This window comes from Lutzomyia longipalpis, chromosome 1 (assembly GCF_024334085.1).
Source record: "Lutzomyia longipalpis isolate SR_M1_2022 chromosome 1, ASM2433408v1".
In the NCBI taxonomy this organism is placed as follows: domain Eukaryota; kingdom Metazoa; phylum Arthropoda; class Insecta; order Diptera; family Psychodidae; genus Lutzomyia; species Lutzomyia longipalpis.
In genome coordinates, this window is record NC_074707.1 from 44,914,561 (window position 1) to 44,971,949 (window position 57,389).

The window sequence follows — 57,389 nt, forward strand, 5'->3', positions numbered from 1 at the left end:
TTTCTTCCTATCTCTCTCTCTCTCTTTCTCTCTACGTATCCAATTACAAGAGAAACTGAAGAGCCTTTTTTCGACATATGGAGTTTGGGAACTTTAGGGAAGCTTTTTTATGTTGGTTTCCCTGGTCTCTGCTAATCCTTTTTATGGTGTCCAAGTCAATTGGTGACTCTCAAATGCTCAGCATTTCAATGGGAATTTTTTAAGGGTTTTCCCCCTGTACAACCGTAAGCTCTGCGCAGTGTGTTTCTCTTTGCATTCAAGAGGGGTGGTAGCCTGGAATTTTGACTGGAAGCTTGTATGTTGCCCCTTCGTGGCAAAAATCCCATATTGCTCCGCTCTCCGAGAGAAGGAATTCCACGAGCGTGAGAGAGGTGAAAGCTACTCCTCCAGCACCAGAAGGATGTTGTATGAACATTTTATCTGAGCATTTGACTTTTTAGTACCCAATCGACCCTAGATTTGATAACACTATCACAATTCTCCGTGTACAAACGGACCCTCGAAATTGAGGGGCGAGTGATTTCTCCCCAAAATTCGCGACCCACGTCGCGTATCACGGGAATGTGAAGAATCGAATACGGAGGAATTTTAGAACAATTACTCAAAAATAAATTCCTTATTTTTTTGCTAAGTCTCCGCACGACAAACCCGCCAGAGATTTTCATTTTGGTGGTTAATCTTCTGTGTGACAGTGATAATAAATTAACTGAAGTGAAACAATCAGTTGAGTACTGAATGTGGCAAGAACAGAACAGTTGGAGCATTTAAATTTAATTAATTTCCTATTTAGCAATATGCTCCAAGAAACATTCAACCCCATAACAGTGCTCTAGCCCCTCTGAATATCCCCATTTTGGATTACGAACTTTTGCGGGGGGGTTTTGTGTGTGTGCAATAAAATAAAACAGGGAGAATAATTGAAGGTAATTTTCAGTTTATATCCCATCCAGAACAAATATATAGCATGATGGTCTTTCTGGGTGGAAATGTATATCCCTGATTATTTCAAATAATATCCCATATTGGAGGCTTTTAAGCATGCTTCTGGTGTCGCGTGTCGCGCAAAAGAGTTGAGGAAAAAAAATGTCTCAATCGTATTATAGTGAAAGCTTTCGGTGAAAGCTCACAAGGGGTTAATTGGAAGTCTGCGCGACTCAATAACCCAATTGTGGAAATTACAGTGGAATCACGAAAAGGCTGCTCCCGCGACACACCATAATATAATAATCGTCAAAAATACAATTTCCTGTGCTTTTTTTTGTTCAACTCATACTCCCATGAGAACCTACCAACCAGGCGTCCCCATTCACGGAGGAGTTACAGGAAAAAAATTGTTCGGGTGGGTAGAATTACAATTGTGCGAAATCATGTTAAAAAAATAACATCGGAAGCCCTCCGTGGGTTGTAGCAAAAATGTGGGAATTCTGCTAAAAACACATTCGCAAATGGATGCTAAAATGGGCAGCAATGGCTGTGTGTTAGTTCATGAAAATAAATTTCAGCACATTCGTCCCCATTCTTTTTTTTCTGGTTTTACCATATAATATCCCCGGGACTGAGAACCAAACCCACGCAATGGTTTAACACACACCAAAAATCCCTCATATGCATATTAATGCTCAAAAATGATGACATTAAAACGTTTATATGAATTGTGAATGCGATAAAAGTGCTTTATGGCTCTGGCTACGATATACAGTCGTCGGAGAATAGTTCTGGTTACATGAATTCAATCGTTTCCCATTCCTCCGGCACGGTGATGTTTATCGTCCATGGGCTTTTTTGTGTGTCAAGCACCCCACTCACGTATCCTCTTGAGTGAAATTGCCAGCGAGAAAGGACGGAGAATCGTAAAAAAAAAAAGAGCTCCCAGTGCCATAAATCGCCTCCAGCGCATCCTTCTCGTGCGGCTTGAGCAAAAGCGTCTCACTGCTGCAGAGAATGTGACTAGGTTACAGGCATTTGGTCCACACTACATATATATGAAGCTCCACCCAATGATTAATGTGTTGATCACAGCAAATTGGACGATGATTGACTGCATTTCCGATGCAACTGTCGCTGAAAATGCCAGCATCATCGGGACAGTTAAAGCTCTCCCCATGACACTCTTTAGCTTATCCGACACATGAATGACTCATTATGGGTGCCCCTACAGACAATGCACAAGAGCAACCCTCACGAGAATTATCAAGCTAATTGGACACCATGGACATAATTTATATCTACAGGATTAATATCACCATTTTACACACTGCTGCTGCATGAAAACCATGCGTCCCAAAGAATACTTACAGCTATATAAGTATAATGCTCCTATTCTCCTCATTAGTTTCAAAATTTCACAATTTTCCGCCGTTTGTTTATGCATGAATCTTCCCTCGAAGGCTTCTTCTTTTATGTCTGTAAAAGAATAAATATATAAAGAAAGATATAAATATATAAAGACTAAAAATATATAAATAAATGTGAGCTTTTGTGCATTTTATTTACAAATAAATAAACAATTCGTTAAAAATGCAAATTCATTGAATTTATTCAGTTAGCTAATTAATCAGAAAAGTTAAGCTTTTTTAAACTTTATTGTTTCAAATTAAGGTCTAAGAAATATTCTAAGTGAAAAGTAGAGATTAATAAAATTATATATCACAAAAACAAAGCTTTTATTTAAAGTATTAAATTGATCTAAATTAATAAGAAAAATTAATCCATTGACGTTTTGATTTAAAAAAAAATTATAACGTAAGACAAATAAATTGATTAATAAAACCAGAAAGTTCCTCAATGAAAATTCTCTCTACCATTTTTATTCGAACGTTATATAAACCTTTCTTTTAGATAAATTTAAGGAATTACAAATCCTTATTTTTATTTAGCAGCCTTTTCTCCTCATATAATTCATTTTTAGCAAAAGAAACTCCAGAGGCTTCCTATTTTCAACAATTTTATCCACGATTGAGAGTTAAAAAGTATTTAGTATGACTTCGTAAAATGATATTTTTACCCTTTTCCCTGGGATTACGGAGCACCCAACAATGCAGGAGAAACCTTTCATAAAGTATTTTCGTGAAAATAGAAAATTTCACCGAGATACAAACCTTAATTTCACGGAGAAATGACTGTGAGAGAGAGAAACCTCAAAATGAAAGAGTTTTTATCATTTTTGGTGTGGAGCTTTTTTTGCGCTCCGGCAACCTCGTCTGTTCCATGTTCATTCACTCCCACTGAATCTTCATCAGCTTTATCTTTTGTTCTCTATAGTAGGTAACACCTCGACTTTTTTTGTGTCGCTCTAGACCGCCCTTCAGACACCGAGCATGAAAGCCACATAGAAGCATTTGCAGGGGACTTTTGTTTTGGTCTCACAGAGAGTCGCATATTCGCAATTATTTGTCCCCATTTTGTGTGCATGGCCGTTTTTTTTTTGCATGGCAAAGGCCACTTCCAAATTGTATGAAATATTTTTGGCACAGTCCTCAATAAATCACCATTTAATGGGCAATTGTGGGATTCTTAATTATGGAACCATAATGAATCTATTCCTGCGGGGGCGGGAAACAACCACCCCTCGCCCTCATCAATTAGGAATGTATATTTCAATGTGGGGGTAGGCATCTTTTGCGCGGGGGGATATTTGTTGTGGGAATTTCCTCCCTCGCCCATGTTCTCTTGTATAAGTTTTCTTCAGCATCGATTGTGTGTGTGGCTAAGGAGGAGTGTGAGGGGAACGTGTTGGAAAAGGGATTCGAATTTATTCACATAATTCGATAGAGAATGAGAAAAATTTCACGAAATAGGAAAAGGCGAAATGTGATGAAAAATTGCTGACATTACAGAGAAATATCGGAATTCGCATAGAGAAAAATTGTTCTTTGTTTTCTCTTCACACAAACTCCACCATTTCGAGACATCAATGGCTGTGAGAACCCCAGAGGGACCACAAATTACACCCCACATGCGGTACTTACGACGGGGTGGAAGGGATTTGGTGCTATGGAGACAGAACGCCGTAAAGAACATTGGGGCGGTGTGTCGCGCAGAAAATGCGGGAAAACATCTTTCCAAGCGGATTCCTGTTAATTTTGGAGCGTTGCACCTCTGTTCGCATTGTTACTGACTCCATACACACCATGCTCTACACTATTTCTAAAACCTTGTACCACAATGAGCTTTCTCCCATTGAAATGTACATTTTCACCGGGAGGGGTATTCAATGCAAAGTTTCAGTGGCTTTTGAAATTAAATTTGAGAATTTTCAAGAGGGTTAAAGCATAATTTTAGATAAATAATCTTGAATTCTGTTGATTTTTTAAAAGTCAGATTTTTTTTAGCCAAATATTGTTTTTTTTTTTAATCTCAAACTTCTTTACAAAAACTCTATTTTATCACAAACTAATCTCCGTAACGATTAAGTGGTATCTAATAAAAAATGGGTTCTTCAATGATCCAATGATGATACGTATAGTTAGGAAAATTCAAGCTCTATGAATGGAAAGTTCCAAAACATTAAGTCTTTGTAATCACTTTGCATACCCCCTTTACCCGCTGTTCAACCCTTGTGGCATTTTCAGTGACAGTGAGACAATTTCCAATACAATTTATTGAGAGACACCACACTCGGAAGAGCAACATATATGGAGAGAAAATGTGTCCCCTTTGTATGCATTCGGTGCAATATAGATTCAAAAACTACAAGAATTGGGATGTAGGAAGTGAAAAGCAACCCCTCTCTCATGCATTTGTGTGCACGAAATGAGGTTAACACAGCATACATAGCACCCACCCACCGCATTGTGAATGCGGCAAAAGAAGAGGGAATCTCCAATTTGTCTGGCTAAATCCGTGTCTTCATCCCAAATTCAGCAACACCACTGTATTTACCCTGAATTCCGTATTTTTACACGTTCACTTTGAATATTGTACACGGATCATCCCCTTAGGAGTATGTCTATATGTATGGGGGTTGGGGGTAGGTTGAGGAGGGTGTAACTGAACCATTCCATATACTAATTCAAGGGATATACATATGCGGGATGCGGAGCGGAGAGGAGGTCTGTGAGAAAAAGACAGAGATCCATGGGTTATATATCCAAACAGATGAAAACAAGCATTCGATAGCATCCATGCCACTTTCATTGTTGTTCCTCGCTCTCCAGAAAGGGAATGGAGTTTATTCAGTAGACACACACACAGGGGGTAGTGTGGGTGAGTTGAGGCATTGACAAAACGACAAGTTGTGTGCTCAAATTCCGAGATTCACCCCCACATCTCCGTGGCTTGTGAAGGAGGGTGGTGGCGCTCTCGTGTCGCAAAACACAATTCAATCACTTCGCTTCACCGCTGCAATATAATAGCAAGACACGCAGCCACCCATCCACCCACACACATAGCTTACTCCCTTGTGGAGCATTCTACTCTCAAGAATACCACCCCTGAGAATCGCCCTTGTTTACAGATAAATTCCTCCGTGACTTCTTTTGCACCCTCTCACCAGCTTTTGCTGTTTTTATTTCACCCACAAACTTTCTGCGCGCAAAGTGAACCCTTGAAAAGCCACAAATAGGGCATGTAAGTAAGTAAAGTTTTCTGCATAATATATCAATTAACATTGTACTATTATTGTGTTTAACAAGTGACCGAAACTATAATAGAAATTTTCTTGGCCATGTGTTCAAACCGAAGGACTAAACCCGGATGGTGACATCTGGTACAAGACTAACCTCTGGGGCTACTATCCCCCACAAAACTTGTCAGCAATTAGGCAAGAGTTATCTCTATTCCAATAAGATATTTTACAAACAGCATGTTGTGAAGAAGGATGCTCTTCTGGGGTCAGTATCCTAGTCACTATTTAATTGATCCATATAGGACCCATCTCTTTAATTCTCTTTTTTTGTAAACATGTTTCTTAAATTAATTTTCAACCGTACTTAAATTAAATTTCTGTGCTAAATTTTCGTTATATTTTTCAATAAATCATTAAATTAAATATAAACTCCAATATTTATTTCCTTGTCTTTTAAACAGAGTGTGAAATTCACTAATCAGACAGACTTAAGATTCCTTAAGAAAGACATAAGTTTTCGTAAGATTCTTTAAGTTTTCTGAAGAATGCCTTAAGTTTTCATAAAATTTTTTAGGAATATTTAAGAAAAAATTTAAGATTTTCTAAGAAACATTTAAGATTTTTAAGTTTTCTTAAGCAAGATCTACAGTCAGGCTGAATCGGGCTAAATGCACATTTTTCGATGATTTTTTCTGATCTCTTTCGGACATAGAAATTCGTAAAAATCATAAAAAATATTCAATTTATTCCACTTAAGAAATATTACGTTTCCCTTAAGAAAACTTAATAATCTTTAATTTTTCCTGAGAAATTTAAAGCTATTAAAAATGTGTAAATTCTAACAGCTTTCCCAAGAGACCCCCCCCCCTTAAGACATTCTTAAGAAAACTTGAAGAATCTTCAGAAAAATTTAAGAAACTTAAGACTGTCTGACTAGTGAATTCCACCCAGAGTTTGGTCTTGCTTTCAATCCATTTCAAAGTACCATTAAGGAGTAATTTTATGGTTCAAATTATTTTCAATTTCTTTCTCAAACCCACCCCCACTTTTGTAGAGTAACAAAACTTAATATCAATGGGTGGTGAGAAACAGTGGTCAAGGGACTCAGCATGACACTCTAATTAGGGTCACAGCGGGAAAATTTATCGAATTGGATGGGAAATTATGCACAATTGCCAACATTTGAATCAATTTCCAAGTTGGTGCGCAACTCAAGAGGACTGTGGACGGGATGAAATTAATGACTTTCATGGAGTTTTGGCGACACTCTGGAAATTGCCATGGTTGGTGGAGTGAAAGTGCAAGGTGTTGGCTTGTAAATTCCAAATGGGTGAAAGCTTCAAAGCTCCCACCGCCGCCATTCCTTTTTTATCACCCACTCCGTGCGTCAAGTTCGCGAGGAGGCCATTAATTTCCGGCAGGAGGAGAAGAGTGAGACTGAGTCTCGAGTAAACTGGGCACATAGGTATTTTAATTAAAATGGGCACATTTATTACATCCATTCCCATCCCAAATACTCTCTCTTGCTCAGTTTATATCTAATACGGGTATGTTCCCAAAAAGCTCCCTATGGGGGAATTTTGGGGGCATTTTTGCATGGGCCATAATTCAAAATCCCACACGACAGACTTTCAGGGAGCTGCCGGAGCTCTGTTGGATTCTGCTGTCAAATCCCATCAAAAGTGAAAGATGGATTTGAAACATTGTACCAAAAGTCATCTCTCTCGTAACCATCCCCATCAGCCACACCCACGAGTACGATGGAAATCTTGGCGCATAAAATTATTGTCTTGTATGAAAATGGTCGGCAAAGATGGAATATGAAAATGACTTCATTATAACATTTTAATTAATACTGCGAAAGACGGAAACTTTTGCCGTAATTTTAGTTCCTGTGAGCGACTTCTCGGTTTACGCGGGTGAGATGCGTTTTCACAACTTCCAAAAGACATTTTCTCCCTTCCGGGATTCATCTTCACCCGCCCCTCCCTCCTCCGTGTCCACTCCATCCACCCTTGAGAAAAACTTTTCCCATTGTGACATCAATTAAAAATTATCTTTGATGCCACATTCAGTGCAAAATTTACAATTTCGGTGATGTTTTCGTGAGTTTGCAACTTTCAAACTCTGCTGGTGGCACACTCATCTCGCAGATGCACCTAATTATTTTCTGACCATTTCAGGATGTTGTACACACTCAAAGATATGCAGCAGAGTGTGATGAGAAAAGTAAGAGAAGCATGGGAGGGGATGAATTTTCCAGTAAATCTATTAAAAGTTTCTCAGGCGGGGAGAAAAGTGGTGAATGGTGACGAAGGTAAATTTGAAGATGTTTGCAAAAAGGACGTGCTATGTTTAGTTTCCTTCAAAGGGAGTTTTCCGCAAATTTTTATAATTTACACAGAATTTGTATGGGAAACATCATTTTGCGGGAATTACAAAGAGATCAGACTCACAAGAGGAAAAGTTTTTCCTCGCGTATAAGCCATTGAGAAGTACTCGAAAATATGTATTTTTGGTATGAGTAAATTTTCAATCCTTCTAAATTAATTAAAAAACAAAAAATCAGTTAAAACTGATCCACAAAAAATTGAAGAAAAAAAGAAGTTTTAATATGATGCTCAAAAATGTTTGCGACAACATTAATTGCATATGAAAAACATAAATAAAAAAAAAACTATATACCTGGTTTGTGCCAGTTCTTCAGGCGGTTGTGTTACACCCCACTGCACAGTCTTATCCCCCAGAACAAGCATACATACATACTTCAGCAGTTTTATTTTTCACGAAATAATGGAATTTTTCTCCGCTCTCAGGAGCAAGTTGTATGGCAATTAAATATTTATATACGACATGTTTCATTCCACCTTTTTGCACCATTCTCCATCTTCATGCCAACACAGCTAAACACACGGTTGAGGCAAATCAACTCACACAACATGGGCAATCATTACGTGGGGTAATGAAATGTTCATGATTTCTCTCCTTTTTTCCTGCACTTTTTGTTCCCTCATCCACCTTGACTCCTTATCAAATTTGAACAAGCTGCAAAATAAATCTTTGCGCACGAGGCCCTTTATGCGAAAAAAAAGTTGCCTGATTTATTTTTCTTTTTTTTTCAGCACATAACGTAATAAGATAAAAATTGAGAAAAGCACTTAAGCGTAAAAACAAGGGGCTCGTGTAATCAAGAATATTCCACCCACGCTTTCGCCCATCTCATCATCCGGTATAACTCATAATTTGCATGACAGTGAAAATTCTTCCCCCGCGAACTCTCTTTGTCACTTGTTGGTGGAAGTGTTTGTCGTGGAAACACCAACCATTTATGCTAAGTATTCCCCTTCAAGTCCACTTTTCCGCATATCTGAGGTTACAGCGTTTGGAGGGAGGAGAAGCCCTTTGTCTCCATCAGCGAACAAGCTCATTAGTATTGCACCGTGGGATGTGGCTCAATTAAAAGTCTTTGATCTTGCGATAACAAATTATATATTGAGTTTAATGGTAGCTGGAGGGACTTTTCCGATAAACTCTTGAGATATCAAGTCATCATTACGGCAACCCCCGGCGCCACGCCAAAGCATCCACGGACGGTAGAGACATTGATTAAATCCCTAATTATAAATTCAAACACAATGCAGTTTATTTAGCGAGGGGATGGAAAAACGTTTGAAATACCCAACTTTCCCTTAAATCCTTCATTATGCGAAATTTTATCTAAAGGATATGGCCGCGCAATTTGTTGGGTATAGAAAAGAAACTAAGGGTTATAATCGCGTGAAGAAAAGAGCAAAAAAAAGATGAACTCTCAAATATATTTACCTAATTTATTATATCGTATCTTGTTTATTTATGCTGATTACAAATTTTCTCAGTGATTGTTGGCACAAGCTGCTGCTGCCTATACCAATGATCAGCTTCGGGTCCGTAGAGAGGGATGGCTTAGGGGAGAGCTAGTAAAGTTACCGAAAATTCTGTTGCGGAAAGAAGTGATTTGGCTTAAGTGAAAAGTTTTTCCTTTAACTTTCAATGTTGGCAATAATGGGTGGTGTTTTGCTGGCGCGTTTCAGGCATGATTTGATGAATTGAAGGAAAAAGGGTTTAGGCGCGCACATTTTCACCCACTTGGAAGGAAATTACCTCCATAGAGTGGTGCGTTGCCAGAGATCCAACAATGATTAACACACTTCTTGTTTTACTTTTGGGCGGTACACTGCGAAAAAAAAATTACGTTTACCTTTTTCTTTATGAAAGAAATTTAAGAAATCTTTAAAAGAATTTAAAAGGGAATTTAAAACTTGAAATTAAGAAATCCAAAGAAAAAGATTATTTTTGTTAAATGATAGATTGATTAATTTCTCAAGTAGTACCTGTATAATTTATATGAGTGTGTACCTCTTCACAATGTACATAGAGAAGGTATAAATTAAATCAAACAGTCAAGTAAGTGTTAATAATAATTTTGTCACGCACAGGTGCGCGTGTATTCAGAGCAATTCCCACCGTTAAATCCTTTGGCAATCAATGGGGTTATTCTTCGGTTCCTGAACTCATTTCTCTATACATATACCCTTTCACCCAGAGAAGAAACTTCCCAGTACGGTACAGGAAAAAATATATATTAAAATACACAGCAAACCTCAAAGCAGGAGAATTGTAAATAATATTTGATTTTAATTTTGTTCAACGTAAAAGTTGAATTTATGTTTGAGTCTCATGTTTGCGTTTCGCGGTGGCGCCAGGAAACTTTCGGGGCCACCACCTCCAGCTGGTAAGGATAGGGGAAAAATGCAAAAAAAAGCTCACGAAAGCTCCGCGGAAAACCACACTCCACGTGCTACCACACAGCGGATTGGTTTTGTAGGGACGTGGTGGTATTTTTAAAATAGCACACACAGAGTGCAAATGATACAGAATCAATCAATGCCCCAAGTCGATGGTGATGGATGTGGTGTGGAGTCGCCATAACACATGTTATGTTCAATTTACTCTCTTTATTGAGCTCATAAATCATACCAAATGCAATACAAATTCCACACCGAGGGTGCTTGAATGGGTGAACAGGGGCGGAGAATTCAGACAGTCAGTGAGGGTGAAGGAATGTCTAACTAAAGCCACGTCTTGGGGAAATTTTCACACACACCAGAATGACTCATACAAGCGATCAAATGCATGCTGTTCATCCATTGAAATTTCCTGCTAAATCATTTTTACTACCTAACCTATCTTATGTTAAAAATTCCATATCTTTGTGGGAAAGCTCCAAAAGCTCACAGGATATATAATATGTTGGAATTCTTAATTTTTATATTTAATTAAATTTATATTGAAGACATAATATTGTTGATTATGTTATCAAACTGTATTTAATTAAAGCTCATATTATTTTTTCTTGCTTTGAAATCAACATAAACGATGCACTTCCGCATCATAAATATATTGCAAAAAAACTCCCCCGGGGTGAAAAAAGAAAAATTCAAATTGAAACTTCTGTGAACAGGAAGAGAAACGTAAAGCAGATGTTGGTGCGCATAATCTGTGGGAGAAATGAAAAATAGAATGCATTAAGGATCTCATTTATTATTCCAAAAAGGGATGTAGAGATGCATTGCGATGTATAAATATGGAGTAATCCCTTGACTACTTAATCTCAAAATCGACTTTCGGGATTTTGCTTTTCCACTTCACGTGGAAATTCTTCTGCAAACCATTTCGATTTTTGCAGGATTTTCCATTCGGTGTTCCTTCAAATTAAGGTCGGTTCGTTGGAGCTTTTTTTTGCTGTTGAAGTAAATGTTACGAAAGTTGGGGGAAAGAGAAATATTGCCAGGGATCACCTTGTGGGACGGAGAAGTACACACACAACTTTTCCAAGTATGGATTTAAGCCCTGCAGCAGAGTGCGGGAGAGAAGCAAACCCCCCACAAAACGAGGAGCTTTTTTTGTGTGTGCAAAACTGTGAGGGATGAGTGCAAAGTGCAAGGGAGTGGCAAAAGTACGACGAAGAATGTGAATGAAAATTGATACAATTTATTATGGAACATGATTTGAGAGAGTGGAAGAAAGCTCTCCCCTTTATATCCCTTTTTCCTTCGTGTCACATTTTTCAGCCTCAATTTTTTTTTAGATAGCACTCACTGAAGCATGGTGGAGGAGCGCAAGGGCGGTATAGGGTGAACGAGAAGGAGCGAAGTGTCTCTATGTAATTTTGTGGTCTCTTGATCTATGATGATTTCGCCATTGTGTTAAGTAACAATGAGAAGCTTGAGGGATGAAAGTGTGACGTTCTACTGAGAGCATGAAAAGTCATCTCCCGTAGCACCCATTTTTATTCATGCCTCGTGAGGCTCGACACCCCGGATTTACCATAATACATATTCCGTGTGTAATTCCTCCCTCTTGGCCCACTAGAGAATTTTCCACACGAAAGAAAACCATTCACGGCATTATTCTAGACACATAGAACGCCCGTAGAGCTTTCACTTGCTCCACTGTGCATTTTTGATGCCCCCAAGGGGAGAGCCTATACTTGCCATCCCTCTGTGCGGCAACAGGGGGAGGGTGTGTGCCATCCATCCCGTCCTCAGGAGTCACTTTTCGACAAGTGTGTGACACACTTTGGCGCCACAGAGGGCCTTCAAATTTGAATTATATACCCAAGAATGGCACGTTTTTTTGCACCACGCAAAGAGAGTCTTTCAGTCTGCTAAATCTTCTTTTTTATCCAAGCAAAGTTGAATACCAGCTCTTGGATGAGATGGTGGATACATAAAAACATATTTTATGAATAAAATTTATTCTATGATTTCAATAAATATTATCTAACTTAAATTTTCAAAAACATATTTATAAAGCAAAAAAAAACAGAAATATTCTCCTAGAATGATGAGAAATTTTACCCATTTAGGGGTGCAATGGGGCAAAACCAGGAATACCATGAATAAAATGTCGAATCATTGCTTTTCTTCGCAGCAGAACGAGGTGGATGTCTTGGGGGAGGAGAGGGACTTGTTAACAAGCCAAGAAAATTATGACACGATCATCGTGGAGAGCAGGAATAAAAAAGGAATCGACACCATTGCTAGGGGGTTGAGCGGTACCACCTAACGAGCACAAATACATACTACAGCACGAGAAGAAGAGAAAGGAGCTTTTCGCACAGAAACACGTATGTTTAATATAGCATTAACATTGTATTTGATATATTAGATTCCATGGGCGGGAGGGTAGGGAAAAGGGGGTGAGGGGTGCTTTTCATTCTGAATGGAGAGACGTGAAAGGGAATGGAAAATGGTGTGGGTGGGAAATGGGTATAAAAAAGCAAATATTTTCTGTAAAAACACAAGCATATACCCACCGCAAATACAGCAAGTTTTCACTGTTTTTCCTGCTGCTCTTTCACTTCTCTCATTCTCTTTTTCCAGCCACCCCCACCCCACCGGAGCTTTCTTTCACGTCGTGAAAATGAAAATGTGGAAATTGTGGCAATGGAAGCAAATTACAATTGCGTGGACTCTCTTCACAATCCTGCAGATGCTCATCAACCGAGGTATTTATACTTTTATGTAGTTTTACTCGTACCTCCCTTTCCCCCACCCTCCCCCCATCGACTACTTCATCATCTCTCTCAACCTCCATACATAGGGTGCTTTTTGTACCCATCTCCACACTCTATTCTTTGGGTAAATTTGCTGGAGCTTTTTTTTTTGTCTGCACACACTGACTCCCAGATACAAGTCGTCAAGTTCATAAAAAAGTAGGGACACCACCATGAGACAATGGTAAAAATTTGCTCGCATACATTAACACTAAAATACCAAAGAATTTTCTCATTTTGACAGGGAAAACGAGAGAGAGAAAAAAACAGAAACATAAAAAATATTGAACTTTTTTCACCAGCGCAGCTTTGTGTGAATGAAATCACGAGAAAAAATATCCTCCCCCGATGAAATGACCCGAAAAAGCATAGCCACAGATGGGAGAAAAAAACTCTGTCGAAAGCTCAGCCCCCTCAAAAGAGAAAATATGCAATAAATAGTGAGGGAAATAAATGAGTTATCGATTTCGATGGTCTAACAGCGATTAAAAGTTGATGGGGGTGGAAGTTTGCGAGAGGGTAGCAAAAAAAAAGAAAAATACAGCAGAGAGATAAATTAGTGTCAAAAGAGAGGAAAACATTTCACAAATTGTGAAAAAAAGCGAACTTCCCGCTCTGTGGAATTTTTACAATTTCCCCACAATTAATAATACAAATTGCATTTCAATAGTGTTCTATTGCCCGTAGGCGGAACACCATTTTGACCACGGAAAAGTGAGACAATGTGCACAAAAATGTCAAAATCAGACTAAAAAACATTGCAATTTGAAGCTTTTTAGTTCTGCTTTATAGGTGAAAATTTGTACAGGAGGTTGATTTCACAAAATACTTTATTCACGGGAAATTTAAACAAAAAAATCTGTCATTGCTTCTGATCGTTGATGACTTTCATTGAAAATAATTTTAGTTTTATATTTGAAAAAGAACTTTTAAATAATATTGTTCAAACCATTTTTTTAAATTAATTAAAAAATTAATAAGCTTAAAAGAATTACATTTCTCTTTCCCTGTTCAAAATTATAAATTATTTTTTACAATAGTTAATTTTAATAAAAATTATTTTAAAATTTCGCGGAAACAGAATAATATTTTCCATAAAAATAATTTTTTTTGTAGTAAAAGTTTATTACAAAGGACACCGGGAGGAAATTATTCAAGCATGGGTCTGCTCAAAAGAAAGAACTTTTCACATAGAGATGCAATGTTGCAGAGAGTGGTAGAGCATGAAATTTCTTAGAAAACGAATCTTACTTCAATTTTTTTCTCGAACTTCAAGAGAGGGCAGAGAAATTATTTTATTCAAGTTACTTTTTAAATTTTCATCTTTTATTTCAAATTACTCGGAGAAAAATGACGAAATACGGATGACTTTTGAAAAATACTCCATATTATATTTTTCGAGATAAAATACAACGAAGAGACTCGCCTTGGTGGTTTTATAAACCAACGGTTGTGGGACAGAAAGGAAGTTTCTTTGAAATTCATTTTGGTCCCTTTGGGAAGCTCTCATCCAGATGAGGAAATTCTTCTACGTGGCAGTCCCCCATTTTATAAAGTACTGTCTCTCCACCACCCCTAACCCATCTTGTTATGCGCATGGGATGGTGCTTTTGTCCGCATTTGCAGCATCCGACATTGCTAATGCACAAAAGTGGGGAGCTTAATGAAAAAGTGTCCAAAAGTGCCAAAATTGCATCATCGCGTAAAATGCAATTTAGACCCAGCGGGCATTCCACGGTAGACACTATGAAAAAAAAATCCCTCCGGGGTTGAGCTTTCGAAAGCTCCGTAGTTGTGTGCGAGCAAGTGTCTTGCATATCATTTGCATACGAATGTAATTAAAGTAATTTATGGCGAGTGACACTGAATTCCCATGGTTTGTTTATATAATTCTCATGTCCAACACTGTATCCCCGGCCTTTTTTGTGTGCTGCCCCCTCTCCTCAAAACCCCCTTTGACACACCCACCGTGACCACCTCAAGTGTCTGCATGAGAATTATGATGTTCAACACAATGGCAAATTTGATAATTTAGTTTTAGCTTCATGCACACACAGTAAAAAGCTCTCGAGGGTCATTTCTTATGGACACAATGGGCTATATTTTTTTGCTGGGACTTTTCCTCACAGAGATTTCCGGTACAAAAGAGACATGGAATTTTCAGCGAGACGAAGATATATTTCATTCAGATATTGCAATGAGACAAATGAAATAACCTTGTGTAACAAAAAAAAAGCTTAAAATCTATGAGTTTAATTAATCATAAATGTGTAATGTTCTACTTAAAGGTGAGAAACCAATGTTATAGCTTATACATTGCATTGTATGAAATTTAATGCAACTTTCGATAATCACCCACGATATTCCGATGCAATCTCTCCAAATCTCTCCTCCCATGAGCTTCAACTTGGCTGCAGCAGAAGCGCATTTACAATTTATCTAAAAGTATCTCACTCTTGCAACATTATTATACATAGCAGTCGCGTAATCCTCCACAGACCCACCCCCATTATATTTCCTCCAAAAACACACTCCGATAGATCTTTCGCCAATGTAAGTGTGTGTGCAGCACCATGTGAATCATGGAAAAGTATTTTCAACTGTGAGCTGTGTGAGAGAACTATCTAGGAGGAGACTATAAAATCGTTTCATCCAACTTTCTCATCCTTAACCCTTTAAACTACGGCATTTAGAGGGAGATATATCGAAAAACTTTCGCTGAAGTTTTGTTGGGCGTGAAAATGTTTGTTTTTTTTTTTTCTGTGTGCCATCGTCTACGGCAAACCACCCGCTTCTCGGTGGAATTTTATCTCTGTATAAATATTTTTTGTTAGATCCACTCACACTCGGGGAGTCGTTATTAAATGGGTATTTTATATGTATCACCCCCAGCCCCACCTCATGGGGTTTCGTGGAAAGTCTTTAAAAGTCTCCACTGTCTGTATGGGGGGGGGGGAGATGCCTACATTCGTTGCTTTTTGAATTGAGTGGGCGCTATGGCAGAGATTTTTGCGTGGACTGGGAGGATTCTATCGAAAATTCCATAAGATACATTCGGATTCACAAGGGTAGGAGTTTGGCTGGAATATATAGATTCTTCGGAGCCCAAGAGATGTGCGGGAAAAGTTTTGAATCCTCAAGAGTGAATAGAAAAATTCTCTCCATTTTGCCATCAATGTTTGGAAAACTAATAGTGAGTTACTTAAAAATCCATATTGAGAAAATAAAGTTTAGCTTTCTCTCTATCTCTCTCTGCGTATTATCTTGTAATGATATTTTTTTTTCTCTACATAATTATTATTTCGAATATTTTCCACACAACTTTCTTCACTAAAAGTTCTGCGAAAGAATATTCTATAAAGCACATTGTTAGAATATTCCTTTACCATTAAAAAAAAAAGCAGAAAGTGGAAAATGATTCAAAGATCCCTTTAAAACAGCTCTGTTTTCCCTTTAAATTGATTTAAAAAGTATTAAATCAAATTCAAGACATTCTTTTCAGTCCATTGTTTCCATTTTATCTCCAAAGCTTTGCTACTTATAAAATATTAAATTATTTTTGTTTTTTTCCCAGAAAAATCATTTATGTTTTTTCATGCTAATAGTACCACAGGTAATTCTCTCCTCTCTTCCGGTAAATGCATTAATTATACAGACGCTATATAGTACAAATAAATTCATGGTGACTTTTGTGTTTCATATTTTTTGAAAGCTCAATTATTCAAATGAGGAAAAGACTTTCTCAAAATATTGTCTCAGCACGCAGAATAAATTATTTAAAAACGTTTCCGGCTCGAGATGTTTTTCTTTATACTTCCACTCTGGAGAGAGAGACAAACTTGAACTTTAAATGTGGAACAACATGGATGTTTTTCTCGGAAATTGCTCAACACAATTATACCAATAGAGACTACCTATATATTTTTGAAACTTCTCGTCAAAGTTGCATTGACAAAAAAAAATGAAAAGAATATTTGGAAAAAAATTAGGGATGGGAAATGGTTGAGAAGATCAACATTGGAATGCAACATCCAAATAATCTTGCATTTCCCCGAGAGTGAGAAGCCCCCCTGGAGGGAAATAAAAATGCTGATAAACCCATTTTTGTGCCGCCGCAAAATATAGCAATAAAAGAATGTAAAATAGGTGTAAAACCTCCCTAGTGGGTGATTCATGGGGCGAGAGAGCTTCGATAGCAGGCTCACAAGGGGGGGAATGGGAAAGAAAATAATATAAAATTCCTGGGTCTTTCTTCAGAGGTTTTTTTTCTTACTTTTTTCGTGGAAAGTCACACGCGGAGGAGATCTGTCGAGGGTGTATGAGAGCTTTTCTTTCTGTTCCACTGCTTTTGCCGCCGTGCTTTTCTTCTTTTCCAGGCAATTGAAGTTTTGTACCTCGCGCGTGTGTGTTTGAACATTTTGTGTGATTGTTTCCCACCAAAGCTATCGAATGGCTTTTTTTTTCCTCCTCTCATAGGGAGAAAATGAGAAGAAAAAACAAACCAAATACATTTTATAGCTATGAAAACAACGCAAGGGAAAAGCCATAGAAAAATGTCACCAAAATACACTTGACTGAATTTCAATTGAGCTTAAATTCTGTTTGCTTCTATGACGCCAACTGCCGCGCACAATTTCCTCCTCCATATCGACCAAAAGTGAACCAAAAACCGACCTCACACAGGGTGTGGGGGTGAAAAAAGCTTCCGAAGCACTTTAGCAGTCGCTATATTTTTTCTTCATCTTTTTCCCACCAACTCCCCTTTCCCCTCGATGCTATGCTTCAATGTAGTATCTACGGTACTTTATATGTGTGGGGGGAAAAGCTACGTCGCCAAAAATAATAACAAACCGTCTCACCTTTTAGTCTCTACCAGAAAAATGTCTCTCCCATCGGAAGTTCCAACACACCAAAAATAGTTTCTGCCACTTCCACTGATGAGTCAATCTTGTACTACATTTTATAAACTTTTCATGGGTTTTTCCAAAAAAAATCTTAAAAAACTCTCGGGGATTTTAGGGGGGAGAAAACATCAGAGTTGGACGGTGAGGGTAGTTTGGTGAAAAATGCGAGAAAAAACATACCCTCCCACAATACGAGAAATTCCACTACCCCAGCAACTCCCATGAGAGTGAGTTTTATCCACCCTACGTACGCATAGAGAGCTTTGGATCTTCTTCAGGTCCTCCCTTTACGGCCAAAAAGCATTCATCAGCATTCATGGTGAACCCCAAATATTCATATAAAATACTCTCCCCGTCTACGTTGAGTGTATTTACAATAAAAGAAATTATGTACCCTACTGGACCAACTTCAAACTCACCCGAGACCTCCGTCCAAGATGGACTGTGTGCGTGAAAAGCGGCGTGACTTGAATAAATAATTGCCCCTCAACGGTGCTTCTCTTCTTCTTTTTTTTTATTTAATCCATTCACATGTGTTTTTATGCTACAGCACAAACCACCACACTATGATTGCCCCCATATTTGCTTTTACGGGCACACCCGCCCCCAAATTCCACTCGTACACCATCAACATCAAACTATCGCACCGATCGATTTGGGAACTTTGCTCTCACACACACGTCTTTTAACGAAAATGAGCTCCATGAGCTCTGATTGTCTCCCATTCTCCCCTCTTTTTCTCGGGAAAATCACACGAAAATGTATGGCGCACATCCCCATTCTCAAACTCTGATTTTCACAACTTTCTGTGGTGTGTGATTGTTTGCAAGCTCTGGGTTTGTTGGTTGGTTATACTCCTGAAATTGTTGAATGATTCGTTATGAATTTGTTGAAATTATTTATTCGAAAATTGGGATTTCATAGCAGCAAAGATAACCAAAGATTCTGTACAATAATTCAAAATTTACTCCTTCAAATTCAACTATTAAGTAGATCATCATTTTCCCCATACGCGAGCTTTTCGATAATCCCGAAAGCTTTCAAAACTAACCCACAGACCTCACGATCTTCACATTAGGGGCTCTATAAACTTCACTTGCACAATGCCGCTTCTTTCTTCTGAGAAGAAGAAAAAAATTGGCATTCTTCGTGGTGAATATTGAAAATGAAATGCATATTTTCCCGGGACATGAGGAAACGCCCGCTTGTGGAAGGGCGATAGTCCTCATGGGATGCTTAAGGGATACTTTACGACGAGGGCACATTGGGAGAATTTATGCTATATATGTTACGACATTATTACAATGGGGTTGAAAGGAGAATGAGCCAGAGAGAGAGAGAAAAAAAGAAAGTTTATGATTAATTTTCATTCTTAAGCGGAGAAGAATTTCTTTTACCCCCGAGAAATTTTTATTGCATTAAAAATGTTTGTCATATAATCTTCTCTTTTTTCGGAGCTTTTTTTTTACTTTCAACAATCCCACAGAATGATGGAAATGAAAGTTGAAAGTATCAGAGCGCTGACAGGCAAATTTTATCACAATGATTTTGGTCTTTTTTTTCTCATCGTCATTCTTCCGAAAGTTCCCCTTTGCGCTGGTGGTAGAAAAAAGAGTATGTCCAATCTTCATGGTGATTGACTTAAATGGGAATTTATGAGAAAGTTTGTCAAGGAGAATCTATCGAGAAAGTTGGTGTGATTTTGGTCCATTGTTGGTGGCACGATTTTCGTTTTGGAGTCAGCACTGTGCAAGAGCTCAATGGGTGAAATTTTCCTAATTACTGCTCGAGGGAGATAGAGAGAGAGAGATAGAGAGAGAGAGCGTTGGTGTTGGAAAAAAGGAAAGCTTTAAGCTGGAAAATTCAGGACACGGAGTATAGCACCCTGTGTGAGGGGTGCGAGAGATTATTGTTTTGGGGAAAAACATTCTTGAGTTTGGAGTGGAGTAGAAATTTAAACTACTATACCACTCACTTTCTGTTTGGATATTTGAGCAACTTCAACGATGAGGGTTCTCAAAACACTCAAAATAGTTTTAAAGAGGATCTTACTCCCTTGCAAATATTTTGCCAAACTATAAATATAAAGTTTTACTCGCGTGGAAAATCTTAGAAAATGAAGATTTAGAAACTTTTACCCCGCACCAAACTGTAATCAAACTTTCTCGTTCTTCGCCAGGGAAAAATTACAAATTCATTGGAATGAGAATTAGGGGTTGAATTTTCAAAATTCCAATAACATTCAACTGGGGAAAGAGAAGTAAAATTGAATACATTATGTATGTAGGTATATAAACGTTTTATTTTTTAAAGAAAGTTTTGTCTCATTAGGAAGTTTTTTTTAAAGCCAATTTTTGAATAGAATCATATACATTTTAAGACAAAAAGTTAAAAGCTTTCACTTGAAAATAATTGATAAGAAAAATCAAAATTTATCCTCAAAAAACTTCCCTTCGATTCGTCCCATTAATAAAGAATAATGGGTTCCATTAATTTTAACCTCATCCCCGGAGGAGACTCCTTGTGCATCTAAACTCATAAAATTTCAATTAAACCCACCATCAATTCTCCGTGTGATCAATGGCTAAACCACCCCGATTTGGAAGTCTTACCCCAGAAGTGTCCATCTACTAGATTTTTTGCCACTCCTGTGCCTGCAAATGCTTTTTGACTGCACTTTTCGCAGAGAGAAAGCTTTTCACTTTTTTTTCCTTGCCTTTGGATTCGTTCACTTGAGAATAAGCTCTTACACAGAGAGATGGTCTAAGTGGAAAATGGCTGTGGGTGAATTGGGAAAGCAACTCATGGATGGGCAGAGTATAAGAAAATTCCCCCGTAGCAAATACACTAATGCTCAATGGCAATTTTTCTCCCACAGACCGGACAATTGTGGGCAAAAGGAAACCCCGAAATACAAGCAATAAATTTCGAATCTATACTCCATATATACAAAAGCAGAGTGACTTTTTGCTGCGGTTACATCTCGAAAATGTCGCAAAATTGTGTAAGCTTAGCTTGAGGCGATGCGGGGAGTTTTGGGAATAGCTCGGAGGGAGGGGAGGGGGAGAAAATATCTATTCGGGCTGTGTATGTGATGATTTATTAACACAAGATGAATAAATTTCATGTGATTTGCTTCCCACTGACATTCTATCTCGGTTGCAATTTATTGACATCAATTTCAACGTGGTGGCTAAGGGTGTGAGTCCCATGTTGTTGGCCCTTTTGCGCTCGGACAAAAGCTCTCCACCACTCGAAAAATATTAATTTCATGTCAAATATTTACGATTACATCCCCCACCGATGCATGGACCCTTTTTATCTACTGCTTGACAAAATGCGACACACTACTGGGGGAAATTTAGGGCAAATCATCCATCCAATAGAGGTTGCGCCACACTGCCATGCGGGGTGAGAGCTTTCACTCCCCATTCACCCCTCCATCCAACACAGTTTGAGGATAAATGATGTTTGAGAGTGAAGAAAGCACACCATGCGAGCTGTGAGGAAGAATTTTCATTAATTTGCTCCCCCGAAAAGATGGTCTTTTTCTCCCAGAAGAAAAAAAGAAACTTCACCACGTCGTGGAGTTTTCATCAACCACGACTTAATGAGCTTTTTGTTCATTTTACCCACCAAATTAGGAAATTTTCTGCCTTCACCCCCTGTGAAAACTTTCACGTCGCCCACGCCCCTTTGGTGGGAAAAAATCGAATTGATAGTGGCATGACATATTCTGTGACGGATGGGCAGACGCGCGCGCGGGGGCGGTAGAAATGGTTGTCGTGTGGAATGGAGCGTCGTTGTTCAGCTTTTCGGCAAAGTTGGTTCGTGTCAAAGAAGCTATTTGTCAACAGACACACTGACGCGGCGAACGTGAGTCGCATTCAGAGACTTCCCTTCTTTTTGGGGGTGCCCCTGGACATGGTACACTCTGTAGTGTATAATCTCAAATCTCTCCACCCAGGCGACTTCTTTCTTGACAGGCACAACGCCATCAATTGGGATTCTGTCTGTATTAAGAATGTCCAGATGGTCGTGTACGCAAAAAAGGCAGGACAGTTGTTGTTTTCCCAAAATGTCTCGTCCTTTTTTGCTTCCCGCACCAAAGCTCCCCCTGACTCCTTCTGGGTGACCTTATACATATAGCTACTTTATGCAGTAGAAGGACCCCGTTCTTTGAATACCCCATATGACTGGTTGAAGGATATATTAGGGGGAGAAAACCAGGGATGATTTGTATACAAATGGATTTCTCAGCAATTTTCTTAACTCATGTCACTCAAATATTTACACTATTGCCATCAAAGTGTTTTCCAGAAAAACAAAGAAAAGCTTAAAGAAAAAAACAGAAGAGCTTTGAAAGGCAATAAATAAATTGTCAAGGAAATAGATGGAGACGCCTGGTTGTTTTTCTAGTCAACTTTTTTAAAGCTCTCTAGAATAGAATAAATTAATTCAAGTGCTTAGAGAATTAAATAATAATTCCTGAAATCAAAATTTCTTTTTTATGATTTTTAAGGAGTTTCAAGAGATTAAAAAAATTTTTAAAAAAATTATAAATAGCTTTGATGATACATTACAGTTTAAATGAAATTTGACCAAGTTTCAAACTAAATTGAAGCTCTTCCTGGAGCATACCAAAGTCAAGATTCAATACAAAGTTACATTGATGCCTAAACAATGCCCGATGCATACCTTCCGTAAGTCTTCACATAGGTTGGCCTTAGTAACCATATAGTACATTCAATGTTGGAAGTCCCTCCTGTTGAGCATTTCTGACTACACTCCATACGTGACAAGTATCCCATATATACTTTGATAAGAAAGCCCCCGTGAGACCAACCACACCACATCTGATGCAAGGCAGAATATACCCGCATTACAGCTGCCCCCTTGAGACTTCAGGCACATCCGTTGTGGGTGTGTGCAAGGGGATATAGTAATGAAGTATAAGGAGGTACCTTCAAGATAAAGCAGCCTCCTCTTGTGTGACACAATTCACTCATTAGTGATGTATGAGGTGTTTGTATTAGGAAATGAATCGAATAATTTATAACGCAATGGAAATCTTCAACCACAATCGGATTCTTCGGCCACCTCAATATATGAACATTTTAGCTCCCATCTCAGGGGCTCCACTTCTGTCCTAATGAGACAATTTTCCCTAATACCCACCACCATCCTCCGCTTTACAGCTATTTTAACCCATGTATAGGCTGAAGTGTAAATAAATTCATAATTTGATGACGATGATGGAAAGTTTTCGGTTCAAAACTCTCTCTTCATTCCCACAATTTGCACATATATTAAATACCTCCCTTCATACATATGAGAAAGCTCCGCAGCAGTGGGTGACAATGTCAGGGGAAAGAGGGAAGGAAAAACGAGGAGATTTTCATAGCGAAAACACATAGTCAAATTGACCTCAAAATTGCAAATTAATTTTTGGTCTGAAATTGAAATAATTCCCAAGCATAACAGTTTGACCATGTGAAAATTGCAATTCTTCCCAGCATTATTTTGGTTTATCTTCTTGTTGGTACAATTGGACAAAATTGCTATTGGCAACAAAACTATATACTCCAAGACAAATTGGGATGCTTCAAAGTTATTTCCTTGAAAGCATCTCTTGCGGATGAGCTCTGCTCTATACACAAAAGATAGGGGTGTACAAATTGAAGATTTCAAATCTTCATGATATAATGCTAAGAGCTTATTTGATTGCAATTTTTTTTAGGATACAAAAGCTAATAAAATAACGAAGTTGGACAACTATTTTCCTCCAATTGCAAACCCCAATAATAGTATTTTTTTTTGTAAAGAAAATATCAAGTGATTTGTATCTTGCATCTCTCGGGAAAAGCGAGCTACCTTTCTGGCTTTCCTTCCTACTGGCATCGTAAAAGCAAAACTGATCGATCTCATTCCAATTTGGCAAACATCATCATGTCTTTTGAATCAATTTGATTTTTATCGGAAAAGAACCATCAGGGTGAGTGGATTCTTTTCAATCACATTACTTATCAGCCTCCTGTTTTCCATTTCCCATGCTTTGACTATCATCCATATTCTCCATTTCCCAGACTTCTTCTTTAAAAGGTGCCCCACCACGGATGGCATGGACAAAAGGGACGGGGGGAAAAAGGACTGAGTGAGAGATAAAGGGACTCCACTCACTAAATGAAGTTTCACATGGGATGGGCGAGTGAGATTGTGCAGTGAAAATAGAGCGATGTCACCGGAAATGTCTCATAATAAAGTAATTTCCATAGAAAATCCGGACAGCTAGACTCCATCTTGCAAATAGATCTTTCGAATTTTCGTCGACATTTGCGCCCCTCTTCTGTTTTTCCTATCCCCCCCCCCCATGGAAAAGGGGATAGCCCCATGTCTTTTAAGCTGATGACTTTTGAGGGTGGTTTGTGTGTGGAAAATGTGTAATTGTCAGATGATATATGTATTTTTCTCCACACCGGAAAACCACATATCGAGATAAATTACCTTAATTTCATAATTTTCCTCCCCACCCTCAGAGGAGCTAAGGAAATTGCCACATTGATACCACCACGTTCAAACCACGTACAACCACGTTGGGATTCCTCGGTGAACAACCTCAAACTCTTTGGCATGTTGTTTGTCATAAATCACCGTTGGAACATTGGGAGAAACGGATGAGGGGGATGCCTCTTTGGAAAATATAATAATCCGTTTCTTGTTGCGAAATGAGCCTCAGACTTTGTGTGCAGCCACGAGCGTCTGACTCCTTTCAGCACACCACAGAAGGCATCCTTCATGCTATATAGAGAAGATTCGTGCCTTCTAATTTTCTCCCACAACCAAGGGGTTAATGTACAAACCAAAAATTTAAACTATTCATTTCTGAAAGCTTTAAAATTTCAAAGACTTCCATTTTTCATTGAAAGCCCTCTTTAACAAAGCTTTTGCTGGTAAATGAAGCTCAACGCGACGAAAATAATTCAGTTTATCAACCCCCTCAAAATTATTCCCCAAAATTTCCCATGTAAGTCTTCTATTAATTAAAATCAAGAATTAATTAGCGGAGCATATTGGTTGATCAAAGCACCAAAAGCTGTGTATTCGTGTGTTGTCCACCCCTCGGTATTATTTGCCCCCTTTTGGCTTCTGGCCGACAGTTTTCGTGCGCTGTTTTGGAGTATCTTCTCTCACAGTGTGAAAATTTAAGTGGAAAATTGGCAAATTTCAGCACGAGCCGTGTGTTTTTCATCAAGCGCTTCACTGGAGCTTTTTCCAACTCTTGATTTATTGCCCGGCAAGGGGAGCAAATTACCAAGTAATTTTACTCGAGAAAAACACCCTCAAGCGTTAACTTTTTTTTTCTTCTTCCATCCCCCATCAATGGCCTCTTCCGTGGCAGATGAAGAAAAATGCCGGACATTGGTGGTGTCATCCCACCCACACACCAATTAGTTTATCAAAATAGCTGACATGAAGTGACATGGAAATGAAGCTCCATTAGGGAAATGGGGTGCGGAAGCCCCCTCGGCAGAATGCTACCCCACAATGCTTTTGTGGTGCATCCCACCGAAGGGGTTGACTTTAATTAACACTCCTGTGGTCTTTTGACTACAATATACCACCCCTATTTAGCCGCCTAATGAGGGAGTTTTTTTGTAAAAGTTTGAGGACTTTTTTCTTTGAATTTTCCACGGGATTAAACGCTCTGTCTCACCCTGCCCGGCTTTTCCCGCAAGAGGACACACAAAGGGTAATCATAAAAAATTAAGCGTTTACATGTGATGACCCTTGTCCATGTTTCACCGCTCAAACCAACCTCCCCCTTCCCTGACATGAAAAAAATCCGACAGAGTGAGCAAAATTAATTAACACTTTTCACCGGGAGACAGGAACGAGGGTTGGACAAGCAGAAAAAAACGAGAATGCCCCCGTGAGTGATGGTACTCGTAGATGTGGAAAAATGTGATAAAGTTCCATGTGAGGACAACTTAATAAAATATAAATTACTCATAAAAGTTTCACTCTCGAGCAAACATCCGGCAACAGGAGGGGTGGAAAAAAAGGTAACGAAATGCGGACAAAATCACGAGGACAAAAATCCCTGCTAAATACCCATTCTTTTTTTCCCCATTTCCCTCCCCCGAGTTTCACTTGAGAGGTTTTGCTCTCTCTCACACCATCTCTTTCCCCCGGAAAAAGTGACATGGACAAAAAGCTCACACACTGAACCAATTGAGAATCAATTAAGGCAAGAGAATCGATTTGACAAATTATTGTGTCCATTCGCAAAATCGATGATAAATTGTGCTCGATTTTTTTCTCACCACGGGACCTCTGATGTGTTTGCTCCACCCCACATTTGGCCTACAAATTTTAACAGAGTCGCTTTTTCACATCGATTTTCATCTTTTGGTGACGGTAAAATAGAATCAAGGCTAAGAGGCAATGGGGGATGAATAAAACAAATAGAATTTTCTAAGAATAATCCTGTAGTTGTTTTACAAACAAACTAATGACTTCTTAAATGTCGTTTTAGAGCTTTTACACTGTAAAACAGATTAATATTAAATGCTCTTGCTATATGTAGACGATTGCAGAAGGCACAGAGGCCATTAGAATTTAGTTGCAGATATCCATGTGTCGTAATGTATGTTTCCTGGAGAAATATCCAAAGTTATACTATCCCATATCAGGCTATAAACTAGGCATGGGTATCATCTAAATTCCAAGTGTGAAATCATCCGGAGCTTTAAGAGCTTTTTCCAATTTGCACGAAAGGTGTATATTGAAAGTCAATCCTTAAGCTAGTGATTGAACACACGGAGGTATTTGTAAGTATATGTATATAAGTATGTGAATTGGGTGAGCACTTTGGGAATTTGCCCGAAGTGGGATCACCCCTCCGAAAGCTTTCAATGGATGATGATGGTGTTGTGGATTAGGTCCAGAGAGTTGGGACCGTGGAGTGTAAATGAATGTACGCCAAGGAATGTGGGTCAGCTGATGGGTGTTCTATGGTGTGTATAGGGCAGAAAATTGATGAGAGTAAAATGTACTTTCGACGAATGAATGCTATGTAATCTTAAATATTTAGTATAGAACTTTCATTTTATACGTGGGTTTTTGCAAAAACGTATAAAACCAATATCTGTGCAATTCCCATGCGGAAGCAGGTGAAGAAAACCACCATTGAATTGTATTTTATTGATGGTCTACAAGAAAATTCTATTAATTTTGAATCAATGCAGCATACATTTCTAATGCTAAAGGTCACACACACACAATTCCTTTCATTCCCTTTTAACCCTTAACTCTCCCATTCTTCCTATAGCTCGTTATGGTCTTGGAAATATTTTCTTGATTTTCTTTCACATTTTCAGATGAATTTTGTACATTTTATTTCGTAATTAATTTTGTAAAATAAAATGCTTTTGTAATTAGCAGAGTACATCAGTCGTCAGGTGTGTTTGTGTATATAGGTGTCTGACAATCATCTAAATGAGAAACGTGTTGAATTTAAAGGAATCCGCTAAGGAATTGCGCGAGTTGCACTTGAAATATTGCACTCACTTCTCTTGCCCCGCGAAAACTCATTTCTTTTCTCATGCCTGAAGTAAAGCCACTTCAGCGATGGCATTTTCAACCATTCTAGCCACCCCATATTGCATCCACCCACGTCCACTAAAGACACAAAAGAATTCCACAATTTGTTCTGTGTTATTGTTCTTGTGCATTTCTAGAGGTACACACAATTTTCACGGTAGTGCACTCCTTCGAGGATCACCCGTATTGTTCCCAACAATTTCCACAACTCCATTCCTGACCTCTCTCTTCTCCCCCACCATTCTCAATGGCACCCAGTGAGTTATATGGAGTACTCTTTGCTCATTCCGTTGAGTGTCGAGGTCCTCCATCACTTGTTGAGATGATGCCACTGGAGAGCACAACAAATTTCTCAAAAATGCAGGAAAATGGCAAAAAATGGGGAGTACGTCATAAAAGAAATATTTTGCCTATTTGTGATAGAAATATTTCAATTTTCCTGTCTCATTTTACGAATAAATTTTTTGTGAGAATTTTATTGATGCTAAAAATATTTTTTAAGATCGTAAAATTAAAGAAATAATATGTAAATATTTCTCATCTCTTTTTTGATTCTTAAAAATTGTGATTTTGCGAAAAAAAATTCTTTTGCATTTTTAAAGTAAACTAATCGAAGAAATTTTAAGATTATAAATTAATTTTTCAACATAAGCCCATAAATTTCATTTTAATATAAATTCAATTATATACGCTACCTAACTTATATTTAGTTTGCCTCTTAGTGCAAAACTTTGAAGAATACAATGGAATTATGTTTATGCGCAGACCTAATTAAATTACCTATATAAATACAACATAAAAGTAGGTAGCTGAAACTTTCTCATCAATATTGTTTATATTTTTCGTGTATTTTTTTTCTTAACTTTTTTACCATAAGAGTATGGGTTGATTTTTTTGAAAAATAAATAAGTCTTTGGAAATTTTCTGATCTATTTTCTTTAACATATAGTCAAAATTTGCGACACAATAAGAATGTTCTTCTGAAAGGTCCTTGAATGTCCTCACTCATGCAATTTTAAACGTTGCCTTCTCACTTCTCAATATTTAAGCAATATAATCCCCATGAGGGATGTATTTTCTTGTATCTGCATGTACATCAAATTAACATGAGTATTCTCATGTAATTGAGATTAATGGCAAACCATGGGCAAACTACACCCACGCCACCCTCATCGAAAAAAAAGAGGGATTCAGACGTGGATTCAGAAGAGCAGCATGGACGAAAGAAATGAGAAACAGTCTGTGGCATATTGTTCTGTGCCTGACACTGAGAATGTCTCCAAATCGTATATTTTAGTCATAAATTTCTTACAAGGGATTTTATTGTCCTCAACAGATGACAGGATATATAATGTGACCGTCCCAGCACTTATCATCCGTCTCTCACTGTACTTAACTCCTCAAAACTGATGCTCCCACTATATTCTGTGATTCCCACATACTATATAAGTAAAAAAAAAAACATGCTGACAATGCCACAAGAACAATAGATTCCAGTGTGTGTGTGTGTGTGTGTATGGAGGATGGAAAAGAATTGAATAGGGGATCAAGTGTTTTGGGGGCAAATAGTTTTCATTCCCAGGAGATTTTCTAATATCTCTTCGTTTGCTGTTTGTTAGGGAGGATGGAAGGAAATGGATAAATGTCAAGTGTGTTGCAAACACAAATATTTATTGCTACCGATTTATAGCTTTTCTAGCGAGTGCTGGATTAGGAGTATTATAGATTATGTTTTGTGATACCGTACTGAGAGGGAATGAAGATTTCAAAGGATCTCTGTGTAGTATATAATCACATTAATTTTCATCTATGATATTCTCACTCTGTTGAGAATAAGAATTCTTTTGAAGACTCACATTGATTTAATTGCCCCTATTATCGCACTCGCATTTAGTTTCATAAATATTCAGGAGATTAGATGAAATTTTCCTCTCAATTTCCCCGAATTTCGCAATTAATGGAAATTTTACGACTTTTGAGGGAGGATTGATTGAAAAATGTTTTTCACCCGAATTTTCTCCACACGTGCCAAAGATGAATTTATTTGGATATCCACATGAAAAATGATAGCCTGTCATCCACTCCATCGAGGCTAAATTTATCGAATGGGTGGTATAGAGAAAAAAATTCATGTATCTCTGACGACATTGAATAATTTTAATACTAAATCAAGATTTAATTTTCATACATTCCTCATGCCATGAAGAAGGGACACCCTCCCTCCCCCATTTCGGTGGAAAGTTCCCGGGTGTTATGTGGAAAAGCCACTCCTTGTGCAAAAAAAAAAACTCCACGCGGAGATGAGGGAAGAAATCCTCTCGATAATGTGAAGTTTACGATGTCAGAGTGGTGGGAACCGGAAGAAAAAGAGTCATTGAGAATTATGAATGGGACGAGAGAGTCACCCCTCTTGTAGATAAATTTATTTCCTTCTTATTCCACTGAAAGCTCCACCAACTCTATGCCTCGTGGAACTATACAAAATATTTAACTTTTTGGGTCATGCCACTCTTGGGTTTGCTATGCCGTGAAAAAGTCTTGCTATAAATTATTTTGGGAGAATTTTGTCATCCTGATTCTGCTGCGGAGACTTTTTCCGTGGAATATTTATTTTTCCGCGGTACGACACAGATTTTTCTAAAAAGGCACACTCTAACACAAATGGCAGAGAAAGTGCATGACCCGAGGATTTGCCATTCTTTGTACTTTTAGCTGTGTTTCTTTCAGACACAGCTTTTGTGTACCGAGCAAAATCGAAAGTCGTCAGATCGGGCTCAAACTTGGGATGAGCACGAATTAGGGTCCCCACATTCCAAAAAACGTATGCGCCAAAAAATTTTTTTGTCCGGCCGGCCGGCCGTCTGGCCGGCCGTCCGGCCGGCCGTCCGGATTATAAACTTAAATTACAAGAGAACGGTAATAGATAGAGACTTGCGGTAAACGGCAAAGTTTAAAAGTCGACTGGAAGACGTCCGATTATGAGGTCAAATCCACCCCCCCACCCCTCCGTCCGCCATTTTGAATAACCTCAAAATTTTGTTTTCGCTATATCTCAGCCCCTGTAACAGCTAAAAATCTGAAATTTTGATATGTTGTAGGGGCCATCAAGACCTTTCCAACGATACCTCATTTTCGAAAATCGGTCAAGCCGTTTAGTCAATATGGCCGCCACAATTTTTCATCGAAAATCGACCATAACTCGAAAACGGCTTGACCGATTTTGATCAACTCGGGCTCAAATGAAAGCTCTCAACAAACCCTACAACTCTCTAGAACATCCGAAGTTTCAAAAGTGACCGCTAGGGGGCCAAAAATCAAAAACAAAATTTTCGATGAGTTTTCGATTAATATCTCGAAAACGCCATTATCGATTTGCTTCATTTTTTGATATGTTATAGCTGACCATATTATCTAGCTCCGTGCCAAAAATGAAGAAAATCTATGTCTCCGTTCTCGAGATATAGCCTTCCAAAGTTGGCATGTCATATCTCGGGTTCTACAAGTCCGATCTTGATCAACTCAAGCGCAAATGAAAGGTTTCGAGAAACCCTACAAATGTCTAGAACATTGCAACTTCGAAAAATGACCGCGAGAGGCGCTAAAGTCAAAATCAAAATTTTCGAAAATTTCGAACTCGAATTTTTCGAAAATGCTATTATCGATTTACTTCATATTTTAATATATTATAGTTGAGGTTAAGACCTTTCCAACGATAGCTCAAACTCGAAAATCTATGGAGCCGTTCCCGAGATATGGCATTTTAAAAATTTCTTAGGGGATGACTTTTCAACTTTTTCGGACTTTGCGCGTATTTAAATTAATTTGCGTTCTAGTTTGCTCTCACAAAATTGGTACACTGAAAGAAACACAGCTCCCGTAAGCTTGGTCAGCTTACCAGTACATTTATCTACTGATTTGTTTAATTTTTTTCTATTAATTCAAACAAGGAGAAAAAAGCTAAAAAAAAAACATTTTCCTCTAAAAAAATATAGTAAAAAGAAATTACCCGTTAATAAAGCTCTTCTAAATCTCCCCAGGAAGTCCAATAATTTACTTTCTAAACGCATTAAACAATGGAGAGAAAGGTATACGTGTGGTGTATGACTATTGTTGAGATTTAGCACTTCCAGGAGGATGCCCATCCACATTCTCACCCCCTGGGGATTTATATACAAGAATATTGCTATCAAGGGTCACAGCATCTTATCAGCACATACATTATGTAGCCTCTGAATGTACCGAGAAAGGGAAATAAGCTACAATAAAATAAGTTGTTGACCTGGGGAATGCTTACACATTCACACACCCAATAAAGAAACTGTCCCAGGATCACTACAGGGGGTGCCCGGAGGTCGTGTTGAAAATGCTGAAGAAGAGTGTTCCACTCTCTAAGTGCTATAATGCTCCATTTGCAAATACCAACTCCAAAAGTCATACAAGAAAAAAGGACGAGAAGAAAAGTTTATTGAAAATGGTGCAAAATGTCGAATGCTTATATTCTTCGGCAATCCCAAAGTTGTGTAGAACAATGCTATGTGCCCCGGTAGAGAAACCCTTCTACCGTATTATATGTTGAGCTGTGGCACTATGTGTGTCTAGGGTTGGACAGCTCTGGGTGAAAGAGTGAGATGAGTCGTTAGCTCTATGCCGCTCATCAGGCACTCATAGGTTCAGTAGCCCACTGTTGCTCGTCCGATTCAGTTCGGGACCCGTTAGCTCTTCAAATAAGGGTAGTTATTAGCCCATGTAGGAATATCGTCCTACATATCAGAAGTGGGATAGGGTCCGCGTGTGCCACTGCGTGTGGAAAACCGTGAAAATCACGGCGCGAGTGAAAAGAAAAGTGAAAATTTCGGAGACGACGACGCAAAAGGCAGCGAGACAACATGGCCGCCACCGTGTGGAGAAAAATGCGGCGTAGAAGCAGCGAAATGCGACAAGATAGGACTGCGAGATCATCGAGAAGCGCCCCAGCAACTGTGTGGTGGAGCACCCGGCGATGGAAGTAGCGCAAGTACCCCTGAGTGCCCCAGGAAAGGGAAATAAAAAGAGAAAAATTGAAAGGGGAATATGTTTCTTTGAATTGAAAAAAGTCATGATAAATTTCTGAGAAATTTTTGGCAATTCCAGGAATTTCTATGTGTTAACCCTTTTGTGTATGCTATGTGTGAATGGTGGCCACCCGCACAAAATAATTGTCTTGTCTTGTCTTGCAATAACATGTCGTAACAGGAATTCCTTTTCAGGCTATTCATGATATTTTTTTTTAACATATTTCATGCGAAATCATAGGAAAAAATGCAAAATGTTTTAGAAGTGTTTCATACGAAAGTGAAATTAGCCGTGTTTCATGAAACAAGTTTTGACAAGATTGATGAAACACGAAATGTTTTTGCTGGAATTTGACCACATCGTGACATTTCGGTCGTGCCGATTGAATACTCGGGTATTGCGTCATATTAAATGTCATTTTATATGCGTGTTTGATTGTTTTGAATATTCAAGGTATTTTGTGAGGAAATGCAAGAAAAATTCCATTAAATATCATAAAGAAATTACAGAAATGCATTGTTATTTATTCGAGATTTTAATTAGTTGTTTTTCAGGACAGAAAAGTGAAATTAAGATCTCAAGGTAAGCCTACTAAATATAAATGGAGAATAATTTCTTTGTCATTTTAGAGAATGGACATACAACGAGGAAGCAACAAAGAAATGTGAAGGATTTAAAATATCAAATATTATATGCCCCACTCAGACACAATCTAGAGGAAATGAAGGAAGAGAATCTTAAGCCTACGACCGGAATTGAGGACTGGATTGATGTTAAGGAAGGCTATGTGCCAAAGTCAAGCAATGGCTATGTGCCGCTTGAAAGCTGAGTGCGCTAAACCAAGATACAAAGAAGGAAAGGAACCCGAAGCGTATAATAGGAATTAAGAATTGGATAGAAGGAAGATAAATCGCTAATCAAGACGAGAGACGAAGCAAGAAGACTTCGTCTTCACTAGCTGAGCCCCAGGCTTAGTTGCTTCACAGAGCTCATAGTACTATGTGTACTCCATCATGGAAAAAGAAAGAAACAAGAGATTAAAGAAACAGGATGACAACAATGAATTATAGCGGAAGAAATCAGTACACTGGATTGACCATTCACTTCATCAATGAGGACATTGATCATATCAGGAAGGCCGAGATGTAGAACAATGCTATGTGCCCCGGTAGAGAAACCCTTCTACCGTATTATATGTTGAGCTGTGGCACTATGTGTGTCTAGGGTTGGACAGCTCTGGGTGAAAGAGTGAGATGAGTCGTTAGCTCTATGCCGCTCATCAGGCACTCATAGGTTCAGTAGCCCACTGTTGCTCGTCCGATTCAGTTCGGGACCCGTTAGCTCTTCAAATAAGGGTAGTTATTAGCCCATGTAGGAATATCGTCCTACAGTTGAGAATTTATTCCACCCAGCAAGTTTATAGATTAATGATAAAAATATTCGAGTAATAAAGCTTAAAGAAAATTTAATTATTTTAAAGAATTTTCATCAGTTTATCATAATTTTTCTTAAAATGATATATAAGAAACTCAATTCAAACTAAAATAATTTTAAATTTAATATTTATTTAAAACCGTAAGATGGGGGTTTTTTGGGATACGCGGGGTGATTTGGGATTTATTTTTATGACTAATTTGTAAAAGAAAAATTAATTGGATTTTAAGGGCAACCTTAGCTAAAATTTTCCGGGGAGTCCGAAAATGGCCATCATTTTCACCCCGCTCAACCTCCACCTGCCAAAAATACCGTTTTTTTTTTTTTAGATGCTGAAGAAGGTTACCCTTAAATAAAATCCAATCAATTTTTCTTTTACAAATTAGCCTTAAAAATAAATCCCAAAACACCCCATATTACGAAATGTTTCTTTATTCATTATGGTTGTGCCTTTTAATGTTTTCTTAAGGATGGCCAAATTACCCCGTCCTTCCCTTTTCATCCCCACAAACCCTTGGATCTTTCATCTTAATTCTACACCCCTTTCAACTCTGTGATCATATCGGAAAAAAAAGGTGAGATATTGCAAAAATATTCCGACTTTGCAAATACGTGCATTCCGTATGATGTGTAAAACACAAAACACCAACTATTCCACCTCCCCCCCCCCCCGCCCCCAAAAATTGAATGTGATGGAGCGAAATGTAAGAGCGAAAAATATTCCTCATGCGAAATTGAAGTGACGTTTAAGTATCTCCCACAAAACTCACTTCATTTCCTCTGCATGTTGGGTACCGCACAGCCATACTCCCTATCAATAAGTCAAGGAGAAATGGCTGGTTTTTGTGATCACACATGAAAAATATTTATGCAAAATATATATCACACATATTGATGGTGATAGGTTGAAATTTTACGATGCACATTCTATTATAACTAAACATTGGCAAAGAGGGGGCGGATTGGTGGGTGGAAGAGGGCGGTGGGGTGTGCCCTGAAAAATTGCGAAAGAGAGGGTTGTCATCCCCCTTTTTGGTGGGGTACTCTGGCGGCAGCAGAGATGGTTGGAACGTGGATGATGGGAGAAAATTTGCATTTATGGATCCCGAAGGGTTGAAATTGTGTGTAAGAGCTGCACGGAGAAGAAATGGGGGGTGGGTGAGTGTAGGAACAGGGGAAAAAATGGCTTCCAGCGAAAAATATAGCTCCCCCCGCGCAAAAATAATAGACCACTCGTGAATGGAGCACATGCATCGACATAGATTTAACCACTCTGTCCGTATGTTTTTTTGGCTATGGAACACATATGACCCCGTGGGCACCACGGAGGGGGGTATTTTAATAAAATATCGAATCCACCGGCTTTGTTGCGTGTTATTCAACAACCGTCGATTGCGTCGTTAAATTCGATTACGAGAATTGATATTATTATGCAAAATGATGGAATTTATGTTCGAAAAAGCTCCACACACACATATCGCCAAATTTATTCCAACACCGCGCGAGGGATTATGAATGCAGTACATGTTCCTACATAATCTGGGAAAAGTTTTTCAGCCCCCTCTGCACCCGGCATCGTACTTGTATATGAATTGTGTATACATATTCAACAAAAGCTCTTTTGTAGACTACTTTAAATTCCACACTCCCGTTAAAGTTAATACCACTGCCCACCCACCTCCAAGCCTCACCCTCCCCCTCCCAAGTGATCATCTGCATGCATATGCACATCACATCACATTCCACATTACACCACAGTTATATGTATACAGTGACAATTATTAAAATAATATACAAATTCGCTTTATTTAATTGAGATACTTTGCGAATTGAGGGCTGAATTCCAAAAGGGATATTTATTATTTGCTAGTAGATTGTTAATTGCCACTCCATATGCTGTGGATGCAAATTCTCTCACGTGATGGGAAATATAGCGGGTGGATTTACCGGATTATTGTCTGTAGAATAAAATTAAAACTTTATAATAAGCAAGTGGATCAGTGGATTGTACAATTGGATTTTTAATTTAAAAAAATATGAATTTAATTTTTAAAGTAATTTTAGAGGAAAATAAAAAAAAATTTCCAAAAGAAAATTCCTAAAAATCCTCTCTCAAGAAAATCATAAACAAAAAATCCATTTTTAGTACATTTTCCTGGAAAAATTTCCTTTTAAAACAATCTCCAAAAATAAATCCTTCTCATATTCTTCCTTATAATTTCGGATCTTTGTGCATGCCATTGATCTCTTTTAATGTAGGCTAAAATGTCAGCATATTGAATCTGATTATATATATTGTGATTTCATTCACCATTCAGTGCCAATTATATCACTGCCTGACGAGCCATTGTACTTGAAAGAGTTTGTAATGAATGAGATCATTTTCCAGGGAACACCCCCATAAAATGGTCCCCACAATCATTTGATGAATAAATAAAATTTCAGAAAGCCATTCAAGTTGCCTCCGTGGTCGCTGAAAAATCCACCCTCTCATTAATAAAGTGGTAATGAGGCTTGTATAATCGGGGCAAAAGACTTGCTTTTGCGGGGTTTTTGCCTTTTGTGCGTTCAATTTGGGATGTTTTGCGCGATGATTCGTAATATTCCGCATGTCAGATTCCCCTTCCCTCCAGCCCAAACCATACCCACCGGAAGAGGGGGGTTTGGATGTGAAATCTTCATCTGACTAAGTGAGAAGCTCCTGGGGTATGTTTGTCGAGGGTGAGGGTGGATAAAGTTTATTGGGTGGTAAACGAAGATGAATTTTACGATTTCATAAAATTCGGTTATTGTTCTTATGTGCAAAAGCATGTCGTCAGCTTATTTTCCATCTTTCGTGCTTTGTCCATTGAAAAATTTCCCGACCATGCAAACTTTTCCATCACACTACCCCTTTTCCCATTTGCCCCCCCCAAAAATTGTGGCTTTTGTGGGACGAACCCCATTTCCCATTCTCTGATTAAATGTGTGTGCCTCCTAAAGCTGATTTGGTCACGAGGGAGTGTTGCCTTCCTGGAAGCCTCTGATGTGAAATTTTCAATATGCATAAAATCAACATAACTCCACACTGAAAATTGTGATTCTCATCCCAAATGGAACATATTCTCCTCAATGTTCTATACTAAAAAAAAAAAGAGAAGAAAAGCATATTTTCATCTTTGTGAACTTTTTCTCCAAGAGGCTTGTTGTCTTTTGTATCCTTTTATTTTTTGTTGTCCCCTATATCTCCCCCTTGTGGGACCAAATTGCGAAAAATGTTTGTGATTTTGGTACACCCATTCCCCACAGACAACACACCCGAGCCAATTCACAAAATTCCACCAGCTGCTGAATTGAAATTTCACCCCAAAATGTCAAGAGGATTTAAATTTGCCAAGGGGGTGTTAAGTGCATTATTCCACCCCCCAACCCAATGCCGTGGCACACTCCCCGTATGACTCTGAAAATTGAATGTATATACACCCAAACTCCGAGGTGGAGGATGCTGATGCTGAAATATGTTGCCAAAGAGTGGCCGCATGTGTGCTGCAGGAGCTTCTTGAGTGGTGCAATACATCCTAATTGAAATATCGCCTCCGTTTCGAGCGTTAGCAATATGGGGTTCACAGAGTTGTGTTGTATTGTCGGAAATACACTTTGATTGCTCACTGCAAATTGCCAAAGGTTATATCGAAAGGAGTAAGCGGAATTTCACATATAAGGAGCACAAGTGAAGAAACTGAACTCATTCTAAAGTCAAAAGATATCTACCACTTTATACGGAGAAGAAGGGATGATAAAATTATATTTATTCTCTCGCTATATAATCCTATTTAAATGCATTTACTTTAGGGGTATGTTTTAGCATTTCAAATGAAATTAGAAATGCTTGGAGCGTTTTTCTAAATGGAATTAGCTTAAGAACTACTAATGTACGTTTTAGAATGTTTTCTTCTAACTTTGTAGGGTGGAAATTTCTAATCAGTAAAAATATATTCAGAATATTTATTTTATTAAGCCGTTTATCTAAAACTATTCATCAATATTAATTTCAAAAGTGGTCCCAAAACTCTGATGAAATTCCCCTTCATTCTATTTGCTTCCTCTGATGGTAGATTGCGTCAATTTTGGTGACTCATCACGAAACCTATTGAGGAAGACACCAGCAGTGTCGCAATTTTCCCATCCATCAACTCAATATCCTGAGAAATTTGTATTTTGCGTGTAGATCAAAATTAGGTAAATGATTCGTGACACAATCTACGAGAACTGATTTTAATCCACCACCCTCCCCCACACACCCCCGTTGAAGCTTTTGAGATTGAGGAACAATTCAGATGGGAGTCAAAATGTAATTTAGCTGATGATGATTCCATGAAATGTGGAATGTTTTAAAAACAAACTCCCCAATTTTCCTGCTATCTCGTCTGATTTTCCCACCGAGATTATGCACATTTCATGGAGCAAACGAGGGTGGGCATGGGGCCCAGAGGGGGTGATGTTTTCAATCTCAGAAGAATCTCTCCACCCCAAAAGAAGGCTTTCTTCTTTTTCTTTTCTTCTTCCACACCAAAATGAAAATCCACCCTCGAATTTTTATGTGTTTCACAACATTGATCACAATTTCATTTTGGCATGTGTCCCTCCCACACTCTCTGATTTCCATCTCGGCATTGAGGACAATTTAGCCCGCCCGGGAATGGTCTTCATACCAATCGATTAGTATTTTGCCCATAACGAGAAAAGATGCTTTTTAGACTAAAATATCTTTTTGGATGTAATGAGATACCCACACCCCCTTCTTCAATCAGCTAAAAAGGCACCCCCTTAGGAGCGCAAAAAATATCCTAAATTCTCCATTTTCTCCCATAGAGGGAAAGATCTTAAAAATTCCCTCCTATCCATGTCCTTTTTCTCTTTTTAAGTGAATTTAAACTATTTATTGTGGAAATGCTTTTGGAATTCAATTTAAATTCCATTGCAAAATAGTAATATATCTCAATTTGGATCCACTTTTCTTCTTTGGACAATTGAAAATGGTCTACAACGGGCGAAGAGAAAGAGTATGGTCAATAATCGAGCTTAATCGATGTTAGACAATGACATCTCTCCCCGGAAACTGCATGATACTGTCGCCAAAATTGAACGTTTGTCCCCGACAATGTGGAACAAGTAATATATATAAATTTATATATAGGTTGAGGTCCACCCATTTGGATGATGCTTTCGAAACACACCCCAATCAAACCCCCTGCTATACTTGCACTGTTGTTCTCCGCAAGCAGAGAAGTTTCTGTAGAACAGAGTTGAAGTGAGTAAAGAAGACAAAATTAATTGCTAAAGGTTTGCAATTTCATCTTGTCATCTGCAGAACATGCTAATAATCTATATAATAAAGAAAGGATTTCGTTCCTGTACAGCTATGCATTTCTACACCGTTGGTCCGATCGTGATGAAATTTGGTACAGAGACTACTGATACCAGGCGGTTTTTACCAACGGCATTCATTTCCCCCCCAGGAGCCCCCCTTCTCATAGCCCTCATATAAAATTCATGCTTTTTTGACTACTTTTTGAATTTGGCGCCTTAAATGTTGTGTGAAATTCACTTTTTCTCTTTGAAATATCTGTTGGAGATTTTGCATGGCCCATCTATATAATAAAGAAAGGATTTCGTTCCTGTACAGCTATGCATTTCTACACCGTTGATCCGATCGTGATGAAATTTGGTACAGAGACTACTGATACCAGGCGATTTTTACTAACGAATAATTTTTCTATTGGACCTTTTTCATCTCAATTATTTTCTCCATCTAAAATTTGCGCGAAGCGGGGCGAGGTAAATTGGAGCGAAGCGACAATTTACCTCGTGTTTCTATATGGTTAAGAGTTTCTTAATGTAATTTTCAATGAAGTTTAGGAGCTTAAACTCTCAATTAAAAACAGACACAATGATTGCTCCATGCGAGGTTCAATTTTAAATTTAAATCTCTCATCTGGAAGTTTACAAATCGTCTCCAACTTTGTATGTGGAGTCAGTGTAGTGTAATGTATTGTCTTTCTTCTGGCACACAGCGTATATTCTTTTTGCCACGAAAAGAGCACAAGATTGGATGGGAGGGTGGGTGTTTTTGTTTTTGGGGGTGATATCGCCCATCCACGACATATTCATTGATTACATTTTTTTTTGTTGTACTCCACAACCAACAACCCCTTTTTCTGTTCTCATATTTCTAGTGCTATGCTTAAAGGATCTCAAGATATCTGTACCAGAAGCTGTAGCTGATGGAGACACAGTGACGCTATCGTGCCAGTATGACCTAGAAAATGTGAGTGTCTGTAAAATGCTTCCATAGCACGCGGGACGGAAGGATATTAATTCTTTCCGTCTCGTGAGATATTCCATCAAAGGAATTAATGTTAATAACATTTTTCCTCCCGGAGGAGCTTTTTTTCCTCTCTAATTCCGTTTTCTCTTCCATCCCCCCATGCTGGGACGCCCGGTTGATCAATATCAAGGATGCACTCTATCTCGTACGATGGTACTTGGACTCTGAGGAGTTCTATCGATACGTACCGAAGGAAGAGCCTCCAGCGAGAGTTTTTGAGATTGCTGGTGTATCTGTCGATGTAAGTCACATCATGCATTTTTCCAGGAAAGGAAATTCAATGCAATTTCAAACGTTGAACTTCTGAGAAGTTACAATTATCACATGATACACGCGTAATTTGCATCAAAGACATTTTACATAAGGAGTAGCAACTCTTGTGCAAGATTTAAAGTTATATCCTTAAGAAAATTGTTATTTTCCTTTAGATAAAAAAGTCAGACGCCAACAATGTGACAATCAGATCCCTGACACGAAATCAAACTGGAACGTATCAGTGTGAGGTGTCTGCGGATGCGCCACTCTTCCACACAGAACACCAATCCGCCAAGATGATGGTGGCAACCCTTCCGGACTCCCAGCCAGCAGTGTCAGTCTTTGGTGTGACAACAGACCCCACGGGACGGCGGGTTGTACAGCAGGGTGAACGCTTCAAAGCCAGCTGCATCTCAGGACCTTCATATCCGCCAGTCAATTTCACATGGAGAATAAATGGTGTCAAATATCCGGTAGGAAAGTCATTGCCTTCACTAATCCCTAACACCCAATACTGACCTCCTGCATGCATCCTTTTGCTAAATAACACGTTACAAAGGTGTGATGTTGGTAATAGAGATTCCTGCCAAGATTAGGGAAAATATAGAATTTCCCTAGAAATTTATTTCCTTTTACCCCTTAAAGCTTAGGAAAGGTGTTGAGTGATCCTTATGGGTTAAAGGGAATTATGAAAACATGTTAAAATCAAGGGATTAAATAAAACAAAATCAAAAATATTGCGGAACAAAAAGAGGATTCTCTGTCAAAAGATTAAATTAATTAACGAGACAAAGTTTGTCCTGAATAAATGAACATTTTCATATAGCATACTTTTAGGCGCATTTTGGTAGTAACTTACACAAGTTACACCACAATTAAATTAAAATTAATGAATGTTTTTAATTTTAATTAATACGTAATTTTAATTAAAAGTATTGGTTTTTAATATTGATTTCATTACGCAAATGAAATTATGGAATGCATCAGAAAAAATAATTTGGTATTTTACCCTATTAACGTCACAATTAAAATTATTTTTCAAAGTGGAAATCAAAGATTTAAATTATTTATAAAAATAATTAGTTGGTATACCACAATCGTGGCATACGAAGTATTTTTTATGATTTTATTTACGACCATAAAAAATTGAATTTTTTTAGCTTTCTTGCAACCCAAAAGAAATGAAATCTCTAACTACCCTTGCTCCTTTGTCCCTTTTGCATTATTTTTTATTCCTTCTAGTCCTCAACGTCGGGCGTCCGGGACACCGGAATTATACGATCGTGGGACACGAGGGAAACATACTCTGAGATTTTGGTGAATGTAGACAACGTTCTCAGTAGATCCCATTCAAGTCATCAAAATCAGCTCTTTGTCATCCACCCACATCCCCGACGAAGTCTTCATCTCCGATGCGAAACAAATATCTTCACCCTCTATCGTGGTGCTGCCGAAGTTGAGTTGGAAGTGATGGAAGACCATCCACCAACGTATGGGGGCAAAGTTAGTCCCACGACAGATCAACGCGGTGGCGCGAATCGTGGTGATCCCGATAATTCAGCCCTCACAGGAAGTGCCATCCTCCTTGGGGGCTACCATAAATGTTTCATCTTTCGTCTCATTCTCTTCTGCTTGTGATTGTTTTCTGTTTCTTATAACTCCCGAGCATTGATCATCATTCGGGGGTATAAATTGCGAGATTATCGTTGTAAATATAGTGATGTTGCAGAAAGAATTACTTGTTCACACGCTCATGAATCTCCCCAAAAAAAAAGTAAAATAAAAGACTATATATAAAGTGTATTTTACCCCATTTTAGCATCATTATAAAATGCTGTGTATTTGCCGTTAAACGGTGTGGGTTGAGTCTCTCTTATGGGTTAGTACATAAGGACATGGGAATCTCCTCACGAATACTTTAAGTTTTTCACCTGAGATTTATTAAGGAACTTGTACGTGCAAGTGGGAAGAATTTTGCACTGACATTGTCATAAATAATGTTAGCTTCCATGTGAGTTTTCTCGATTAAAAAGTTGTTAAACTATACAGAAGTGTCCAAAGGAAGTGAATCTTAAGTTTCTTGTTGAAGAATATCCTTAAAATAATCTACTAGAAGAATTTCTCTGTTTTTCTCTACTTGTAATTTATACTTTAAAGTATCAGTTATCTTTTGAATAGAGTAATTTATTTTAAATTTTAACCCTTTTTCTTCAAGCTAATTGTTCAACTTCATCGTCAAAAGGTTAACTCGTAAAATTCACCTGGTAAGAGATAGTTTATACAGCATTTCATTCTTCCTTTTGCAAATGTCAATTCGCAAAAAAGTGACAAAAAAAAAGAGATAATGCCTGTCCAAGAAAAGTTCCATAAGTGTGGCTTTATTTAGTTACGAATTGTCTTTCTTCTGTAAATAAAATCAATATTATATAGTGTAACAAAAGAGTCATCCCCCCATGAACTACATATATATGAAAATAATACAAATAAATATAAATATCATGAATTGTATACAGAGAGAGAGTGGATAATGGAGGTAATATTTGTTTTCAAATAGCACTAATCGACTAACTAATCCCATATTGACTTCGGTAATGTAATCAACAGTGTTGATATTGCATTAAGCCCACGATATACATAGTAATGCTATGTATATAACTATAAGAGGGATGGGATATTGCAACTAAAAAAATGAGGATGATTACAAATGCGATTTAGAGTGTTATACATTTTAAACATAGCACGCAGAATATGTTGTGAATGGAAATGAGAGGGTTGTTTGAGTTTATATATATATATATTTTTTGGATACCCGCGTGGATATGATTTTGGGGAATTGCAGATTTAGCAGATATAAGCGCAGGTGTATTTGATCTGTAATTAAACGTGAAATGAGAGACCCAACATGAGAGAGGAAGGGGTGCAAATTACTGGAAGAGGGTAATGGAAAAAATTTGTAGAAATTAAATAAAAAAGAATTATTTCAATAATTAAAAAAAAAACATCTTTTCATCCCCTTTTTCGCATCCTTTCACTTTATTTCCAGAGAGAGAAAAAAAAGTATTCACCGCAATAAGGATTTAAAATGCAAAATTACTTTGGACATTGTAATTAAATTGGCGTGATTGAAGGTGAGTTTTTGTTAGGTGGTGGGGGTTTGTTTTATTGTGTGCACTGGGATGAAAGAGAGTTGGATAAAAAAAAAGCTTTGCAAGAGAGAAAAGAGAAAAATCCCCTCAAGCTGGGTTGTCTGCAATTTGATTTGCCACCAGTTGTAATCCGGAGGCAACTCATTATGCGCCATGAATAACTGAAAACTTTATTTAGTCGGAAGGGTGTGTGTGTGGGTGTTTACAGCAGGGACACCCACTGTGCAGCCCTCAGCCCCATCGTCCTGGGCACCCAGGTAGAGTCCATTAATCTCCAATGGCGGCAACGTGTACATGATACAAGCAAGGGTGCATTTTCTCCAACAAAATATCCACCCACTTCCGTAACCTGCAGTGGCCATCAGTGTGCGACAAACTTTTTGCCATTGCCCCGGGAAAGGCATGCAGTCTCTTTCGCTCATTTGTTCACACGAAATCTCCAGGAAGCATCTCCCCCATTTCCCGTAGTATCCTTATCATTTTTGAAAATTACTTCAAAGACAACCCAAAATGTAAATTTTTCACGTTGAATGGAGATTTTTCATGTTTACAAAGCATAAAATGATATATAGCGAAATATATATTTTGCGAAATAAATTAAAGAGAATTTAAGAAAAATCATTTGTTATTTTTTTTGGATAGATAATAAAAATATGTAAAATGAACATCCGTCAATAAAATGAGTAATTTTTCAATGATTAAAAAATATTTCATTTTGTATCAGTAACAGTTGGTTGAATTTCCATTTAATTAACAACAACATTAATGATATAAAATATATATCCGAAAATTTTCAGATTTAATTATGAGAATAATATATTTGATATAGTATTTTTAATTGGCGTTATTTTTCCCATGATTTTAATTTCGTTATATTGGAAATTAGTTGACCTGAGCCCCCAATCAAATGTCAGTTAATTTTATTTGAATTTGCAATTTGAGTACTCGTTACATTTTGGTTTAATAAATGGCTGTTTAACTAGGAGAATACTAAGATTCAAAGATGCTTAAAAAGCTTCTAAGGAACAAGGAAGGCTTTAATATTTTAAAAGAACATTTTAGAGTTCTCCTTTAATGCTCACAATATAATATAAATGGTTAACAGAAAGGCACAAAATTAATTAGTCAATTCCTTTTGGCGGAAAAACGTGCCTGATTTCCACGTGAAAAACAATCAAAAGGAATTTTCTTTGAATCGAGACACCAAATACTTTACACTCCATGGTGTGAGCTTTCAATTCCCACTTACCCCCTCTGTGCATTTGACTTTGGCAGCAAATTAAATGAGCAAAAAAGGGATGAAAATTTCACTTTTGTCTGCTCATCTTGTGAATTTGCCGCAGTTTGCTTCTGAAGGAGCGAGAGAAGAAGAATGTCAGACAGGTGGAAGCAAAGATATATGAATAAAGTACCTTTTACTAAATAAATAGTCTCGTGAGCATGCCTAATTTTGGTTTATCGTCACCTTCAATTTCATTTATCCACCAGCCTAACATTTCTCTGTCATTTATTTAGGATTAAGGTTAACAAATTGATTTTTCCTTCCCATATTGGGGAAATTTTCTTTGGCCATTTAGGTGAAATTGAATTAAAGGTAAAATGTGGATTTTACTGAAAAAAGGTTTGATATCAGATAAAAAATAATTGCCAAGAAAATTTATGTTTTTTCATAATTTTAACAGGAAAACAATTTAAACTCAATTTTATTCATCTACAAGCAGGAAGATTTTCCTGGAAAAAAATTAATTTCACAAATTTTGGCCTGATTCTCTGTAGATTATAATGTTGTGTCTCTGAAATGCTGCTTGCACACAACTACGACGACACTATCCTCGTTTTCTCAAATGTACCACAGTCTATTCATATATAATTTGTTGGAGAACTTAAATTTGAGATACTTCCTTTGAAACAATTAGTAAATTTTGCAGTAGCTCCCGGAAGCTCATTGGGTGTGTTTAGTTGAAAGTTCCTTGGTAGCTTCGTGCGACACTTTCCTGGGAGAAATATCTTATTTCACTAAAAATTGCACACAGAGTGGCGGAAGGATGAAGTTTCGATGGAAGTGATGGAGTTTTTCTTGGGCGAAGAAACTTACAGTATGTGGAAGTACATATTCATAAGCGTTATACATTGCATTTATTTGCTCATGGCAAAGTTCGTAGAACGCAAGCGAGATATGGGGGTGGAGTTGAACAAAGCACATATCGAGAGCGTGGGGTAGTTAGTGATGTACACAATTTAATAAAGTCTCACAAGGGGGAAGCACACAAATGCGCTCCACTGAGTTGTACACAGTTCTCCATGTGAGAAACTTGAGGATTGAATGCCAAGAGTCGATGCAATTGTACAAAATAGAAGTAGATGTCGGCAAATTCGATGGAAAAGCACCAATTGCTGGCTGGCAGAATGGTGAGAAGAGTTGGAAGAGTGAAGAAATTTTAGTTACAAATAATTAACTCCATGTTTGATTGTTTATGTAAACACTTTTAGATAGATTTGCGAAGTTTCGACATTGCACAGCGGTAGTTGTTGCAATTTATGGAATTCTCCCTTTTCTATTGTAAAATGTGAATAAGCCAAAACAAAATGAAACAATAAATTACCTGAAATTTTCTCTAAATAAAAAGCATACGTCACAGAATAAATGATATGATTTACCATCCTGTGATTTTTTTCTTATATGCATGAAAAGGGGGAATATATGAAACTGATTTCAATTTCTACATCACAGGAAAATTCGTTTGACATCAGAAGGATCTCTATATATGCCATTATCTGATATTTTTTCATCCCATATATACCTTTTTCATGTGTTAGCATTCAATATTCATGTCATGGAGTATTCTTGAAGGAGCGCGCTACACAGATACACGACGACAGCATAACTTCAAAGCAAAACCCTGAAGTGGGACGCACAATAAAATGAGATCCCTCCTGCATGAGCTACAGGAACTCTATAAGAGAGATTTCTGTTGAGACGCACTCTTTACCCCGTCACTGCAAGTTACATACATATACATTTTCTCCCGCGCAAACGAGCTTTTATACCTTCCACGAGAGATGAAGGGAAGAAAAACGATTTTTGCGGTTTCCCTTTTTCTATTCCCTATATATCCTCCCAAATGGAACTGACAATTGCACTGACGAAAGGGACACACACTGGTAGCAGTAATTAATTACAATACTACATTATATTGAAATACGAAATACCCAGGAAGAGAAAAATGAGTTGAAAGGCATGAAAAAAGATGAAAAAGAACGTTAATTTATTTCTGATGAATTCAAGGGGGCTTTAAGTAGAAATATCGCTGTTAAAAAAACTCATTAAGAATTATGTATTAAGAGGTATGTAACTGTCAAATTTAAATAAATATTTATTAACCAAATTTATGGGGTTCTAGTATGAATTTCCACAAAGATTTTACTTGAAGAAAATATTCATACAAAAGGATTTATTTTAAATTAAAAAGAAAATATATTTTTAGTGATTTCGGTTGTTAGGTTCTATTATGAAATGCAACATTTCTATACGATTTTTCTATGATACAAAGTTTTTCTTTATTTCTGTGAAAGTATGTATATTGTGCGCCTGAAAGCTCATTTGATAACTTTTCTTTTCAAGAGCTTTCAACGCACATACAAACACCCACTCAAAATTAAGAAAAGGCTTATAGAAAGTTTACATTTCATACTAGAATTCATCCACTGCTGACCTATTTATATGATTTTTATGAGAAACACGAAAATTTGCCTATCGTAATCACTTTTGGGATTTTTTCCCCATTAAAACATCCCCCGTATTTTCTACATACATATGTTACATTACTCATTTTACTTTACTGAGATTTTCAGCACCCTAAGCACGTTGGAATGGCAAAAGAGTGCATAGTTTTTTTTTGCTTGTATACATAGTACGTGCACAAAAAAGCAGAAGAAAATATCAAAATGAATGTTGGTGCATCTGTAGAGGGTTGAAAAATTGCGCATATACATGAAAATACTTCTCATTGCGATACTCTTCGAGGGCAGTAAAATGGAAAGGGGGAAGAAGCGGAAGCGGGTGGGATAGAAGAAATTTATAGTTAAAAACGAAATGCATGTTTTAATAAATGACAGAGGGGAGTGTTCTCTGTCGTGGGTGTTTACCATGACATGGGAGGAAGGCTAATATATAAAGGAAATTTCTTCTTGACATTTCCTTCCGATACACCTGCTATTTATTAATTTTTCCACCCATTCTATCCCCCGCTCCTCTATGCCGCCCTGCAGGGCATTTAGCACATCACAAAACAGCACATCTGCACAATGAAAGCTATACAAACGGTCCAGGAGAAATAAATACTTGCGACCTGGCAACTTTCACGAGGAGTGTGCAATTTTCAGCACGAATGCATCTAGGAGAAATTAATACAAAAATAGAGAAATCTGTCGTGAGTTATTAAAATTGGATGAGAGATAGGAAATTCTTCTGCAGATTTGCCACCACACATAAAATTACCACTTGATTGCACAGGAAGGCTATAAAAATGATTTCTTACCCAACTGCACTTGTGGAGCATTTTCGCGTGTCTCTTCATAGTGCCCAAAAAAGCCCCCCCTCACACCCATTGCAATGAAAATTTTGCCAGTAGTGCCATTTTCATTCCTCCTTTACCCCGATGTTTTCACTCTATCTCTTTCTCCGTGTATTCTTCAACCATTCCTCCACTTTGGTACTACACCACCAGTGTGCAGTGTCAACGTCATTTTCAAGTCGTTGAACACTCTCAAAAGCCACGAGAGCTTTCACTTAAAACACTCAAAATGAATTTTCTTTTATGTAGCTTTAATGTACTTGTGAATTGTACTGAAATAAATCCCAAAAAGGACATTTCTCTGCAGCTAAAAAAGAATTGTATACTTCATGAATTCCTTTGAATGTCTTTTGTGTGCAAAAAGAAAATGAACTTTCAACCATACATAGTTTTTTCGTGAGTAAAAAATTTCATTTATCATTCATAAAAAACATAAAAATTTCTGAGAGTCTTTTAAGTATTTTGTCAGGGGAAAAAAACAATGAGAACCTTATTTTATGTTCTCGGAGCTTTTAAAGAATTATTTCGCAATGTCAGTTAGAGGAAAGAACTTGTTCGTTATTTCGCTGTAAAGTTTTTAGTTTAAAAAAATATATATTTTATTAAATAACTTTAATACAATTAACAGAATGAGATTAAAGGGCACAGAATATCATCCTTTTCGATCAAGAGTAATTAAAAATTTATTTTAAAATTATTTTCTCCACGTTTTAACGTATTATACGATTTCAAGGAAACGTGATCGTTGAATTTATTTCTGTATTATGGGGAAGTATCCACCAAACTCGTTAAATTTTCAATCGTTTCAAAGACAATTCCCACTAATTTTTCCAAGTATCCACTGAGTTATTATTTACGAGCTTTCAAAGTGCATATTTAATGCCTTCCTACGAAGCTTTTGCCTCAGTGAGAATTTCGGGAAAGAGAAATGTTGGAGAGAATATGATATTCAATGGTGATTGAGGTGTTACCCATGCCTACGTGTGAATTAAATAAACCAAAAGTGTTCATTATTTGAGCAAATGTGGCGCCATATTATACCTATATACAATTTCCACGTAAAGTCGAATTTGTAAGCCACAAAAGTGGTGATATTTCATATTAACCCGTGTTCACATGGCAGTGAGAATGCGTTGGTTCGTTCCCCCGCAAAATGCCGCACAATAGAGCTTGGTGTCAGGGGTACGATTTGCTGGATGGAGCTCATATTAAATTACACATAGGAGAATTCGGAGGGTGTTGGAGACCAAGTGATTGATTGCTTTCTGATGCCCGCAACAAAGCGGCCGCGTTTCGGGGGTGGTGGTACAATGGAAGTTCAAGTGGTTGGAGGCGGAAAAAAGCTCTCATGGGTGTGAAAAAGCTCACCCCCCCAAGAGGCAAATGGGAGCGCGTGCAAAAAAAAGCTCCATGGATACACATCCCACACTGCAAAGTGTTAAAAAAAATTTACCATTCAACCACCACAATGATTGTCACTTTTTTTAGAACCCCTTTGCAACTTTTCGTCGTGCTTTTGTGTGAGAGTTTCTCTTTTTTTTGTCGGGGGAGTGAGTCTTTGGCTCATGAAAGATGCCTCCACAATTGTAAATTCACAAGAGTACTTGGTGGAAAGTTGCTCTTCTTGTGCGCAAAATTCCTCGAGGAAATCAAATTAAGAACTTTTTCCTTGATATATAAATTTCCTCTCAATCAAGTGACGTGCATTGAATGCTGTAAGTATGGAATTTCCAGCAATTTGCTGCTTTCGCTTTGACTCCCGCCTCCGCATATTCATCTTAAATAATGATCACCATCTTCTTTTTTTTTCTCGTCATAGCTTTATCCATATTTCATTCATTGATGCTGCAACTTGCTGAGTATTCACGGCAACGTTTTTATTGATCATTTCCACGGTGACTGATGTTTCTGGATTTTGATACTGATTTCATTGATAAAAGACTTCTTATTTCTTCTTGTCTTTGGCTCATGAAAGATGCCTCCACAATTGTAAATTCACAAGAGTACTTGGTGGAAAGTTGCTCTTCTTGTGCGCAAAATTCCTCGAGGAAATCAAATTAAGAACTTTTTCCTTGATATATAAATTTCCTCTCAATCAAGTGACGTGCATTGAATGCTGTAAGTATGGGATTTCCAGCAATTTGCTGCTTTCGCTTTGACTCCCGCCTCCGCATATTCATCTTAAATAATGATCACCATCTTCTTTTTTTTTCTCGTCATAGCTTTATCCATATTTCATTCATTGATGCTGCAACTTGCTGAATATTCACGGCAACGTTTTTATTGATCATTTCCACGGTGACTGATGTTTTCTGGATTTTGATACTGATTTCATTGATAAAAGACTTCTTATATGTGCTTTCAGTGGCAATGGAATTTTGCCCTTAGTTGCTTGCTATTCCGCACGTTGAACATTGTCTTTTCTCTTTTAATGTTTATGTATGATTTTCAGAGTTTTCGGAGATGTCGCTCAAAGGATTCTTCGAATCAGGTCTTTGAATTTATATCCTCCTATTGAGAGTTCTCATCGCTTTCCAGGAAATTCATTTCAAAGGAAAATTGTTTACTTGGTCACTGATACCATTGCAATGAAAATAATATTGATTCTATAGATACCTACAAAAATAGTGTCTTGGTAGTTTCCAAGTAAATAACACTATTGTGGTAAGTTCAAGGAAAAATATTTTTCCAGAAAATAGTAACGATCAATGGGAATGAGTAAACTTAAAACAAAATTTATTTACTCTAAAGTAAGAGACAAAATTTTATATAAAGTTCAACTTGAATCATCTTTGTTTTAATAAAAGTTCTAATGCAGTAAAAGCTGCATTTTTTCCTGAGCTTTTCTTAAATACTTGCATTAATAACTTCCCCCAAACGTCTCCCCTTTGCATTATTACAATTTCTGAACTGTATAGTTAATTAAATTTTCTTTGGTTAGCTAAGTATTTCCGTCTAATTACTTGACCCAATTTTCTATTCTTGGGTAACAATTGGAAGTTTTAAGTGCTTTCAAAAAGAAAGTATCACAAAGAGAAAAATCAATCGCATTAATGGTGTGACTTTACCAATAAATCTCCAGCAGATGGCAATAAATTTAAATTGATCAGAAAACTTGCACAATAAATTAGTGCCTCTGAAATGTCCGCTCAACAAGAAGCCATTTCCCCAATATAATTCCATCAAAATTTTCAATTTAAACTAGCCCAAGACAGAGACAACCACTAAACTTTCCTCAATGTGGTTGTGCACTTAAGAATGATTTCATAATTTAATTCTTTAATAGAATCAAAGTTTGAGCAAAATTTATTTTAAACTTTCATACATTACTGACACGAAAGGGGAGATGTTGAAGAAATTTCGCATTGGGGGAGTTCATTGAAATTAATTACACTTTCATAAGTACCTACCCACACCCCAAACTAAATTGATGATGATCACATTCTGTTTAAGGTTATTTTCTTTGAGCTTTCAGCATTGAGGATTTTTTGTGTGTGTGCTGGGAAAAAGCTCGCCGGGGAGAAAGTAACTTTTTCATGTTAATTTAATTAATGTTATGCGAGAATTTTCTCTCACTTTTGGACTGACTTTTCACCACCACAAAGTCATTCTTTGGACGGAGAATTTGTCCGCATGAAAAAGGTGTGCTCGTAGAAATTTTCCAAATCACATTAAAAGTTTTGTGCTTTCTGAAAATTCACAAAAATTACCCGAGAGCTTTTTTACTATATAGATATTTTTATCGTCTATCAATTCCATTTAGATATGATTTTCTTCCCCAAATAAACTGCCCCATGACGGAGAAAAATTTCTTATGCCCATTCTCAGCTTGAATGGAATGGAATCATCTCCAATCTCAGTGCAATTCGTTTCAGGTCATTTAAATTTCCGATATCGCTTGGGGGTATAAGCGCCAAATCGCTTACGAAATTGTCAACTTATTTCCGTCCGCCCATTTGAACAATTGTTGCCAAAACATAAATTTGGCGCTACCCAAGAGATGGGTATGGGAATCAATTCCCTCTTCGTCAGCGCCGTGCAAAAGAGCCCCGGCACATTTGCGATAAATTGTGCTCGAATTTTCCATCTCAAACCCCGAAACGTGAAATATTGTTCAATATTCAAATGGAAATTCAACCATTGACATGACTTTTCATTAAGTGTGTCGCCATATTTCACGACTTCTTACCCCTCCAACGGAATACGATTGATATTTTGCAAATCTTGGCTTCAGTTCCACATACACAAAGTACTTTTGGGGGTAGATTGAGAAAAGTATTTTTCTTTTATATACATTTCTCCTTTTGAACTGTCGACGAATGAAATATGAATTTTGGAATAAGTGGCAGTTACAAAATACAACCAAAGGCGGACTAAAAATAGAAATGTTTTTAACAGCCAAACTTCTTCAGGTAGCTTTCATCAGTTAAAATTCGAACTCAATTCAATTTAAATAACAAATCAATTAAAAAATTTGAATTTTCTTTAAAAAAGAGAAGCATTTTTTTTGTAACCGGAAGTACTTCATCATATTTTTTTTGTTGCACTGAAAACTGACTCATTTTCTCGAGATTTCCCAGAAATTCCCTCAGTGGCTAACCGCAAACCAACTGCCCAAAATGTAAAGGGTGGTTGGATATATGGATATGTATGTAGGAGAGTTTTGGGGTTGTATAAATCAGCAGAAGTTCGGTACTATTGTGCAGGAAAGTGCCGCCGAAAATCGCTTTTCTGTACATATAAGCAATCTCATGAAATTTATCTCTTCCCGAGCTATTTCCTGTCCATTCTCCCCGAAATCCACTAAATCAGATTGCATTTTCTGGCCTGTTTTCGCGTGTATCGAAGTATAAATTTTCCTCCCGTAGGAACTTTTCCATGTAATCTGGGACATTTTCTACCCTCGCGTCCGCTTTTGTTTGTTCTGTGTGGGATTCTAATTGGATTTTGCAGTATAACTCATTTTGTTCGGACTCTACCAGCCAGAGAGAGCTTCTTCTCTGTTCTCTGTCCTGCTGTGTCTTTTCATTTATTAAAAAGAGCCACCAACCGTCTCGACTGAATCAAAGAAAATGGATTTTCTTTATTTAATTTTTGTGTTCTTTTTTTCCTTTAATAAATTTTTTATTTTTTTTTCCTGAGGCAATTGATTAAAATAAAGCCAACAAAAAGTCCAAGAGATGCCTTATGAATGCTCCTCCAGAAACATTTTCTCTATGGCATGAGAAGAAAGCCCTATCAGGGAAATCTCTGGCACTTAAAACCCCCCAATAAAAGTCCGAAATTCATCTTGGAAAATGGCAGGGCAAAGAGACACGAGCAAAACTTGAGCTCTTTACCTGAATAGTTTTATTTTATTGCATCACTTTAATGGCTCTGTAATTTCCTCTTCACGCCCCCGTACTTCCTGCTTGGAACTCTCCGCCTCAATCCCCCCACGGCCGTGAACACATTTTTCTAGATTATACCACATTCTGCAGCTCCTTTTGTGCCTCCTCCAACCTTCCGCGTGCCATTCGAATATCTCGAGTAAAGCTCCCACACACCGTTCGTGGAGCTTAAAAGCCCAGCCGATTTTCACAGAGAAAGCGCAGTAATCCACCCACACAATACATCGCCCTACATTGTCCCGCTCAACATTATTTAGTGTTATAGTTGGCAATTGAGTTTCCTGCCACATTCCACCACCCTCCCCCGCCATACCCTCTCCCCCCTCACCGTCCTCATCAACAAATTGACTTCCGTGCCCGTTGCTCCCTCTGTGAATGCACTTTATCCCACTTAGCTGAGATAATTGCTGCAATTCGCAATTGCCACCCACATCATTCACAGAGATTGTTCCCGCTTTTTTCCTTCCTTCTCACTACCCCCTACTCCCCCTCTCGTGACTTTTCAGGGCGCACTTCCGTTCACAAGCGTAGTTGGAAGATAGCTTCAGAGTGGAATCGCCTGAAGGGAAAATCCCAGAGATTTTCCACTGCAGAAGAGGACAATTTCGCATTGAGAGAGCGAGAGCTTTTGACACTCTTATGCCCATTTAGTGCTTTGTGCTCGAGGTGATCAGCAGCGAAGAAAAATCTCATAGATTTTTATCTTCATTCATTTTCTCTTTATTAACAAACTGGCTGTGAGGAGTGAGGAAAAAAAAGTGCAAAAAAGCTCACGTTAGCTTAACAATTTGAATGGAAATTTTCTTGTCAAATAATTTTCCATATATGTACTGAATTTTTCCAAGAATTTTTCTCTGTTTAGCAAATTTATTTATTTTTAGAAAATACTTGAAGCTTTTTTTCTTCATCTTCGGAAAACCTTTAATAGGCTTTTTTCTCACGAAATGTACCTACATCTCATCTGAGTGTCTAGAACAGCAAAAAATCGCTTTAAGTGGGACTTATCTAGAAAGCCAATTCAACAGGACAACCAAGAATATTTATCTTGATTTTTATAGAAGATCCTTTGAGTAAATATTATTAAAAATTTTCTAAGAGTGATGGAGTTGTGCGAAGTTCCAAGGAAGCTTTATCATGTTTGCCATCAAACGTAAAGTATTATGGATGGTGAACCCCAAGTGAAACCTTCCCAATTCACTCCTGAAGAACACTGCATTGATCCCCCATTCTATGGGAGCGTATCTAAATTGTGACACGAGAGGAAGAGAGAATTAATTGTTCATGTTTTATTAATTATGCCCTGAAAGTTTTAATTCTTCCCACGGGCATGCGAAGTGAGTTTGTCCAGGGATAATAGAGGCGACTCAATTGAGCCTGGATGAAGTTCACGCGGGGGGTGGTGGGTGACAAAAAAAAGCCATAGAGGCAGCTTTATCATGGAGTTGGGGGATGAGGGAGGGTGTTGTATGTGTAGTGTTTCTCATTAAAGAGACAAATTAAGGTATCACGGTGGAAGGTAAATTGTATCTGATGATGCCATCATGCAGCTAGTGGGCCATCAACGGCATCACATTAAATCCCACCCGAGAGTGTCATCGTGAAGCGCCCGGTGCTGAAAATTTCAAAGAGTAATGAAGAATTACAAGTGCTCCGTGGAAGAAAGCATCTCCGCGCAATCTTCGTGGTGGTGGTTGCCTTTTGCAGAAAAGGGATGAAAAGAACATGCCACGGAGGCATTGAAGTGGCTTTTGATGCGACAATGATGCCTCGGGAAACCACCTCCTCCCAAACGTTTACCCATGCGCCGTCTTTATGGGCATAAATCCCTCCTCCCGGAGCTCAGCACATTATTACGTCTGCCTAATTAAATGTTTACCGACGACTCCTCATAGTCTTTTCGCCAAATACCAAGAGCCATCGTCGTCATTTTCACCGAACAATGTATAAGGGATGTTCGAGCGCCTGGAAAAGTGGATTAACGCCTCACTTTCGTGGTTTGCACGACAATACACCCACACTTCACTCTCCTACTCCCCTCCCATTCACTTGTTGGCGGTTTATGTGGCTTTTGGACATCTCTTCCCATGTGGACGGACCGGGGGAGAAGAGAGACCCAAATGATTTCATTTGCACACGCAATTTCATTTTGATAATCTCTCAATTTTCACCTTCACGGGAAATTTGCATGAAATTCCTGAGGTGATTGCAAAAGCACCAACATCCATTTTCTACACCAGGTGGGCACTCCTTGGTGTTCGTGAAAAGTGTCCCTGGGGAGGGAAATTTAATCTAAAACCTTCTCTACCGCAAGACAGAGTTTTCTTAATGAAATCCACACAGAATATTCACTTAAAGTGTTTTACTTCTTGATGTTCCTTTTTTATGGAATCTGTTCAAAGATGAGCTTTCTTTGAAAAAAAAAAAGATTTTTTTTGTTTTAAGACAAATTAATATTTTACTCTAAATTTTACGTTGAATCACATCCTTTGGCTTATGCAATAAAACTAAATTGAATTTCCATTAAATTACTTATTATATTACCAAGAACCTCCTTAAAGATGTTGCAGGTATTTACTTAAATTTAATAATACCTTCAGCTTTTACTGACAACAAAGCTTGTTAATGGAATAGTCGTATACAAGGTAGTTGTAATTAAACACTATTTAAGATCCTCTTTAATGTGATTTACTCATGAAAATTGCATCAAATACGCACCTAAAGGAGCCTAAGGATGCTGAGAAATGAACATTTCATTTGACTTCCAATTTAATCCCTTAAATTGTGCACCAAAACATAATTCTCCCCCATTGTATTGGCAGCATTGCAATCTTCCGTTCAGGTCTCATTCAATTAGTTGGTATACCACAATCGTGGCATACCAAGTATTGTAATCATCGGAAAAACCGACCACCTCAGATCGGACTCAAACTTGGTAAGAGCACGTTTTAGACTTCCCACATTACGAAAATGGTGGTGGAAAATTTTTGATCCGGCCGGCCTTCCGGTGGTCCAAACTTTGCCTTATAGCTCGAGAACGGTAATAAATAGAGACTTCCGGTTTGAAGTTTTCTATGGAAATGTGGGTGTAAATTTTCATTTTTTCGCATTATTAAAATTCAAAATGGCCGCCGTCCGCCATTTTGAAATACCATCAACTAGTTCCCTTATAGCTAGAGGTCTGAAATTTTAGTATGTTGTAGAGCTCAGTGAGACGTTTTTATCAACAATTCATACTTGAAAATCGGTCAAGCGGTTTAGCAAATATGGCGACCTAAAGCAAAAAGTGTTTTTTCGATATAACTCAAGAACGGCTTGACCGATTTTGACCATCTTGGTATCAAATGAAAGGTATTGAGAAGCCCTACAACTGTCTGGAGCATTCCAAGTTCCAAAAACATCCGCAAGAGGCGCTAAAATCAAAAACAAAAATTGCCTAACTTTAAGGGGCTATATCTCCGAACATCTGTTATAGATTTTCTTTAAATTTTGATATGTTATAGC

At 37.8% G+C, this 57,389-nt stretch overlaps 1 protein-coding gene across 2 annotated transcripts; it reads left to right on the forward strand.

The window, feature by feature from the left end:
- Window positions 1-424: 424 nt before the first annotated feature.
- On the forward strand, window positions 425-43,777 carry LOC129787696 (uncharacterized). Of its 2 annotated transcripts, none has more exons than XM_055823428.1 (7): window positions 425-923; window positions 12,539-12,734; window positions 12,991-13,115; window positions 40,372-40,463; window positions 40,654-40,764; window positions 40,952-41,251; window positions 42,021-43,777. In XM_055823428.1, exons 3-7 carry the CDS (start codon window positions 13,031-13,033, stop codon window positions 42,414-42,416), a joined length of 984 nt encoding a protein of 327 aa, XP_055679403.1. In that variant the 5' UTR covers window positions 425-923; window positions 12,539-12,734; window positions 12,991-13,030; the 3' UTR covers window positions 42,417-43,777. The 2 variants fall into 2 exon arrangements, with proteins under 2 accessions (XP_055679403.1, XP_055679404.1); XM_055823429.1 differs by having other exon boundaries at window positions 439-923; window positions 12,542-12,734.
- The last annotated feature ends 13,612 nt before the right edge of the window (window positions 43,778-57,389 follow it).

Excerpts from the sequence above, each read along its gene's own strand:
- LOC129787696 (XM_055823428.1), top strand. The coding sequence starts at position 13,031 with ATGAAAATGTGGAAATTGTGGCAATGGAAGCAAATTACAATTGCGTGG. Across the intron at positions 13,116-40,371 it reads GCAGATGCTCATCAACCGAG|TGCTATGCTTAAAGGATCTC; the intron begins GTATTTATACTT and ends TCATATTTCTAG. Across the intron at positions 41,252-42,020 it reads TAAATGGTGTCAAATATCCG|TCCTCAACGTCGGGCGTCCG; the intron begins GTAGGAAAGTCA and ends TATTCCTTCTAG.